The 72089-nt window shown below is 41.8% G+C and overlaps 1 protein-coding gene across 1 annotated transcript; it reads left to right on the plus strand.

The window, feature by feature from the left end:
• The first annotated feature begins 1700 nt into the window (after positions 1 to 1700).
• Positions 1701 to 27261, plus strand: LOC311054779 (uncharacterized protein). Its single transcript, XM_084070783.1, has 14 exons — positions 1701 to 2282; positions 2654 to 2736; positions 2885 to 3041; positions 3238 to 3399; positions 3574 to 3699; positions 4150 to 4421; positions 4902 to 4998; positions 22037 to 22516; positions 24053 to 24135; positions 25077 to 25233; positions 25470 to 25631; positions 25819 to 25944; positions 26358 to 26578; positions 27066 to 27261. Exons 1-14 carry the CDS (start codon positions 1761 to 1763, stop codon positions 27163 to 27165), a joined length of 2748 nt encoding a protein of 915 aa, XP_083926909.1. The 5' UTR covers positions 1701 to 1760; the 3' UTR covers positions 27166 to 27261.
• Positions 27262 to 72089: the final 44828 nt, after the last annotated feature.

Raw genomic sequence — 72089 nt, forward strand, 5'->3', positions numbered from 1 at the left:
ATTCTCAAGCTATTTAGTTTGCAGCCCTACAAGCACACAAAGACATATGCAAAAATAAATCATTTGACTAGAGAATGCAAAACTCTGTTCATGATCTATATCAGTAAATAGGGAATACTACGGTATATGAAATAAACAAAAAACTATCATACACTAAACTATCATCACATTCGATAAAGACCACCCAGTAGACTGAAATATTTGCAGAGTATTTGCATAATGCTAATGTGTTATCAGCGGAAAGACACCTGCACTTCCTTAAGCCTGATGTGCTATGAAATAGCAGATCTACAAGCGATCAACGTGTTGGTTGCATCGAGGCACGTTGAGAGATTGTAGATCTGCTATTTTCTGCGTGCCATGATGCACACAACTAAATATGAAACAGGCATAAGGTGTTTAAATAGTTTGTTTAATGGTTGCTTGTTTTCCTTTACTAGTCTTTAACATACTACGTGGCATAGGCCACGTCTTGACATCTCATCTCATCCCTGCACAGTGACGGTGTCAGGCCTGTTGTGTTTACTCTTGGTTAGGCAACAGAGCTAGAGGATAACACAGGGACTGTCAGTCAGACAGGTGCTTTATTCTTTAAACCAGTTCTGCACTGGCAGTGTCATACTGTGTAAGCAAAGAATCATTAGAGGTCAGCCTGTTTACATTCAGCATCCGGAGAATGGGAGAAAAGGCTCGCTGACTGACTTAAAACCCATTTCTCATGCTGGGTGGGAACTTAAATAAACCACCTCAGTACAAAATATTGTCTCTACATAAATGTCACCCCGACTACACACTTCAAATGTGACACACACACACGCACACGCACACGCGCACACACACACACACACACACGCACACACACGCACGCACGCACGCACGCACGCACGCACGCACGCACGCACACACGCGCACACGCGCACACGCACACACACACACACACACACACACACACACACACACACACACACACACACACACACACCATACACACATGCACCTGACCCGTGTGTGTGTGCGTGCCTGCGTGCATGAGTGCGTGCGTGGTTGCATGCGTGCGTGCGTGCATGTACGTGAATAGATACTTATGCACATATACTGCACAGTGAGTGTACACACATATATGGATATCCTATTACAAGTAGGACCCATGCACACGTCACCGTCAAGCATCTCAAGGTGTGCTATGAATATTATGTACATTATTTCACTAATTATATTTCTTTATTATCCTATATTTTTCTCTATTCTCCTTGATTATTTCTTGTTAATTGTACTGCTACAATGCTGAGCAACCAAAGCGAAATAACTCTACTTCTGTACTCGTGTATACACCGTAACAATAAATTCAATTCAATTAGCATCCTGAGGGCTCTCTGGGGCTGGATGAACAGGTGCGTACATGACAAGACTGTCATGAACAAGCCCTTCTGTTCAGGCAGCTCATCAAGGTACAGTAAGATGGATTGATGTGATAAAATGTGCCACACCTACAACCCCGTTACCTACAGTACATTCTACACCTGTCAGCAACGATATTTTTTTTTTCATGATTTGCAAAAAGGTCGAGTTTCTCCTCCCACCGTTGGGATAATCTCTCCCTCCCTCCCTGCTTCTCTATTCTCACCCCCACCATTGCCCGCTAGAATGGTATAAATGACGATCTCCAATCTGAGCTCTTCACTCTCTCCTCTCCTGCTGGTGCAGAAAGACCTCCTGCATCATTGTCATTATCATCATCATCAACACCACACACGAGCATCATGGCGAGCTTCAGGATGTCGTCGGGTAGTTCTCGTATGTCCATGTCAGGTGGCGGCGGTGGCGGCGGCATGGGCGCCATGAGGGCCGGCAGTGTGTACGGAGGAGCAGGGGGATATGGCGTTCGCGTCTCCAGCGGCAGCTCCTCCAGGCTGTCCTCTGGCTTCGGTGGTGGAGCGTCCTTCGGCATGGGAGGTGGCGGAGGATCATCCTTTGGCATGGGAGGTGGCGGTGGCGGCGGCGGCGGCATGGCCTTCGGCATGGGAGGTGGCGGCGGCGGCGGCTTCGGCATGGGAGGTGGTGGTGGTGGTGGCGGCGGCGGTCTCGACTTCCAGACCAACGACAAGGCCACCATGCAGAACCTCAACGACCGCCTGGGCTCCTACCTGGACAAGGTCAAGATGCTGGAGTCCGCCAACGCTGACCTGGAGCTGAAGATCAGACTGTTCCTGGAGAACAAGGCAGGCCCCTCCGCCATCAACTACTCAGCCTTCCTGGTGACCATCGCTGAACTGCAGACCACGGTAAGAAGACACAGCCACGCCCACATCAGCCAACGCGTTCCGTTACAGCTAGTCCTCATCACTCAGTAGCATTGTTATTGTTGTGCCAAGGAACAGCTTGCACGTGGCTGTCTTTGTAGTAACAGCATCTAGAACATGCACAACTTCACATGACAATCAATGTCTGAACAATATGTTTCTGTAGTTATATAGTGGCAGATGTTACTTAAAATTAATATGAGAGAGCTCATCTTAAGTCCAGTTATTGATCCAGACAATGTACTGTGTATAGTCCTGATGCTAATTGTTCTTGATAGCGTTTATGCAAACTTACTGCCGTAACTGATCACTAACGTGACATCTCTTCCATCTCTGCTTGCATTGCTTCTTAGTTTTATGAAGTCACCACCGTCAACGGTGGAATCTACCTCGCAATTGACAACGCCAAGCTGGCTGCCGATGACTTCAGAGTCAAGTGAGTAAATTCATTTTCCTTGAAGTCAAACTTCTCCTCTCCTCTCCTCCGTCTCCTTTTTCCCCCTCTACACTCCTCATGAACTTGCTTATTAAAAAGAAACCTACGATATACCAAACAGTAACCAACAGCCCTCTGTGTTTCCCAGGTATGAGAGCGAGCTGGGCATGCGTCAGTCAGTGGAGGGAGACATCGCTGGTCTGAGGAGGGTTCTAGATGAGCTGACGATGACCAGAGCTGACCTGGAGATGCAGATTGAAGGACTGAGAGAGGAGTTGGTCTTCCTCAAGAAGAACCACGAGGAGGTCAGACTGGCAACTATTTGCATTACCTAAACATGCACAACAAATACAAGTTGTGTATTTAAATGTCTATGCATGCAGATACGTAAACCGATAAAACTGGGTATAGCTGCTGTAGCTAAGCAAGAAGGGGGACTTATGTGAAAGGTTATCTGAGCAAAACAACGGTCATCTAAACCCTTGCACCATGTTGTTTTAGGAGCTCCTATCCATACGCGCCCAGATGAGTGGTCAGGTGCATGTGGAGGTAGACGCTGTTCCTCAGCAAGACCTCTCTCTCATCATGGAGGAAATCAGAGAACACTACGAGGGAGTCGCCGCCAAGAGCCGCAAGGACCTGGAGGCCTGGTTCATGCAAAAGGTAGGGTCCATATACATAGTCACACAAAAGTCATGGTATCATTTTATGAATCTATGACCATTTCTATTCAGCACTGCAAACTGTATTTTGCCTATCTCACCTATACTGTACTCCTGAAGAATTAACAAGCTTTAACCATAATTGCCTCCTTGTGTTTTGGTTTTCTGTCCACAGTCAGAGACACTGAACCAGGAAGTTGTCGCCAGCACAGAAGTTGTTCAAACGTCCAGAACAGAGGTCACAGAAGTTAAACGCACAGTGCAAAGCCTAGAGATCGAGCTGCAGTCACAGATGAGCATGGTACTGTAATCCTCAAGTCAGATCACTGTGCACAACTTTCCAGTCTCATTTCACAGAAATATGGCACATTTACCACAGATCAATTAAAAAAAACTAAAACCCAATATATAATTCATTTGCTAATGATAACAGGGCTATTCAAACCTTTCTTAAAACACCCTGGATAATGTTCACACATGTTCTATAGTATAGACTCTTCTTCCTCCTGGCTCTCAAGCTGTGGAATAACCCCCCCCCCCCCCCCTGTTCATGCTTACTCTGCTGATTTTGCGCTTGTAAGTCGCTCTGGATAATAGCATCTGCTAAATGTCTGCAAATGCAATTGCAAATGTTTCTGCAATATGTATTAACCCACAAGAGTTGACTGAATTCAAAGTAGACCTGAACACATCCTCCTCCGATGCACACCAGCATGGGTCTGACTGATTCCTTCTTGTTGGCCTCCTGCAGAAAGCTTCGATGGAGGCCACCCTAGGAGAGACACAAGGCCGCTACTCCATGGCCCTGGGCGGCTTCCAGGGCCAGGTGACCAGCATGGAAGGACAGCTGGTGCAGCTCAGGGCTGACCTGGAGCGCCAGGGAGGCGAATACCAGATGCTACTAGACATCAAGACCAGGCTGGAGATGGAGATCGGAGAGTACAGGAGACTGCTGGACGGAGAGGCCAGCGCAAGTGCTAGTTTGAGCGCCGGCATGGGCGGCGGCATGGGCGGCGGCATGAGGTATGAGACACCATGGCCACACCAACCAGTACAACACAATGGAATAGAATAGAACAGCGATTCCCAACCTGTGGGCCAGGGCCAGCTATGCAAGTGGGCCCCCCATTAATTGGCAAATCACTAAGATTTTAATGATAACTAACTAATAAAAGTATTTTGTCTTTAAAAACATTTAATGTTAATGTTAAAAGCTTTGAGAAAGCAGGTATAACACTTTGTTTTAACCACTTGAACCCTCACATCCCTATTCTTGGGGCGTGCATTCAGTGAAAATAACTCTCTGTGGGTTTCATAAACATCGAACCTCTGAAAAGTATTAACAAAGGCATGTGACTAAATATTGACTAGATTGGATCCATTGGAACGCATGGTTCTTTTTCTCAATTTCCTGAAAAGTAACGGTTTCGGACATAAACGTATAAAAGTTTCAATCATGATGAAAACGTGAAAGCTTTACTAACTGTTGTCTGTGCTCCCCAGCATCTCGGCCTCTTCCGCCAGCTTGTCCAGCAGCAGCTCCAGCGTGTCCAGCAGCGCCACCACAGTCACCAAGACAGTCACCATCACGGAGACGGTGGTAGAGGACTCTGAAGAGCACTGAGAGAGCAACACCGTCACCTCTGCTGATCTCTCACACACACACACTCAATAAAATAGCTCAGAGGTCAAGCTTAAAATTGTTGCTGTCTGGCGTGTTTTCTTCTTTTAAAACCAGTGACCCATTTCAGTTCATGGACCCCGTGCAGTAGGTCATGGACCCCCATTTGATACTAATTTATCTCTGGGACCCCCACTGTAAAATCCTCAGTATTAATTTAACGCTGAGAGTTACAGTACAGACCTATGGTGGTATTTTATATGCTCATACGCTGTGTAGACAGTAGATGGAGAAAGAGGATTTGGTCATTCAGATTTGGCACAGAGAGGCAGGAAATGCATATCTCTGGACAAGAGCATCTTGCTAAATGCCCAAATTGTAATTGTTATTGTTGTGGAAGAGTGTTAATGTTGCAAACATCATGCAGACAGCAGGAATACCTAAATAGATAACTGCAGTATGCACAGGGGGTTGCAGAAGTGCCCCCTGCATGCTGCATGCCTGTATCTAACATCTGGCTGATGAAGGATTGCCCAAAATGAGCCAAAAATATAGGTAAGCAGAATTAATGGGGGGTTTCCTTTTGTCACTTAGCCTCTGAAAATGAAGAAAATTCTCAATGCCAGAATGACCTTTCCGTGCCTAATGCCCTGTCTGCTGTAGACCTGCCTGTCTGCCCATATCCATTGAAAGTGGATAGCGTGTGCACTGTAAATGCAGGTGTTCATCCACACACTGTTATGTGGTTGTGCAAAATGAGAGGAAGATCAGAGAAGATCAGTCAATTTGATTTAATCAGCAGTGGCAGGCAAAGTTAACAATTAATACTGAGGGTTGTACAAATACTATTCCTTGTTCAAATATCGTCAGTAAATAGTGAGACAAACACCTCGGAAAAAAGTAGTAAAGTAAACAGCACACTACTACAGTCCATCCTTCTTGCCATTGCATTGTAATGTATATAAGTTTGGATTTTGGTCAACACAGAGTCAGACTATACAGAAAATGTGATATTGTCACAAAATGTCATATTAGATGACCACCAAGTCCCGTTGATCCAGTGTATCAATTGTGGCAGGAAGAGAACATTCTGATGACAGCCTTTATAAAAAATAAAAATAGCTGCAAGTGGCAAATAATGGGGTCCAAGCACGGAAGATAGACTGACAAATAGATGGATAGATAGACAATAGAGGGATAGAGCGATAAACAGATGATAGACAGGAAGATAGATGATAGAAAACATGTATAGATAGTTTCTGAGACCCAGATACTTGTAGGGCAGAAGAAGCAGAAATATCAACATTTGTGGAGCCACCTAGTGGCAGTGTATCCCATGACTATGCCTTACAAAATGTCTCTTTTTAAAGTTTAACAGTACTCAAAATGTATTTTTTGGAAAATACTTGAGGCAAGAACTAGACAACGCAATAACTCAACAATTAATTGCCATTCTTTTTACTTTGTGGACCGACGTGACCATAGTAGGCTAGTCCTAGGCATGGCACGCTCAACCAACAGAACTTAGAGCAAGCCCGGGGCAGATTCTAAACAAACATGCCCTTAAAAGGAACAATCCACACTCACAAAATAGATTTCAGAGGGCTAAAGTGCCCTGTGCCATCCATGGGCTGAAGCATACTTTGTTAAATCACCAGTAGAAAAGCAAGCTTTGCTAAGGGTGTAGGACTGAAGGCTAGCAAACTGCTGGCCAGTCTGTTTCACCTGGAATTCTCACTCAAAGGCCTGCTGTGCTATTAGGCCAAACAGCAACCAGAAACCACCTGAGTGTGCAGAGGGCCCTCTGGCATGGCTCTGAAAGTGGGGACAGACACACCTGCAAATGAATCTGTGTAAGAGTTGACATTATCCTGCCAAGCTCCCTGGTCATAAGGGCGAACGACTGCAGAGATTTTCCATTGAGGCTCTGAACGGAAGCATCCCTGCAAGAGGATTACAGGGACTGGGAAGGGGGGGGGGGGGTGGGGGGGTTTGGTGGGGAAAAGAGTTCCCAGCACAGAACATGTGTGCTATACTGTACCATAACATTTCATTATGAAGACGACATTGGGGCCTGGGACAGCGAGCATCAAGTCTCAAGACCTCATCATGTGACACAAGTAAGGAGGCAATAGATGGCTCCCTGATTTCTATACCCAGCCTGATAGCTTGCTGGCATTATGCATAGAGGCTAATGCTCTGGCATTGGTGGGGTGGCGAGACAGAGATTTGGGGTCTGGGCTCCTCAATATAATTTATGGTTAGGAGTACGATACAGAAAAAGTAGTCCACGAGGGACCTGTGTAACGAATGCACTATAGAGTGCCTGCCGTTTGTGCCTCATCCAAGCCTAATCGCACCAGAACCATACGGACCACTGGATTAACTGTGACTAGGGCAGCTCTGGGCCCGCTTCAAGACCGCTGGGAATTGGTGTCAGAAGCATGGGTGGAATCTTCTTCTTCCCCCTGTCCAGGTGTAGCAGAGAGCCTCTGCCTGAATACCAAAAGCCTAATATCTCCCTCGGGCAAGGGGGAATTCCCCTTTAGGCTAGTCAGGGTGGGCAACTTTGATGATGGAGAGGGCCACTATATTTCCACACTCACTCCAGGGGGCCACATTGCATATTGTTGCTGTCGGGCAGAAACCTCTTATCTCCATATTTTAACTTTTTTTCGTAAATGAATGCTGTTCTAGTATGTCACACACAAGTAGCAAAAATAGCTGATCTACAAGCTCAAAATGCGTCGCACTGCGACGCGTTTTGAGCTTGCAGATCCGCTATTTTTGCTATTTTGGAATTGGAATCCTGAATTCTTTTTGGATAACCTTTTTATTTGATTTCAAATGCATTTAGTTATACTCAAGTTAACTTATACTTATGAACTTAAATACAAATACATTGGACATAAAAAAGTCATTAAACTAATTATATAGACGGAAGTAATTAAAGCGGGTCATGATCGCATGTTTGGAATTGGAACAGCTGAATTCAATAATAGGCCTATATCAGTATTCCGATATTAAAGGTTTCATGACATTTAGTTTTACAATACATTAAAAGTCTTTGTCATGGTCCTCAAAACGTGTATAAAAAGTTTTAACTGAACATTCCACTCTAGTGAGCCATTGCAGGTGTTTTTCTCTCACATTTCTAAAGCCTTTTCAACTGCAATGAAAAAATAAATCTTTGCCTGCGGGTGTCGCTGGTGAGGGATTTTGCCTGTCAATCATCACCTCCTGCTTTTTTGGGTGTAATTGAGGTCATAAACCCCCCCCCCCCCAAAAAAAAAAAAAAAAGTGAAAATCATATAACCTTTAACCTGCGGGCCGCATTAAGTGAAGGTGAGGGCCGCATGTGGCCCCCGGGCCGCCAGTTGCCCATGTATAGTGGATAAGATGTTTGGCCTTCCCGCACGGGATCCTGGGGTTCAAATCCTAGGCATTACTCAGGCACATCTTCATAGAACTGGCTAGAGGAAGCAGTGATAGACAGGACATCCTACCCCCATCATGGTGGGGTAGGGATCCCACTCCCAGCCACATAAAGGCACTAGCTATCTTTTTTTTCTTTCTTTTTTTTCCTTCTTTTTCTGAACTGCCTGCAAGAAGATACAAGGGACATATTTGACAGTGACATGGGTCACAGGTGACTTAAAATACTCAAACTTCATGTGTGCGAGATGGATAATATTCAGTGTTAAGCACTGCCTCTAGCAGTCAGAAAGAATTGAACAGAACACCTTCCTGTAGGTTAGAGCTGGCATGAACATAGATTGTTATGGACTTTAAGCTCTTCCATAGACCCACCGGCTCCTGTGTTCACTTTCCACCTTCTATTTATAATTCCTCTTCCTCTGCCTTGTAGCCTTTTTAGGTTCATTCTGTGTTTAGGCCTACTAGTGAAAGCTTATTTACTGTATCTCCTTAGTCAATTTGGCATTTGCTGATGGTGGAATATAGGCCATCATAACAATGACCTTAAAGAACTCACAAGAGAGTAGGTCCTGCAACCTCATCAACAGCAGTTCAATGTTCTGTTCGCACGCTCTCTCCTTCACTATAGTGTGCCCAGGGTGACGTCCCTGATTGTTCATATAAGGCATACTGTACACCTCCCATTCTGTTGCTCGTCTTCACCATATCCCTGTACAATGAGAAACCCTACATTGCTGTGCATACCACAGGCGTGCCGTCATTAAACCAGGAGTCTGTAAGGTACAGAATAACCCTGCTTTGCCGGAAGAGATATTCATGTTTCAGAAGCACCACCTATAGGGAAGAGGTTCTCAAACTTTGTTTTGGCTTTTTCAGTACCCCCGTTCTCTGATTTCTGAATCCAAGTAGGCCTACCCACTTTACTTGACTGCAACATTTTGCTTTGAAAACTGCATGCAGAACACTATAGCTAGCATGAATGAATGATAACTCACCTTTTGAAGAATATAACATTACAATTAAGATATCGAGTGAAAGGAGTTACAAGTAGAGCCTCCTGAGAAGATGTATTGTAAACGGTGGCCATAATATTTCACTTTCAGTCCAGTTTTGATGTCAAAATCTTTAAAAAATAAAATAAAACAGCATAACAGCAAATAAGTCTTACTTTCTATTCAACAGCAGTTGATTAGAAAGTGTTTTATTTAATTGTGTTTAACACTGTACAGATCAACAGATTCACACAACGTTTGTCAATCATTATCATTCAAAGTAGCTGTAGAATAAATGTTTCCACGTTCTCTCATGTAACCCTGCAGTACCTCAGCATACCCCTAGGGGTACACGTAATCCCTTTTGAGAAACACTGGCCTTTGGAGTGAACATGGCAGAAAAGACTCTTCCAGTGCCTTGGTTGACCTTGACCCTGGCTTAAAAACAAAACAAAACTAGAAAAAGTGCTCCTCGGAGCACAAGTCTCCGCCAGGTCGGCTAGGTTATTATGGCCTCCTGGTGGCGCTATAATAGGCCAATGTGAAAAGGGTGCCATTTCTTCTGAGGCCTTGCACGGCAATCGGACACTGCATTCATGAGTTGAGGCATTTTGTTCCAAAAATGTGGTTTGCTAAATCAGACCAGCTGGTGGCGCTATAACAGGCCAATGTGAAAAGGGTGGCATTTCTTCCTCGGCCTAGTGGGAATGTGTGTGCAAAATTTCACAGAAATCGCACACTGCGTTCATGATTTGAGGAATTTTGATCAAAACGGACCTATCCTGCAAACTTTAGAAGCCAAAGTTAGCCAAGTAGGATAGAATATGAAGTATCGGACACATCCATCTTGATCACATGACTATAGAGAGACTGGGTACCGATTTGCGTGATTTTTGAACAGAATCTGAAGGAATAAGAGCAAAAAAAATGTTTTTCAAAACTCAGCCTCCTGGTGGCGCTCTAAAAGGCATATGTGAAAAATGCACGGCAGAGGTTTTTCCTAGGCCTCTAAGGAGTGTGCATGCAAAGTTGCACGCAGATCGGTGCAGTTATAGCTAAAAACGTGAATCGGCCTGTTATAGCGCCACCATGAGGCTGATTTGAAAGTTTTCAAGTGACATTTCTTCCTGGGCCAAGTGGGAATGTACGTGGAAAATTGCACGGAAAGTGCATGCTGCATTCATGATTTGAGGCATTTTGTTCAAAATGAACCAATCCTGCTAACTTTGGAAGCCAATCTTAGCCAATCAGGATGGAATATGGAAAATCGGACATATCCGTGTTGATCACATGGCTATAGAGATACTGTGTACCGATTTGTGTGTTATTTGGAGAAAATCTGTAGGAGTAACATTAAAAAATGTGTTTTGCAAAAGTCGGCCTCATGGTGGCGCTATGACAGGCTGATCTGAAAAATGTGGGGCAGAGGTTCTGCTGTGGCATCCAGGGAGTGTGTGTGTGCAGTTTCACAGCGACCGGGCCAACGGTGGCGGAGATTAGCTGGTCGCAGACAGAAGGACGGACGGACACACACACACACACACACGGACGGACGGAGGGTAAAACATACTCTCTCGCCATGCCTATCGGCCTGGCGGAGACAAAAAGTCTCAAAAGCAGTCCACTTGTGAAAAATTGATGCATAAATGTGTCAAACAATGCTCAAGTGCAAAGTGAATGTGAAAGTGAAAAAAGCAGCAAACATGTCAGCCCAAATGTGATTTGTTTTGATTTTCAGATTGATATCAGATTGGTTTGATCAGGTCTGATCGGCAAAACCCCTTTTTTTTTGGAAAGGAATGTGGTTCAGATTTGAACCACATTCCTAGGTGGTTTGAAATGCAATATATAGATCAGATTTCTAAAGATGTGTCTCGGTCTGGCACTGAAGCCTGATTTATACTTTGTCGTCACTCGCCGGGAATGATCGCAATGTGGCGCGTGGTGAGCTTGTAGATCAGCAATTTTCGGCAAGTGACACTGTTGTACGACAGAATCAACCCATGCCTAGAGTATGTTGTGACTACAGCAATCAAAGCAAATGGGTACACATACATAAATGCAATCTGATTACTTGCAGTGTGGACTGTGGACAGCCAGTTCTACATCAAGATACACAGATACAATAGAGCTTTTTCCACAGCAGCCACATGACATGATATGGAAAACAGGTGTTACCAAGTGAGCCAACATGCAAAGTAGCAGCGCGCCAGCGCCCTGACTCTGTTTGATCTGAATGGAATCCAACCTTAATTCATATCATTGGTAACACCTGTGTTTGTTTACCCTATATGTCAAAATGGCTGCAGTGAAAAATAGACAGAAATAGAGAAGTTTTTCTAGGACTGCCAAGCTACAAGACATACTGTTGCTGTAGCCTGGTAAACCATCCTGGTCGCAGGAATTCACATTATCTGCTTCTGAAGACCGGTCAGCGCCAATCAGTGTTTATTTATTTATATATATATATATATATATATATATATATATATATATATATATATATATAATCTTTATTCCAGACTCATGCGTCCATATAAAAAGAAAAGACATCACATAATATAAAAAGAGACAGCAGTGTAAAAATATACAATGTATACAAATCAAAACAAAACAAAACATCACTCAAGCGCTCCCGCCCCCCACCCCTCCCCACTCACACCAATTCATAAGGCGGCTGTCAAGCGCCAAGTCAATCAATTAAAAAGTGTATAGGCTATTACGCCAATGCTCTCTAAGCCTGGATGAGTATCTATAACTGCTTCTCATAGGGTTGGTTAGAGCCTCTATGATGCTGTTCACGGACACATCAAGCCGACACATACATTTGTACATCAATTGTCTTAAAAGTGCATCACAAGTAGGCACACCAGTGGACACAAACAATAGACTGGCACTATGCCATCTGGGTATGTGAAGTAACAACCTCATGGCATCATTATACGCCACTCTGAGCCTCTGCAAACTCCTCACCCTGTAAGAGTACCAGAGATGAGCCGTGTACAGAGGTGTGACATAGGCTCTGAACAGTGAACACTTAACATCAACAGAACACATAGAAAATTTCCGTAGCAGCATATTGGCCTGTCCATAGATTTTTCTACATTGTCTATAGATATCTCTGTCGTCCATCCAATCATCAGCGAGGACATGACCAAGGTATTTAGTTTCCTTACATACTAAAAGAGGACTCTCACACAATTGAAAAGCAGGGAAGGATTCTTTCCTGTCCTCTCTGCTTCTCACGATCATGGTGTTACTTTTTTTAGCATTATATTTGATGTCAAAGTCTTTACCATACTGTGTGCAGATCCTCAATAATTGTTGAAAGCCAGCACTGTATGGACTACATAAAACCAAATCATCTGCATACATGAGATGATTGACAACAGTGTCTCCCACAAAAGACAGCCAGTGTTGCACCCATTTAGCTGTATTGATAGGTCATCCATATAAACATTAAACAATACGGGGGATAAAATCCCTCCTTGGCGTACGCCATTACTGACATGAAATGGTTCAGAAATGCAATTGCCCCATTTTACCTGAAACGTCTGACGTGCATACCAAAAGACCAGTATTCTAACTAAATATCTTGGAACACCTCTATCAATCAATTTCATAAACAACTTTGCATGGTTAATTCTATCGAAAGCTCTAGAGGCATCAATGAAGCATAAAAATACAGTAGAATTCTGGATTCTGTATTTGTCAACTATCTCCTTTAAGGCATATATACATAAATCAGTGCTATGTTTTCTTTTGAACCCAAACTGATTATCAGTAGTGAGAACAAACATCTCCAGCCTAGTTAGGAGAATTCTTTCTAATATTTTAGACAAGATACTGGCAAGGGCAATCGGTCTGTAATTGTCCATGCTATTTAGCTTCCCAGCCTTGTCTTTCAAGACAGGCACCAGTAGAACAGACATAATAGATTCAGGAAGAACACCATGAACCATGAGGCCTGTGAAACACATAGCAAGCAGGGGACAGAGCCTAGAGCTGGCATACTTTAGGTGTTCTGCAGTAATACAGTCCAGTCCACAAGCAGCTTGATGGCATCAGAAACATCAACTGATTTGACTACCATGTTTGGGGATAGATCAACATTATCAATTACCACAGCATTGCTCTTAACACAGTTAAAAAGATTACAGTAATTTTCCCGCCACACTTTAGCAATCTTCTCTTGGCCACAGACACCCTCAATATCAGATGGTAAAGAGGTTTTAGAATTATTCATGACCCTGACCTCTTTCCAGAAGTCATCATAATTGCTTTTTTTTATTATATATATATATATATATATATATATATATATATATATATATATATATATATATATATATATATATATATTCACATTATCTGCTTCTGAAGACCGGTCAGTGACCTCTTCTATCCTGTCCTGCCTGCTGTCTCATCAAAGACACATGAATCCGGATGTTGGAGCAATAGAGTGTGGTTTTATTCCTGTAAGCACAATTTGGGACACACAACCACAGCTCTTAGTAAAGTACAGACAGTCTTGGGTCATCTCTTTCATAAAGGATTCCTCTGGACTCAGTTATTAATACATGGTGATCGTATAGTGGAATTAGTTTGACACAAAGTCTGACAAAAATACAAATAATAAAATAAAAACATTTCCTTACAAAATACATGATTTAAATATCACAACAATACTTTACAAAATAGCAGAATAACCTCTTTCCTCTAAAGCTCCATTTTTAGCCGCCAGCTGAAAGCGCGGCTCTGTATTCACTCTGACTCTGACCCGACAGATTTCCGACATGTATTCAACACTTTTTTTGCTATTGGCTGTCCTGGCTGTCCTTCACTACTTCACAGCCAATGGGGAGACACTACTTTAAAGCCAATGGACGGCCGTCCTAGCCAATGGACGGCCGTCGTTTACAGCACCCGCCTTGGTATGTTGTTAGCTGCTAGCATGGCCTGCTACTTGTATTGTGTAACTGCTGGTTCATAATGCAACCTGATAATAATGTCCAAAGCATGTCTGTGAACGTTTACATCCATTACTGTGTTGGCATTAGTTGGGATTAATGATTATTAGCCAAACCAACTTAATATGAGCCGTTAGCGTGTTGCTAAGCTAACGGACGTTTAGCGTTAGCATGCGGCTAACGTTAATGCTAACGTCGCCACCGTGACTGAACTAACAATGTAAACATCTCATCTACAAACTTTATGAACCTTACTGTGGTTAATGTTATCAGTGCTACCCAAGTAGTCCATTGAAAAGTATTATTTTGGTGTATTTTGTGTATTGTAACTTGGACACTGTAACTTAATGGTAGAGGGGGACGCGTTGTACGTTCAGAATGCCTCATGGGTAATGTAGTCATTTTCTGCTATTTCGGTTCTACTGTGATAGACTGTATTGGGGCAAAAAAAGCCTGCCGCTGGCGGCTATATTATGACTTGTCATATCTTGTTTATATATTGCAAATGTCAGAGTGGACAGACATGAACTTTACTGCCGCCCTGCTGGAATCAATGCAGAATTGCAGGTAGGCCTCTCAAATAATTATGCCACTGCATCCTATAATACATTGCACAAACCAAAACCCATAATTTCCCCGTGTCACTGTGTCGGAATAAACACAAAAACAACATATCAATGTCACTAACAACACAAGCCACAACGCGCACAATTACTTCACGCAGTCCGTAGGCCACTTCTCACTGCTCAGCACACATCTGCCCCCTCGAAGCATAATTAATTGCGGCCAACACATACTCACAACATTACGGTCGGCCATGTTGTTCCTTAGCGCCGTCATCGCTGACCACCGCCCAGCGAGACCCAAACACCGCGAGGCGGACAACATTTCCTGTCTGTACACCACTTTTGTTACCTTTTATTTCCTCCGAGGTGGAAAGACTGGTGACGCGAGGTTAGTTCCCTTTAGCTGTCAGCACGCTGTGTGTGTGTGTGTGTGTGTGTGTGTGTGTGTGTGTGTGTGTGTGTGTGTGTGTGGACTACTGCACGCTTTTGTGGGTCTTTGCGAAATCCCGAAGTGGAGTTTATTGGTCATTGGAACGGTGATGCACGTCACCCCTTTGTCAAGTGGGTATTTTCAAACCCTGGAATGGATTTAGGGGAGCATCAGAGTGTTTGTGTTGGAGCGCCTCAGTGCGGCTGCAGAGTTCATGTGCAACCACTTGCATTCGATGTTTCGCGGGGGTCCAAAAGGGTCCGCGATGTTTGGCGGGGGTCCCGACACTCCCAGGGGACCCGGGGGTCCCCCATATTGAATATCAGTGTTGCCACATTTGCGCCAGAAACAAGCAAACACCTTCATGAAAAAAAAAAAAACAGCCGAAGGGGTCCGCCATGTTCCACAGGGGTCCGTGGGGGTCCCAACACTCCCATGGGGTCCGCGGACCCCCAGGGGGTCCGGGGACCCCCAGGAAAAAATACAACATTTTTTTAAAATAAATTTAAAAAAATATATATATATATACTTTTCTTTTGGAAATTGTTATCGCACGAATTTGGTACCCCGTGCGCGGCTAGCGGCCCGGCCGCCCTAGTACTGTACAAAATAATAATAACAAAACCTCATAAACAATATTACACAGAGGACATACCTGTAAGCACAATTTGGGACACACAACCACAGCTCGATCTTAGTAAAGTACAGACAGTCTTGGGCAGGCCTGGAATTTCGTCATTTTAGGGGCAAGGCCACTTGGCCTTTGGTGTTGTAATTTTTTGGAGGGCACAAAGGCCAAATGCCAGGGCAGGAAGGCCATCCAAAAAAAAAGAAGTTTTTTAAGTCCAAAAAAGTTTTTTAAGTCCACGGAAATAATGCATTTAACTTGAAGGTTAAGGATGATTGTATTTTAATATATTATAAGAATTGTATAACTATCTGTGAAATATAACCCATTTATTTCACAAAATAATGTGTTGGCAAATGACCAATATTTGGTTATATAGGTCTCAATATGTCACATTCAGCCCTGGACTTCATTGACTGAAGTAGGGGTCACATTAATCACATTAGATTCACAGATTAGGGGTCTTCAACCTTTTCAGGCCAGGGACCCCCAAACTGATGGGGTGATGGAGCAGGGACCCCCTACCTCGTAGGGTAGGTAGGGGGTAGGCTACTATATATATCATATATTTATGTATAAAATTGTGTTTTATATAAATACACATGAAAGAATTGCCTGCTCCTACGCACAGGTTGACCCAGTAGTTGTGCAAAAGGACCTTTCTCAGGGGCGTCAATTGGGTATGGCAAGGCATGGCAGGTGCCATACCTTGGCTCCAAAAAAAAAAAGAGAAATAAAATCATGAATAGTAGCCTAATGCAGGTGTAAGACCATTGTGTTTGCATTGTGTTATAGGTATAATGCATAGTTTCTATGCATTTCAGGGGTTTTGGGGGGGTTGACCCCCTAAAAAAAAAGGATAGCCTAGATGTCCCTTATTTTAATCTCTGGGAGTTGGCAACCCTAACCTTGCCATACCTTAGCTTTTGCTGAACTGACACCACTGATCTTCCTCTACAAAATATGTATAAACATACCATGTTATTGTGCATTCATTACTAAGCTATTAAAATATGTCATGTTATGTTTAAAGACAAATTTACATTTTTGAAAAAAAAAAGAATGAAAAAAAGTTTTTAAAGTTTTTAAAAACAAAATATTTTTTAATCAAACAACAATTTCGCGGACCCCCTGCAGTACCTTCGCGGACCCCCTGCAGTACCTTCGTGGACCCCCTAGGGGTCGCGGACCCCCTGTTGAAGACCTCTGGTAGAGATTTTGTCTTTTCCCCACAAGTTATTTTCATTCAAATTAAATGTGATTGAACTTGCACTAATAATGATTTTAGTTGATTTTTCACTCTTTAAAATATAGTATTTCTTAATTATTAATAATTACAGCTTGTAGATTGGCTATGTTCACGATTTTAAATAGTTTTTAAATAATAATAAAAAAGGAACATACAAGATTTCCACCCCACAGCCATAATGTATAGCCAATATATGGTTCTGTATGAGTCCGTTTTTGCAGATTTCATTCTAATTGGCTACTATGCCTGCAGATATGAATTTCATGAGCCTGGGTAGGTCACCCTGGCTTGGCGGAGATATGCCCTGTTGCGCACACTCCACACACTGCGCTGCAGGTGAAAGTAATTCACTTAACGAGGGCTGTGTTGCGCACCAACAAACGGACTAAAACTGTCACATTCTAGCTGTTGAAATAAACTTCCCAATTAGAACATTGTTGACAAACGAACAGATATTATGGATGTGGTTTGCAAAAGGAATATATATTTCTTGTCCATCAGAGCGGTGAGGTCACTCTTTTGTATGATATTGATAGCCTAAACTTTTAATTTGTCTGCAGTTATTCTGTTGCTTGCTTTATATTAAGACTCATAATTTGGGGATTTCGCTGTATTTTATTAGACGTATTCATCTATATTTTGCTGTTGAAAAAAACATCGGGGCACATCGGTCTGTAGGACTACGGAATCCTCTCTCTCTCTCTCAGGCTAGAAATCAAACCTACCATTCAACAGGCTGCGTTAGATTTATCTCCGGTTTGGCCCGGTAATGCTTTTGTGTCTATTACACGGTGTTGCGGGATTCCGAAGGTTCATAGGAGGCTCAAAATCAAACCTACCTACCACTGTGCATGTTGTAGCTGCGCAGCTCAACCAAATTGGACTGGTGTCTAAAAAAAAAACGTATTGACAGGAAAATCGCGCAGAGGAAAAACTGTGAAATCAGTTTCTGGGCGCAGCTGGGGCACCACGGCCACTGTGGCCGTGAAGGCATGTCATTATTCGAGGGGCACACGGCCAATGAGAGGGGCAACGACGGCCATGGCCGCCGTGGCCGCCGTGAAATTCCTGCCCTGGTCTTGGGTCATCTCCTGTTCAGAGACAGCATGTTTCATGTTAGTGGGCTCATATATAACAGCAGATAGCTTAGCATAAGCTAATCGTTTTTAACCATGAAATAACCAATTCCATGAAATGAAATATAAAAACGAGTGTTACTAGACAACAGATAGTAAACACAAGAGCATATTTGGCCACTCTAGTGAAACACAGATAATGTTAATTCATTATTTAGAGTCTGAGCAGACTAGGGTTGCCAACCGTCCCGTATTAGCCGGGACGCCCCGTATTTGAGCCAAAAGGGGCGTGTCCCGTACGGGACTTTGTTTGTCCCGGACTCCGGTATAAAGGGAAAAAATAAAAAATATATTTCTGTTTGCGCGCACTGCAGTGTGTCTGGCTGCGTGTTTGTGTGCTGTATGCGAAGGGCGCTAGGACCGCTCAGTTGACAGGGCAGGCACAGTGCTCGCACCGAGTCGCACGCGTGCGTGTGTGTGAGATTTTCTCCGGTGGGCGTAGCATCATTGTTTGTGTGGCATGTCAGCCTGTTCCCAACCCTAACCCTAACCCTAAAACCGAAATAAAGTAACAAAAAAAGTAACTTTATCCGCGGGAAACCGCGCGCACACACGCACACGCGCACGCACATGAGGGACACATGCACGCGTGCTGCGCGTGCGTGCATGTGTCCCGTTTCTCCAGTTCTGGATGTTGGCAACCCTAGAGCAGACAGGAGACCATCTCACTTTCATAAAGGATTCCTCTGGACTGAGGACCCACAATGCAACACAACACCTTCAGAATAAAATGCATCACATACAAAAGGGAATTAAATAGCTATGGCTGTGTCCCAAGTTTAACATAATTGATAATAAACAAGGTATTTCTTAACACTGTTATATATATATATATATATATATATATATATATATATATATATATATATATATATATATATATATATATACTGTATATATATATATATATATATATACTGTATATATATATATATATATATATTTTTTTTTTTTTAAGTTTATGGAAGCCGCAGACTCCCAGCTTTCAAATTATTTGTCATACATCTGAAAACTGTGGAGTTTCACAGTATGTATTTCAATGTTATTAAAACTCAAGTCAAAAAGCTTGTTTTCTGTAATCTTGATGTCTGTTTGCACGGTTTTGCATTTACCCTTTATGTACATATTTGTCTGGCTCAGTAATCTACAGCATGTCTTGTAGCATGTTTGCTAGTTATTTCTGATTACGTCAATTGTAAATGGGTGGAGTGTATGTGGTGCTGTCTGTTTGGTCAAGTAGATGACATCCAATCAGCTGACTGAGTGGATGCACCTTGCATGAGATCTTTAAATTTATATTTGGTGAATATTTTTGAACAGAGAGAGAGAGAGAGAGAGAGAGAGAGAGAGAGAGAGAGAGAGAGAGAGAGAGAGAGAGAGATCACAGTGGCAGACTACTGATCCAAAACTGAGAAAGACGACTGTATGCACAGATTCAGTGACCACCACCTGGCAGTAGAAACAGGCAGACAGAGACAGAACTGGCTGCCTAGAGAAGACAAACTCTGTCCACTCTGCTATCAAGGGGAGTTGGAGACAGAGCTATACACTTCCTGTTACAATGTATGTGACAAATATAAATAAATTAGAGCATCATTCTTCCCTAAAAGTAAGGACAAATATAAATAATTTGAATCCACCATTAATAAGTCATCACTTCAATATGTTCTAGGAGAACAGTCTAAATGCACCTTTTTGGCTGCACAATATGTGTGGAGTTGTCATCAACTGAGGGACAGCCAGTGGACAGAAGAGCCAAGCATGAAGTCACTAACTGCTGCATATCACGGTTATCATTGTCTCATTGTTTGTTATTCATTATCACTATTTTGCTTGTTATTCATTGTCTCTGTGTACGTAATGTTGTGACTTGTTTTATGTATGCTTTGGCAATGTAAAACATATCTTATCATGCCAATAAAGCATTTTGAAATTGAAAATATTAAATTGAGAGAGATAGAGAAAGAGAGAGAGAGAGAGAGAGAGAGAGAGAGAGAGAGAGAGAGAGAGAGAGAGAGAGAGAGAGAGCATACTTCTTGCTGTGCCTCGTAAACCTGTTCAGGTCATGAATAGGGCAGGATGTCAGGATATATTGTCTGGAGTGGTCAGCTTGGAGTCGGCTCTAGTTAATGTTCTACTACTGGGAGATTTGGTTCTTATTACATTAACCATTAAGAACACTGGGTAACCATGGTAACCATGATAACAATGAGTTTAACTGGAATGCGACAGAGTGAAGAACTCAGTGACTAACCTTGAATCAGTGCAGTCTACATTACATGCAGTGGTTCTGGCCGGGATTATAACAGGTTTTCATGGTGCGGTGGAATTGGAACTTCCCTTTGGAATGCACGGAAGTTCTCTGTTGTGTGGCTATGTTGTTGGTGTTGTCTGTATTAAAGCCATAATGCACTTGAGGCCGTGATATATTGTACCCATAGCATCATATAATCGCAATATACTATGTATTCTTCAGGAAATACATACATTTATTGTCAGATTGACTACCCAACCCAAATGTACGTGCAGCTTTTATGTTCAGCTGTGGGAAGAATACTGTACATGTTCATGTCAAGTCAAGTACAATTAATGTATAATGATGCAGATTTTAAAACAACTCTCATTGACCAAAGTGCTGTAGGCTACAGACCAGTACTAAAGCAGCTCATGGTCTGTTACAGGAGCTGTAGCTAAAATCACATCACAAAGGCACAAATAAACAATAAAAACAAACAATATGAAAAAGATCAGCCACATCAGGGGATTCAACAGCTTGTGAATGAAAGAGAGTCTTGAGCCTGGATTTAAAGGATTCAATGGAAGGGTCCGATGTGACAGGGGAGGGGAATGCCGTCCCAAAGGGGCTGCGGCAGCAAGGGTGCGGTCACCCCTGAGCCCGAGTTTAGTTCATGGGACAGCAGATATTCTGTATGCATGTTCATATATTCTATTTCCTCAAGCTGTGGCTAACAACACTTGATGTGAAGAACAGACACAAAGGCTTTTTTATTGTTTCCATGTAACTACCGACATGAGAGAGGGACTGCAGCATCTCTGCACCTCCCATCTGAGACAACAGATACACAAAGAGGAACAACAGGCAGGTACAGACAGGTAAAAAGGAATCTGGGCTGCGTAAGTGTGTGTGTGTGTGTGTGTGTGTGTGTGTGTGTGTGTGTGTGTGTGTGTGTGTGTGTGTGTGTGTGTGTGTGTGTGTGTGTGGCTGTGTGCGCGCGCGTGTGTGTGTGGGTGGGTTGGACTTTGAGCATTGAAATGTGAATCCGGTCTGAGTAGATGCAATTACAACAGAGTGTGTCACACTGAAAGAATTCATTTAGACCACATCGCAACAATTGGAGCGGCCCATCCGTGTTCCTGTGTTGCACATCATCACCATCATTGTGCAACGGCATATAGTTAACATTCCATCTTCAGATATGACTTTGTGTACCGTCTGTTCTCTGTGTGTGTGTGTGTGTGTGTGTGTGTTTCACGTGTTTTCTTAAGGTATTGGCCCGCGGCCAGCCCGCAATGGGGGCTGGAACAATCCCCCCCCCCCCCCCCTCTCTCTCTCTTTGTTGTGACATAAAAGGCAGCTGTGACCAACCTCTCCCCATTCAGTCCTCCCTTCTCCTTTCCGTTCAGAGCAGACAGACAGACTACAGACCACCGCCATCATGTACGCTCGTGCTCCATCTTACCAGAGTGCAGGTAGCCGTATTGGGGCCAGCCGCCTAACACCCCAGAGGTCCGGCAGTGGTAGTGTGTATGGAGGCGCCGGGGGCAGTGGGGTCCGCATCTCCAGTGCCAGCGCTTCCAGGTCCTTCGGGGCTGCTCCAGGCGCAGGGGGCTCTGGGTTCGGCGGTGGCTTTAACCTGTCCGATGCCGTCGACATGAACGAGAACAAGAAGGCCACCATGCAGAACCTCAACGACCGCCTGGGTAGCTACCTGGAGAAGGTGCGCAACCTGGAGAAGGCCAACGCCGACCTGGAGATGAAGATCAGGCAGTTCCTGGAGAGCAAGACCAAGCCTGAGTCACACGACTGTCTTGCCTTCAAGGCCGCCATTGCTGATCTACAGGACCAGGTGAGTCCCACTGTCTCAGAGACATCCAGTAGACCATTGGTCCACTAGTCCTGCTGTAGTCATCTCAATTTAAAAGTTTGATTCATCCTTACCGCTGTGCTAAATGACAACTGAATTTCCCTCGAAAGATATGTCTGTCTGTCTGTCTGTCTGTCTGTCTGTCTGTCTGTCTGTCTGTCTGTCTGTCTGTCTGTCTGTCTGTCTATCTATCTATCTATTTATCTATCTATGAGGTGATCATTTCATCAAGGAACAAAGCAGCACTGCAGCTTGAAGTTGGATTTCCCCTCAGGGTGTGGCTCTGTGGACAAAGCACTTTGTTTGCAAAGAGGCTTGTCCTATAAAAAAAAAGAAGGGAAAAGCATTGCTTAGTGAACAATAGTCAAAAGATACCTGATATACAAGTTTGCTCAGTAGTATTATATATCCTCGAGCAAATTTCAGTTACAGGAAAGTCAATGAGACATGACTGCCTGCCCTGCAGCCACACCTAAAAGCACTCACCTGGGACAAACACACCTAGACACACAGGGGGATTACATTGGGGTTTACACATACTGTGCTATACGCACAGTTTGAACTTTTTGTTCTGGGGCTTCACAAAGGAATACACTATGGGATTTGGCTTTTATATGTGTCCTCTACAAAAGTAATAGATTAAAGGAATGTAATCACATTGAATGAAATGTAATATAAAAAAAGGCCTGGCTGGGCTTATGCTACTTTGTGAACATTATCAGAATATTAATGTGTGTATTTAACCAGGGGGGAAATGCTCATGTGGAATATGATGGATGTTAAATGACAATAAGACTTCACAGCTACTATGTCTCCCTCCCTCCCTCTCCCTCAGAGTGTGCTGATTGTATCTCTGATGCAGTGCTTGCATCGCGCACGCGTGTGTGCGCTTGCATCGCGCGCGCGTGCGCACACACACACACACACACACACACACACACACACACACACACACACACACACACACACACACACACACACACACACACACACACACACACACACACACACACACACACACACACACACACACAGCCCTCCCCCCTACCTCCATGTCCCTCAACACTATCCCTCAACTTGAACAAACATCGCCCACAGTGCAGGCTAGAATTGTTGTTAATCCAGCTACCATTCATTATCCAAACACACCCACACAATACAGCATTGGTGGAAAAAGAAGAGAATCATATGCAGTTTTAACAGTTAAGGACCACGGACAGTGAATCAGACACACTACAGTACTTTTATAGTATGATATATGTAAACTACAAAACCCTGTGCATTTGTTTTATGCCTGCTTGCGCATGGGGGTTCAATGAACTCCACTGGCTTTGCATATATGGAAACTCCTTTTTACTGGTGTTCTCTATGTTACAACATACAGACAAGAACTTTAGAAAAGCATATCGCCTGCACATGTAATGCATTACAGTGCATTATATTTAGATTATTATTATTTAGTGTGCAGTTGTGTCCTGGGATCGTAAAAACAGTTGTGTCATGTGATCCATGTTTTAGATCCAGGATGCCACCCGTATCAATGGAGGAATCTATCTGTCCATCGACAACGCTAAGCTAGCAGCAGATGACTTCAAGACCAAGTAAGTAAATCAAACTGCTGCACCAATGACTGAACTGGCTCTACAATTATATATATATATATATATGGTCATACTGTAGCTAGTCAAAGGCTAACTTATTAACAAATTCTTCAAACTGAACAATAGTTCTACAATGCTTTAGGTTTTAGTTTCAGGGCAGAAGGAAGCTCAATCCATATGGTTGGTGCGGCATCTCTGTGTGTCAGGAATTGATTCATCAATGCACCTTAAAGGGCAAGACCACTTTGGTAGAGGTTTGGGTTGTGTAGTTACCTTGCCATGATGTAACTCCAAAGGTGGGCAAGAAATAGAAAATATTTGCTCCATTGATTAGAAATTGATAATTCAAAATATGCTCCTCATTGACTTACCTTGTACGGTAAAACTGCGCTCAAAGTCACTCTTTTAGCACAAAAACGAACGCAAACAAAGTTGATTCAGACAATATAGAACATCACCAAACCCAGTACTGTTTTTTTTTAAATAAAAATGTCAACTTCCTGTTGACTTAGCCATTTTTAATAAGTAGAAAACCGGGACTGGATCGGCGGATCCGGATCCAGATCTTCAAATAGTAAAATCAACAGGAAGTTGACATTTTTATTAAAAAAACAAACAGTACTGGGTTTGGTGATGTTCTATATTGTCTGAATCAACTTTGTTTGCGTTCGTTTTTGTGCTAAAAGAGTGACTTTGAGAGCTGTTTTACCGTACAATGTAAGTCAATGAGGAGCATATTTTGAATTATCAATTTCTAATCAATGAAGCAATTATTTTTGATTTCTTGTCCACCTTTGGAGTTACATCATGGCAAGGTAAATACACAACCCAAACCTCTACCAAAGTGGTCTTACCCTTTAAGGTGGCGCAGAGAACTTCTATACAGAAACAGATTTGGTTTCCCATACCAAGAGAATGACTGTGACTGTGTGGTTCTGCAGGTATGAGAGTGAGCTGGCCATGCGTCAGGGTGTGGAGGCAGACATCAATGGCCTCAGGAGGCTCCTGGATGAGCTGACCATGAGCAGATCAGACCTGGAGATGCAAATCGAGGGACTGAAGGAGGAGCTCATCCACCTCAAGAGGAACCACGAGGAGGTGGGCTTGAATTTTCCTTATTGTCCTGACTTATTATTACAAATGATCACCTCATCATTCCAGCTAACGCTTGAGCCGGAATTATCTGTGGGTCAATGTACTACAGGCATACAGTAATGGACTGTTCATGTTTAGAGTGGTGCTATGGTTAAAGCCATGGTGCCTGGACGACAGACATAGATATAAAAAATGTCAGTGAGCGTTCTGAACACGCTGTAATGCTTGTGCTCCTCCAGGACCTGTTGGCCATACGTAACCAGATGAGTGGCCAGGTGAACGTGGAGGTTGACGCTGCTCCTCAGCAGGACCTCTCCGCTATCATGACCAACATCAGAGACCACTATGAGACCGTCGCCACCAAGAACCGCAGGGACCTGGAGACCTGGTTCAATCAGAAGGTAAGAGTGGACGACTAGCAGAGAATCACAGGACAATGGATATAAATCTGTGTTAATCCATAACTACTACTAAAAAACACATCACATCGAGTAAATGGTTCAATCTTAGTGGGAAATACGCCTGAATAATATGATACAGTATGATATGATTATGAGAGTATTATTATAATATTCTGTCCTTTCACAGACAGATGAGCTGAACAAAGAAGTCGCCGTGAGCACAGAGGTGCTCCAGTCATCCAAAACCGAGATTAACGAAGTCAAACGCACCCTGCAGAGTCTGGAAATCGAGCTCCAATCACAGCTCAGCATGGTAGGTCTCCTGTCGTAGTTCCTGTTTTCCGTCATTCGTCTTGAAAGACATCTCAAATTTCAAAGGATAAACAAGCATTCTCTTCCTGTCTTTCTTTGTTTATACAAAACATACACTGGCTGGGTTCTCTGAGAGACTCGTGCACAACAAAGAGTTTTATTTTACACAAACGAACATGGCCCACAGCAGGGTGTGTCAAATGACACCAAGCAAACAGCACTCATGTACTGTAAAACAGAAGTAGACAAGCACCTTCCTTAAATCAAAGCTTTATAACAGCCAAATGGGCCAAGATTGATTTCACATTAATTAATCTCAGACTCTCAGACAAATCCAAAGCGACACAAAGCTCACAAACTTCTTCTGACTTAGAACATCTCTAAATCCTCCCATATCAACTTACTCCCGTACAGAAAAAATCTCTGGAGGGCACCCTGGAGGACACCCAGAACAGGTACGGCAACATGCTGGCAAGTTACCAGAAACAGGTGACCAGCCTGGAGGACCAGCTAGGTCAGCTCAGGGCTGACCTGGAGCGCCAGAGACAAGAGTACCAGATGCTGCTGGACATGAAGACCAGACTGGAGATGGAGATCGCTGAGTACAGGAGACTGCTGGATGGAGAGCTGTACACGTGAGTGTATACACAAGATAGATAACTGGACATACAAGGCCCCCTGGGGGGGATTAGGGCAATGGCATTTTGTCCACTTCAAAAGAGTTGTCACAAGTTAAATTGAGACTTCAAACTATAGCCCTGCTGGAAATAATTGGAAATACTTCCTGTCTGTGAATTGAGGACTCCCTTTAAATCAAGATATAACGTAGTACATTATACCTCTGTCAGAGGCCATTTTCAAATGTTTTAGTACAGGAGGACAAACATTAACAGTATTTTTTACTTTGCAAAAGCAAAGCAGCTGTTCTTTTGGTTGAATGATCCACACAGTAAAATCTCTGTGTTAATGTATCCATTTGTAACTCTGAGAGTGTACAAATGCAAACAAATGGGTCCGTTTGTTTCAATTTGTACCGTACAGTTAAATTGACATGGAGGATTGTACTGTTCAGTGGAGACAATGAGACACGCATGTCTAACTGTGTCCCAATGTGTCCCACAGTCCTGAAACCAAAACAACAACAACGCGAAAGGTGATGATCGTCACCAAGGAGATCGTGGATGGAGAGGAGGTCAGCTCTATGACCAACACCCTGGAGTAAACCCAACAGCCAACATCAACATCAACATTCTACAAAATGCTGCCAGCCGTTCTCAGAAATCCAACAATAAAGTATTCTGATGAACTGACTCAAAAACTATTTTTTTCTGTGTGTTGTTTAATGTGTCTGTGTCATAACACAGGGAGTAGATCTACCCTATGAAGTGCTTATCACCCAAATAATGCAATCTGGAACTTATTTGAAACAATAAGGCATTATTTTTATCAATCTGTATTGTACAGTATGCAGTGACGGAAAAAGTACTCAAATGTTTTACTCAAGTAAAATTATCAATAATGCAATGTAAAAATACTCTGTTACAATTAAAAGTCCTGAATTCAAAATGTTCTTGAGTAAAAGTATAAAAGTATTGGCATCAAAATGTACTTAAAGTCCGAAAAGTAAAAGTAGCCTACTCATTATGCAGAATGTCCCATTACAAGTTTTCAAATGTATACAAATCTTTTGAAAATAGCAGATCTACAAACTCACAATGCGTCGCATCGCGAGGCATTGTGAGCATGTAGATCGGCTATTTTCAAATGGCCGAAATGTATATAGGGCTGAAGTGGTTAATGTCTGTTTTGTAATAATAATCAAAATCTACATAGTAACTAGCAAGTAGTGACAAGTAGCTGTGCTTGAAGCTCATAAGCCCTATATAGTAGAGGACCTGGCTAAGATATGTATGCACTTATTTTAGGAGAGAATATCTCAACTGTTCTTTTCTAATATGACCCCAGGAAACAACTCAGGAACTTTGACTAACTCTCTATCCGGGACGAAATACCCCAAAATGACCACACCCTTTTTAAAATGACCATAACCGGTGCACTACTTCCAACATGGCTCTATCTGCTAAACTGTTGGAGCTACAGATTTACTTAGGTGCTCAAAATGTTCAGAATACTTATGTTTAGGGAAACATAGAAAAGTGCAATATTTCTAATTTGAAATGTTATGACAGAAAAGCTAAAAAACTTTTGAACCAGATGAGCTATAAATGCAAACTTGGGTGTCTAAATCATGTTTTTTGACAATTAGAAACATGTTGGAATGCTTATCTTTATGACTGGGTGTGGCTGGACCTCTATTTTATATATTTACTGAGGTGCTCAAAATGTATGAATTTTTGATTCATATTTATGAATCCATCTAGATCACACACACACACACACACACACACACACACACACACACACACACACACACACACACACACACACACACACAGATGACTGTTTTTTAATGTCCTAATCATACATCTATATATCGAAATGCAACAGACTCCAGCTTTGCAGCATTTGCTGTGTCCACCAAATGACTTTTGCAGCCAGTAGAGGAGGATAGCACACGCTTTACTGGCATCTGCAAGATGGGTCCAGTAAGGTTCCCAGGTTCTGACACTTGGGTGGGAGGAAGGTTCTCAAGGGACCTGGTCCCATTTGACCAACATCAGCCTTCCCTGACTATGGGAAAAGGAGTGCAGGTATCTCACAAAAACCCTGGTCACCCTCACCTTGGAGCCTGAAAAGATCAACTCCAATTTCCATGTCCAAAGATTGGAGTGTATGGTCATCATCATATACACAAGAGCTGTGGCCACAGCAGAGTAGATGAATTCTGACAGTGGCTTTTCTCAGTCCCTCAAGAACATTCCTCCCACCCAAGCTGCTCTGATTCAGCATGTAAAAACTGCTTCAGACCAGCTTCCATTGGATCAGACAACCTCCGTCCAACAAAATATCCCAGATTTCAATAGGTTGTGCTGGTACTGGGACTCCATCACTAAGACTTGTAACCTTACTGGATCTTGCAGGTGCCAGTAAAGCTGTTGTTGTAACACCAAGACCATAATGTGATATAAACATATTGTAACAATTCTATACACCTTTGACTATATGATATCATACTAGTCCAGGGGTGGGGAAGATTTATTTCCAGGGGTTCATACTGACTTCGATAAAGTGAGTTAAGGACATTGTACAATTTAATTGAAATGTGAAACACATGGTGCTGAATTATGTTAAACATGAATGTGTGCATGAATTTGGTAGACAGTAGCCTACCTTACTACAATAAGGTACTTGTCTTCACAACAATAATGTTCAGTTTTTTTACAGCTGTACTGTACTGTATCACTCTGGTGTACTCTGGCCTTACAATAAAAAGATTACTTGCATAAAACAATCCACGTCAATGCCGTATCAACTTCTAAATGAGCCTATAAATTTAGACAGTATCTTATCTTGTCTGATATGCACCACTACATAGGTCACTGATCAAACGCATTGCATTGTTATAAATATGGACTCAAGGTTGACTGTTTCATTATAAACATAAAACATTTGAGTAGGTATGTTACGGCCACTACACTTGGCTCGAACACCAGTGACCATAACATAATAATAGGACAAAAATCAGGTCTCAATTGCAATGAAATTTATTTTATATTCAGAAATAAACATGTGCAATGGGTTCATGTGAGCAACCAGGTCAATAAATATACCAGGAGGGTAGAGGTATAATACACTAACCAAAACAAAGACCTAAATAAATGTCCTAATCAAACAAAAGTATTAATGGGCTGGCCAAACTAAAAAGTGGGGAGTCTGGTGAGCCAGGCAATATGTGCCCGTCGTCTCACCAGACTCCCATAAACTACCAAAACATACAATAAGCTAAACTAAACTGAAACCGAAAATCATAACAAACAGTACTTACAACCAGCCCATTGAAACAGAAATAAAAAACTACAACTAAACAAATGCAAGAGAACAACTCTGCTGTTGTGCTCTGCTGGGGTGCTGGGGAGATCATGTGAGCTGGCAACAGCTCCTCTTATAGCCTACACCCTAATCACATATGAAGCACAGCTGGGAAAAGGGAGGGGCAGCCAGAGCACTCCCAGGTGAGTGACAGGTGTCTAGCCAGTCCAGTGCAGCAAAGCCAGCAAGGCAGGGTAGACACTGCAGTACACACAGGACAAATAAGCATTAGTGAACACATAAACAAAGAAAGACTATAAACTGAGGAGTGAATATGTGCTAGCATATAACAAGGTATAGTACTCAAATAGTAAATATTAGTTACTATTAATTGGAGTCGAGTTAATTATTTTTTCTCAAAACCATTAACAACTTTTAGAATGTAAATATATATTTTTTTGCAGGGGGGGGGGGGGCATTTTGTTTTTCTTTGAGGACTTGGCGGGCCGGATTAAGATGGTCAAAGAGCCGGGTCCGGCACCCGGGCCATATGTTGCCCATGTGTGTACTGGTCAAAGGTGTATAGAATAGTAATACTATATAGTATTACATTTTATGCTGAGCATTGTTGCACATACTGTACTAGCTATAGCTGTATCATCAGGAATGAGTTCGACTCTTAAATCATTCTATTGTTTCAATAAAATTACATTGTAAGATTAGGGTTATTTCATAACATAGTGGCCATATTTGTGATAATCATAGTGTCCTCTAGATAGATTAAATCATAAAGATAAGCATTCAAACATGTTTCTAATTGTCAAAAAACATGATTTCAACACCAAGTTTGCATTCGTAGCTCATGTGGTTCAAACGTTATAGCCAAAGACTTTGGCAGGTGGCGGCCATATTGGATTTGGCCACTATGATGACCCTGAAGGTCGCTGGCTCGGGCACCCTTGCTAAATCATTAGAGCATGCCCTATGGCCCTGGACTGTAATACGTTTTTAGCGGTTTCTTTTAGCTGTTCTGTCATAAAATATCAAATTAGAAATGTTACACTTTACTATGTGTCCCTAAGCATAAGTATTCTCTCCTAAATTAAGTGCATACATATCTTAGCCAGGTCCTAGACTAATATGCATGGCCATGGGTGATTCCCCCTTGACAAGCGGTACATGTTTAGTTTCCTATGCGAGAGACCGGGGTTCAAATCCCAGGTGTTACAGGTGCAATTACCTCTCTTTGTCGGGAAAGGACATAAAACATTCAAATAAGTCTCAGAGCTCTATTGTTGATTTGGTCAGTGGAATTCACCATTGAGATGAACTTGGTCATTGTAGGCTACTGTGTTTTTTTTCCCAGAACAAGGTTATAAAGTGACAGTGAATGCTTACAGAAGGTAAATGCGTGCGTGGACAGGAACAATTACAATGCCCTGGTTCATCACATTAATGATGAATTACGCTGAACAAAGCTATATAGAAAGAGAATGTGACGTCACACCATTGAAAGTAATAGCTGAAAACCTCACAAGATGGCGCTTGTTGTTGATAGTACATTTTTTAACAGGTTCTTCTGACTATAGCTAAGTTATATTTCAGAATCATCATCTTGTCACATCACAGGTTTACAGATGCAAACTAACTATAGTTGCGACACCGCATTCCTTTAAAGCCTGCCATACCCTTCATTATCTAATCACTCATCATGTACGTATCTGTTTTGACTATCAAGTTTATCTTTCCATTGTTTCACTTGCATACCTTACTACCCACCTACAGTACGCATGGATTCACATTAATGGTGCAACACTTTCTCATCAACCAACAGTAGAATACCTGTTCACCTGAATCGACCTAGCTTAGTTGTTGGAATTTGATGGAATCTCCTGCTGTCCTCAGGTAACACTGTCCTCGCATGTAATAACAATAACCATATGGGGGCGGCAGTGTCTCAGGGGTAGAGTGGCCGGATGGGACCGTGGGGTTCCCAGTTCGATCCTGGGCTCCCCCAGAGTTAGTGTCGAAGTGTCCTTGAGCAAGACACTGAACCCCTAATTGCTCCTGATGAGCAGGTTGGTGCCTTGCATGGTTTCCTCCGCCATCGGTGTATGAATGTGTGTGTGAATGGGTGAATGTAATGCACAATCTATGTAAAGCAATTTGGAATTATAAAAATGCACCATTAACCATATAAGCTATAGTAAATAAATAAGGAATAATGAAGAGTGAAGCGGTTATTATTGAGAAATAAACCCCGACAGGATTGAAGCAGACTACTAGTCCAGTGGTTCAGTAGAGTTGCGATGTGATGCGTTGTGAGCTTGTAGATAGTTAAAAAAATATTGAACATTTTTAACACATATCTCTTATGAGGTACCTTTTTCAAAATCCTTTCAAATGGCGGTTCGTGGCCAAATACTGTACATCCTGTGTATCACCACCACTGCATGTGTGACATTATCATCACTGATAACCCCACCCCAGTGTGGGGTAATAAGACATGCATCAGACATTGCTATGTACTATACTAACTATATGTTCTAGAGTTAAGTGTGAAACCTGTGGTAATGTGTGTCATTAGAATGTAGGGCAGTAGGGCAGTATGTTAATTACCTGCCATAAAATATGTCTCGTGTAGTGGGAATCTTTAAGTCCATAAAATGCAGAGTGGAATGAATCAATCTGTTTAACAAAGTAGGAACTCCTGTAGAGGCCACAACACTTCCCCAAAACTGTCGATTGGAATGCCTCATACGTACCATAGGTCAGTGGAGAGTGACCTCTGCTCTAAAAACGTAGTAATATTAAAAAGGCAATGAACAATACCACAGCAATGAAGAGAAAATAGTTATATGACCAACAAGAGTTGAGCTCTAGCAGGTTCCAGAGCATGTGAGCGGAGCGGAGCGGGTGAAAATGCCGCTCCGCGCTCCAGGGGGCTGAAATGCCGCTCGCTATTCGCTCATGTTAAACCCCCCCGCGCTCCGCTCCCCGTCGCTCCTCGCTCACGTTGATTTGCGCAAATCTCGCTCCATGCTCCGCTCAAACCGGGTCGCTCAACAGTAAAAAAAAGAAAAGAAAAAGAAAGTAGAAATTCTAATGACATCTCAGTGCGCTGTGCACTGCGGATGTCTGTGTGTCTCTGAGTCCGTGCGACCGGGCATGCTCAAACATTCGGTGCGCGGCCCCCGCGAGGACGGCCTGGAGCGGGAGGCGGTCCTCGCTCTGAGTAGCGCTCCAACCTTTTTATAACCAGCTCCGCGCTCACGTCAAAATCGCGTCGCTCCGCTCCGCTCACATGCTCTGGCAGGTTCCATATAATTATGTTTTCTTTTTGTGTGTGGTTTTGTACATTGGAAATTGTATGATTGCATTTATCATTGATTTGACTGTATTCTTCTGTATGTCTCTGTGCTATCCCCCCCCAACCAGTGGAACTCAGTTTACACACACTCTTACTATCAAAGGACCACAAAGGAAATAAGCTGTTGATCTTTATTGTGTGTTAGCCTTTCTATCCCAGAGATACTGTCATTGTTCAAGTCATTGTTTGTCACCTGAACAGATCACTTCTATTCTGGAGATAGATGTATCATCCCACTTTAATATACACTCTCTCAGTGAAGAATCAGATCCCTTACAAGAAGATCTAATCAACCATACAGGTTGAAGACGTCCAGAAGACATTTCTTTTGTTGAAACAAGAGAGCCACAGTTCAGCTGCCTACACACTACAGATGCTGTCTGCCGGTTCCACTGATAATCATCCACTGTTCTCCACTTTCCCTGGTGGTGCATCTCGAATATACCATTACAGTGACTGGTTCCTCCCACCAACCTGACATCAGAAGCTGTACAGAGACAAAATAATTGTTACTTTGATTGTAAAATAAGTATCCAAACCTAAAGTGTAGTTTGTATTTTACCTGAGCAGGAGAGTCCAACAGTCTTGTCAGGTGAGCAGGGGTGATTTCTAGTTGAGTCTGAGGTTCTACAGTCGAGGAGAGCAGACTCACTGCCTTCACACTGGAACTCTTTGTTCGACATTGGAGCCTTCGCTTCTCCATAGAGTGTCCCCTGGAGGACTGAATGAGCCCCACAGCCAAGCTCCCTACAGACCACCTCTGCATCATGCTGGTCGAAGTCATCTTTACACACTGAGACCCACGACTGAGTAGACTTCACCTCCACTCTGCCTGAACATGAACTAGTCCCATTCACCAACCTCACAGACTCTGGAGAGAGAGAGAGAGAGAGAGAGAGAGAGAGAGAGAGAGAGAGAGAGAGAGAGACAGAACGAGAACATTTTCAACAAAGTATAAATTCAACCCTTAAACCTAACCACTAAACACAAACCCAAATGTTGTCCTAATTGTAAGCCTAACTCCCGACTTTGCATACATAAAACAATCATTTATCTTAATTACTACATCGCAACAGACAGTGGTGAGTAACATTGTTGAAAACTAACGCCAGAAACTGTGGCCACAAGGCAAACACACTGAGGGATCTAATATATTTTATAGTAATGACAATAAATATTCTATTTGAGGTGTGGCACCTTTGTAATTGATCTAGGGAAGAGCAAAGGAGGCAGTAACGGCATAAAAATGGGCATTCAGGGTGGACAGATTAAAGGGCCAATACTAAAAAGTTCATGTGCAATACATTACCATTCACAGCTAAATGGACACATGAAAATTAAAAGAACCTCTATAATAAAAACACCTAAAATACTTTGTCTCTTTTCCTGATGTACGTATTGTTGTCCAGCACCCGATTACTTATTTTAGGATGTGCGTGCTTACCCCTCGTTCCTAACTGTATGGATTACTGTCATTATTGAGGTCATTGTTGGTTACCTGAACAGATCACCTCTACTCTGCCTTCGGTAGATTCAGACGGCCTATATGATCCACACTCCCTCAGTGAAGATTCGGATCCAACACAGGAAGATGTCAGCCACCATACAGATTGCTTTGAACCAGTACTCTTTTTTGTTGAGACAGCAGAGCCGCAGTCCAGCTGCCTACACACTACAGATGCGTACCTCAGGTTCCAATAGTTCAAATCAATTAGTCTCCACTCTCCATTATTCTTCATCTCCACTCTACCAGCACAGTGACTGGTTCCCCCCACCAACCTGACATCAGGCTCTGTACAGAGACAAGAGAATAAGCAGTACAAGAAAATAAAGTTTACGTTGAATGTAAAATAATAATCCACCTAAAGCGTTTGTCTTTTACCTGAGCATGTAAGTCCAATAGTCTTGTCAGGTGAGCAGGTGTTTCTAGTTGAGTCTGAGGTTCTACAGTCCAGGAGAGCAGACTCACTGCCCTCACACTGGAACTCTTTGGTCGACATTGGAGCCTTCCCTTCTCCATAGAGTGCCCCCTGGAGGTCTGATGGAGCCCCACAGTTAAGCTGCCTACAGACCACCTCTGCATCCTGCCGGTCAAAGTCACCTTCACACACTGAGACCCACGATTGATTAGACTTCACCTCCACTCTGCCTGAACACAAACTATGTGTCAATCTCACAGACCCTGAAGAGAGAGAGAGAGAGAGAGAGAGAGAGAGAGAGAGAGAGAGAGAGAGAGAGAGAGAGAGAGAGAGAGAGAGAGAGAGAGAGAGAGAGAGAGAGAAAGAGAGAGAGAGAGAGAGAGAGAGAGGGGGGGAGAGGGGGAGGGAGAAAGATTCAATTTAACATTTCTAGATACATAATTATCATAGTTACACCCTCCACACTCATTAAAACATACAGCACAAATTATCATATTTTAACACCCTCCATACACTCCATACACTGAACACTGAAGAATACTGTCACCGTTTGTTACCTGAACAGATCAACTCCAGTCTGTTTTCACCAGTAAGATGATTCCAATTTCCACACTCCCTCAGTAAAGATTCAGATCCAGCACAGTCCCAAGATGCTATAAGCCACCATAAAGGTTCCCATACAGAACCAGAACTCCATTTTGTTGAAACAGCCGTACCACAGTCCAGCTGTCTACACGCTACAGATGATAACTTCTGTTTCCAGTCACTAGGATTTACTGAATACCACTCGTCCTCGTGTTTCACCTCCAATTTACCAGTGCAGTGTCTGCTTCCTCCCACCAACCTGACATCGTCAGACTCTGTACAGAGACAATAGAATAGGTAAAAAATAAAGTCATATTTACTTTGATTAAAACTGTTTAAGGCTACAATCTAATGTTAAATTGTTTTAAATTTGTTTACCTGTTGCGTAGCGTGTCGGTTGAACCTGGAGAGCTGAAGAGAAAACATATTAAATAAATGAGTTTCAGTGTAACAGAGTACATGGATCCTCTCTAGCAGTACAGCAGGTTGGTTTTACTGTTGAAATATAGGAGGTGATGTATTTTGTTTCTTCTATTTGCTGCTATTTATTTGACATTCACAGTTTGGGAATGAGTAACTGTACATTACAGACTACATACTAATAAACATGTATGCTGTAGAAGATACAAAGCGTTAATGGAGTTTAACATTAACGACTGCAACTACTGTACATCTTACTTACAAGAGTGCTGCGAGTGCAAGGTAAACAAACACCAGCACTATTTACAGCGCAAAGCGCACCATCAAATCTAAACTTTGGAAGATGTGTGCGATGAGAAACCATGTGAATACTTTTTTTCAGCCACAACATGGTCTAATACAAGGGTTCCCAAACTTTTCAGGCCTTGACCCTCCAAAATGATCATATTTGAAGTGAACCCACACCCTGACAAGCAGTTGGAATCGTAGGCATTACATTTAGTTTGACTCGGTTCCACAGATACATACTGTATTGTGAAAGTAGCCAAACTACAAGCTCACAGCTCTCTCTCTCTCTCTCTCTCTCTCTCTCTCTCTCTCTCTCTCTCTCTCTCTCTCTCTCTCTCTCTCTCTCTCTCTCTACTTTTCAAATGTATAAAATATATAAAAAATATTTTGAAAGTATCAGATCTCCAAGCTCACAATGCCTCCCCAAATGTACTTTCTGCGCTTTTTGCAAACTGTTAATAAAGTATTCAATGAAACAATCTGTGTGTGTGTGTGTGTGTGTGTGTGTGTGTGTGTGTGTGTGTGTGTGTGTGTGTGTGTGTGTGTGTGTGTGCGCGCGTGTGGGTGTGTCTCTGTGCTTTGCTCAGGTCAGGAGAGCACATTGTGTGCCAGAGGTTTATTAAAATAGGGTACATCTAGTGCTAGCATATCTTCCATCCACTTATGCTGATATGTTGCGTGCTGTAAAAGGGGTGCATTTCGCCTTTCCGACATGTTGCCTTTCCGACGTTGACGAACCCTATACCTAACCCTAACCCTAACCCTAACCGCACGCGGAAGCCACTAGTCGGAGTGGCAAGATGTCGGAATGGAAGGAGAACCCCCTGTAAAAGCCCCGACAAGGACGCGCATGTAAACAAAGCCTGCAAGCGACACGGCGGAGGGTCCCGACTAACGCCTGTAACAATAATATTTCTAATGCGATCCTCCATTGCAGAGTGGCTCATTTCCACCACGTTAAAAATAAATGGAGATATTAAGCTTTTAGTCAAGGAGTTAACATTGGAGCGGCCGACCGGAAGCATTTTTGACATGGATCCACATCCGGCCTCTCAAAAACGGTCCAGACCGTTTTTGGCACTCAATGTGTTAATACAATAATTTACATTGATTTAACCATCAAATCGCTGTCTTGATACTTTTACTTAAGTAAAACATTAAGGGAGTTTCCCTCGCTGGCAAGAAGAAAGCAGGCAGGGACTTTGGGAGCTGTGTGATCAACAAACACAACAGATCTTCAAGCTGAAATGCTCATGGGAGAGACGCATTGTTAGCTTGTAGATCTGTTATTTTTGCGAACGAAACAAGAGAGAGAGAGAGAAACAAGAGAGAGAGAGAGAGAGAGAGAGAGAGAGAGAGAGAGAGAGAGAGAGATGTATACTACATGTGTACCATGTTTCTGCTGAACTACACTGGTAGGTAGGTAGGTAGGTAGGTAGGTAGGTAGGTAGGTAGGTAGGTAGGTAGGTAGGTACTGTAGGTAGGTAGGTAGGTAGGTAGGTAGGTAGGTAGGTACTGTAGGTAGGCAGGTAGGCAGGTAGGCAGGTAGGTAGGTAGGTAGGTAGGTAGGTAGGTAGGTAGGTAGGTAGGTAGGTAGAAGATACAATAAGAGACTATATAGATAACTTTCATTGGTGAAGTGATTGTTTGTTACCTGAACAGATCACCTCCAGTCTGTGGCGAGTAGTATCAGACTTAGACAACATTGTTTCACACTCCCTCAGTGAAGATTCAGAACCAACACAGTTCGATATAATTCTCCATGCAGGTTCAAGTGGATAACCAGAATTTCTTTGTGTTGAAACAGCGGAGCCACAGTTCAGCTGTCTACACACTACAATTGCTGACTCCAGTTTCCAGCCATAATAATCATCCACTGGGCTCCACTCTCCCTGGTATGTCATTTCCAGTGTACCAGTACAGTGACTTGTTCCTCCCGACAACCTTATATATTCAGGCTCTGCAAGAGAAAAACAGAACAAAAAAGTAATATTGTTATTGATTGTATAACATGATAATCCAAACGTAAAGTGTAGTTTGTATTTTACCTGAACAGGTGAGTCCAACAGTCTTGTCAGGTGAGCAGGTGTTTCTAGTTGAGTCTGAGGTTCTACAGTCCTGGAGAACAGACTCATTACCTTCACACTGGAACTCTTTGGTCCACATTGGAGATTTTACTTCTCCATAGAGCGCCCCCTGGAGGACTGAAGGAGCCCCACAGCCAATCTCCCTACAGACCACCTCTGCTTCCTGCTGGTCAAAGTCACCTTCACACACTGACACCCACGATTGAGTAGACTTCACCTCCACTCTGCCTGAACATGAACTAGTCCCATTCACCAATCTCACAGACTCTGAAAAGAGAGAGAGAGAGAGAGAGAGAGAGAGAGAGAGAGAGAGAGAGAGAGAGAGAGAGAGAGAGAGAGAGAGAGAGAGAGAGAATTTAGATGCATATAAGGTTTTACACAGATCGGTGCAGTTATAAGTCAAATCAAGAATCGGCCTCAAAAATGCCTCATTATTTGAGGCATTTTGCTCAAAACTGAGCACTCCTGAAAATGTTGGCCAATCTTAGCCAATCAGGATGGAATATGAAAAATCTGAAAGGCTTGTTTCGTTTCATGACTATAGAGATACGTTGCACCAATTTGTGTGATGTTTGGACAAAATCTGTAGGAGTAATATAAAAAATATATATTTTGCAAAAATTGGCCTCCTGGTGGCACTATAACAGGGCGATCTGAAAAATTTGGGGCAAAATTTGGGGCAGATTTGGCATCCAGGTGCACAGTTTCGCTATGATGTGCCCAACGGTGCCGGAGATTAGCTGCTCACAGGCAGACGGACACACACACAAACACACGCTATAGGTGCAAAATTAGTCTCTGCCATGCGTTCGGAACCTATTACCCTACACACACACAAGCATGTACGCAAGCACACACACACACACACACACACACACACACACACACACACACACACACACACACACACACACACACACACACACACACACACACACACACACACACACACACACACACACACACACACAGGATAGAGGGATTAGAGGTCAGATTTTTAAATAAACTAAATAAGAGGGGGACATTTTTCTTAATCATTTAAGCCTACTGTATATACTTTGTCATAATATCACAAATAGCTAAAATAACTTATTTTCATGTTTAAATCATGATAATCAAACATAAATATGATGCATATCTATATTTCCCAAAAGGAAATTAATTCAATCTTACCGGAAGCAGAGGTAAAACCAAAAGGATGGCTGGATGGATGGGTAATATGAAAGACTGATATAAGACATTGTTTATGTCCTTGTTTAAGACATTGTTTATCACCTGAACAGATCACCTCCAGTCTTCTAGTAGATGTCTTAGACCTCTTCGTTCCACATTCCATCAGAGCAGATTCAGATCCAACACAGGAGGAACTCATCCTCCATACAGCTTGATCTGAACCAGAACTTATTTCAGTTGAAACAGCAGATCCACAGTCCAGCTGTCTACACACTACAGATGCTGACTTCAAGTTCCACCAGTTCATATCCACTAGTCTCCAACCTCCCTCGTGTTTTGTCTCCACTCTACCAGCACAGTGGCTGGTTCCACCCACCAACCTCAAATCAGGCTCTGTACAGAGACAATAGAATAAGCAGTATGAAAAATAAATACCAAATTGATTGTAAAAAAAATAATCCAAACGCAAAGTGTAGTTTGTCTTTTACCTGAGCAGGTGAGTCCAACAGTCTTGTCAGGTGAGCATGTGTTTCTAGTTGAGTGTGAGGTTCTACAGTCCAGGAGAGCAGACTCACTGCCTTCACACTGGAACTCTTTGATCGACATTGGAGCCTCTCCTTCTCCATAGAGCGCCCCCTGGACGACTAAAGGAGTCCCACAGCCAAGCTCCCTACAGATCACTTCTGCATCCTGCTGGTCGAAGTCATTTTCACATACTGAGACCCACGACTGATTAGACTTCACCTCCACTCTGCCTGAACACGAACTAGGCCCATTCACCAACCTCACAGACTCTGGAGAGAGAGAGAGAGAGAGAGAGAGAGAGAGAGAGAGAGAGAGAGAGAGAGAGAGAGAGAGAGAGAGAGAGAGAGAGAGAGAGAGAGAGAGAGAGAGAGAGAGAGAGAGAGAGAGAGAGAGTAGAGTAACATTTTCAAATAAGAAACTAAATCATGAAAATAACATGAATAGATATATAAACCAGCTCAGTGGCCTTGTGATTAGAGTGTCTGCCCTAAGACTAGGAGGTTGGGGTTCAATCCCCGGCCGAGTAATACCAAAGACTATGCAGACTATCCAAAACATGTATAAGATTACCGTCATTGTTGAAGTCATTGTTTGTTACCTGAACAGACCAACTCGAGTCTGGAGGAGGCAGTATCTGGCCGCTTTGATCCACAATCCTTCATCGAAGATTCAGATCCATCACATTTAGATACGAGAATCCACCATAAAGGTTCTCTTCTGGAACCAGTACCCCATTTTGTTGAAACAACAGTGCCACAGTCCAGCTGTCTACACACAACAGATGATAACTTATGGGTCCAGGCAAAAGGATACACTGGTCTCCACTCTCCCTCGTTTTTCAACTCCAGTTTACAGCACAGCGGCTGGTTCCTCCCCACCAACCTGACATCGCCATCTGTACAGAGACAATAGCATAAACATTGTTTTAAACAAAACGTTTAAGGCTACAATCTATAATGCTTAATTGTTTGTGCATGTTTATTTACCTTTTGTTTGGTCTGTTGGTTGAACCAGGAGAGCTGAAAAGAAAAAATGATTTAAAATAATAATAAATTAGTTTCAACTAACTAGTGCTAACTAACTAGTATCTAGCGGTATAGTTTATCTGTTGAGATACAGGAGATGATGTCCTTTGTTTCTCTGTTTGCTGCTATTTATTTGACATCATACAGTTACTTATTCCCAGAGTGGGAATAAGTAACTGTATGATTTATATCAGAACACACACACACACACACACACACACACACACACACACACACACACACACACACACACACACACACACACACACACACACACACACACACACACACACACACACACACACACACACACACACACACACACACACACACACAAATAAAAAGGTATGCACAAATGAATATAAGACAACCAGTGGTTTGTTGTTGCAAGCAAACAGACTGGTTGTCATGGTGATTTGGTCACATTGTTTCAACATACATGATTCAGACATTTGAATGTTTCTGCTGAACTGAAACACTGGATCTGTTTTTCAGTCCTGACTTAAGGTGGCGCCATTTCTCTTTTTTGCTAAAGATAGGCAGATTACTTTTACTAGAGAGAGAGAAAGAGAGAGAGAGAGAGAGAGAGAGAGAGAGAGAGAGAGAGAGAGAGAGAGAGAGAGAGACAGACAGACAGACAGACAGACAGACAGACAGATCAGGAGACAGTATAAAAGTCAAACTCATCAGGTTTTTGTTTGAGCTTTGGACCTTGATGATTAATCCAGGACCTGAACAAGATCAATAATCTACAGTGTCTACAAACTCAGCATACAAAAAAAATTAAATAATAACAAATACGAGATGAAGTTAACAATTCACTAACATAACCTGTGTTATAGACTAATATTTTCTAGAACAAGAACGTTTAACAATTCACTGTGTGACACATTGATTTATTGATTGATTGAATACTTAATTAACAGTTTGCAAAAAGGACAGAGGGGCAGTTGTACACTAATGCTGAAAGGATAACACAAAAACCCTGAGGGCTTGTTGTGGTCCTGTGTATTTAATTAATGTTGCCTATTCAATACATATAAAGACGTACAATACAATACTATACAATAAATTATCAATACTCAGAGCACTAAAAGTGGGGGGGTTGTTTCTTTTGGCAAGCTAAAAGACTTGTTGTTGACAGACAATAACCTTGTATAATGTAATATTTTCGATAACAAGATGTTAATTGTTCTCTACTCAATGTTCTCTAGTCCAGCAGTTCTCAAACTTTTTCGTGCCCCCAGGACCCCCAGATTGAGATATATTTGGCCGCGGACCCCCATCTGAAAAGGTTTTGTGTCAGGGACCCCCATGAAGCAAAGATTTGAGTAAAAAAGTTTTACTCCCTGCTCCCTCCCAATGACCCCTGGGGGTCCCTGGACCCCACTTTGAGAACCACTGCTCTAGTCAGTGTTTCTCAAATGGGGGTATATGTGCCCCTATGGTTACATAGAGGTACAACAGGGGTTACATGAGAGAAAGTGCAACATTGATGAATTTATTTTACTGTTATGTTTAATGAGAAAACATTGACAACTTCATGTAAACCTGCTGATTTGTAAAGTTTTAAGCCAAATTTAATCAAAAACTTGACTAGCACAAATGTTATTGAATAGAAAACAATACTTATGCTGTTTTATTTTTAACATATTGGCACAAAAACTGGACTTCTGTCAATACTTTCGAAGCAACATGTTCTAGTCAGGTAAAGGGGATACTTGAACTCAGAAATCATTTGAACGAATCTTTGCCGTGAACGTGAACGAAATCGTTCGTTCACCGAAATGAACTGTTTTTCCCACCACTACTCTAAAACATGTCATCAGTGTGAGATAAGTATACGGTGGTGGTGGATTAAATCTACTTACAGTGCAGCTCCATGGTTAGGGAGGGAGAAAGGAGCAGAGAGGCCACACTCAGCCACCCTGCCATCTTCATCGTACTGCCTGGTCCTGTGTCTGCTGAAGCTCCACAGATACCCTAGACACCCACTGTCTGGTCCACGCCCCCTCCATAGCCTCCCCACAACGACACACACGCACGCACGCACGCACGCACGCACGCACGCACGCACGCACGCACACACACACACACACACACACACACACACACACACACACACACACACACACACACACACACACACACACACACACACACACACACACACACACACACACACACACACACACACACGTTTCCAAGCAGCAGTTCAGACTGTTGACCTTGCTAAGAAGAGCTCAATATAATGAAGGACTTTGAAAGTTGATTTGGATTTATTTGAGGTTAGGGTCAAAAGAAAATGAAATACATACTTCTCAAAAAGAAAGCAGAGATATACAATAAAACATTTAGGCTAAAAAGATAACACAAAAAAGTCCTGGGGACTTGTTTCCATTGTGGTCCTATAAATGCTGGAGTCCAAATCAAGCCTTTGGAGGTACAAGCCCGAGTGACTTTCATCACAGGTCAGAGTCAAGTGTTAAGCCTCCAAAATAAAGAGTATTCTACAACTATAATTGTGACTACTGACAACTTAGGCTATAAAAGTTTACATTAATCATTAATCATAGCTTCTCAAACCCAGAACCGCAGATGTTGAGTTTCTTTCGGGTGTCAGCCTAATCCCCGATTATAATTTTTTAAAACTTTGACTTTAGCTCATCGTCATTTTTATTCGCTCTCTTCTGTGCCTTTGATTACCATTCTCAAGTGCCCTGTTGCCTGCCTGCCTGCCTGCCTGCCTGCCTGCCTGCCTGCCTGCCTGCCTGCCTGCTTGCCTGCCTGCCACCTGCCTCTCAGCCTGTTCTCCACGTGCTCCCACCAACACCACGTCCCCTCCCCTTTCCTCCTTTGTTTAAATAAAACTTTGACTTTTGTGCCGTCTCCATTTAGGTCTGCTGTTCTTTGTTGAACTCTGCCAGTTCAACAAACCTTGACAATTGTTACAGATGTTATGTTTGTATATATGTTTAGGAACATAAGAACGAAGACCAACTGTATAGACACTAAGCTTCTCTGGACAATAATTTGGTTCTGTATAGTTCACCTTGCTGATGGGCTTTTTTAGTGCTCCCAGGCTCCAGTCTAACATGCAGCTAAGGTTGCTTGATGCCGCACACTGAATGTATCTAAACCCATTTCCTGTCTTGTTATATATATATATATATATATATATATATATATATATATATACTTCTCAATAAGTTGAGAAACAATGTTTTCGTTTCATAACATGCAACGTGTTCTTTGTTGACTTATCTACAGGCCCTGTTGACACGACACCGCTCCCTGCAGAAAGCAAAATATTTGACCAGATGTGCCTTTTTACAAGGCAACTGTATGTTTGGGGGTTGAAACACACACACACACACACACACACACACACACACACACACACACACACACACACACACACACACACACACACACACACACACACACACACACACACACACACACACACACACACACACACACACACACACACACACACACACAGAGTAGTGCCTACACCCGAGTGATACAGTACAGTGCAGCTGTAAAAAGACAAAACAAAAACAAAGAAAACATTTTGTAACAGAAATGTCTTGTTGTGATAAGCAAGGACCTTATTCTAAAGTAGTCTTGCATGTCTACCAAATTCATGCAGTTTCTCCTGTTGCTATTCCTGCTGCTATTTATTTGACATTCACAGAGTGGGAATGAGTGAGTATCTGTATGATTTCTCTCAGAACACACACACTAATAAAAAGGTATGCAGGAATGAATATAAGACAACCAGTGGTTTAGTGTTGCAAGCGTACTAGGCTGCACCAACGCTCCTGATTTCGTGTATAGAGGGGCGAGAGAGTATGTTTTACCCCCTGTCCGTCCGTCCGTGTGTCCGTGTGTCCGTGTGTCCGTGTGTCCGTGTGTCCGTCCGTCATTCGATCTGTCTGTGTACAGCTAATCTCTGGCACCGTTGGCTTGCTCGCAGCCAAACTGTGCACACATAGTCCCTGGATACCAGAGCAGAACCTCTGCCCCAATTTTTTCACAGGGGCCTGTTATAGCGCCACCAGGAGGCCGATTTGTGCAAAACACATTTTTTGACAGTACTACTACAGATTTTGTCCAAACATCCCGCAAATCGATACACAGTATCTCTATAGTCATTAAACGAAACGGGTCTTTCAGATTTCTCATATTCCATCCTGATTGGCTAAAAATGTCTTCCAAAGTTTGCAGGAGTGCTCCGTTTTGAACAAAATGCCTCAAATCATGAACACAGCATGCAATTTCCGTGAAATTTTGCACGCACATTCCCATTAGGCCGAGGAAGAACTACCATTTGAACATTTTCAAATCAGCCACATGGTGGCGCTATAACAGGCCGATTCGTGTTTTTACCTATAATTGCACCGATCTGTGTAAAACTTTGTACGCACACTCCCTATAGGTCAAGGAAAAACCTTTGCCCTGCATTTTTCACATCTGCCTTTTATAGCGCCACCAGGAGGCCGACTTATGTAAAACACATTTTTTTATACTACTCCTTCCAATTTTATCCAAATGTCACGCAAATCGGTACACATGATCTCTATAGTCATGTGATCACGACGGATGTGTTTGATTTTTTATATTCCATACTGATTGGCTAAGATTGACATCTAAAGTTTGCATTATTGGCTTGTTTTGAACAAAATTCAGCAAATCATGAACGCACCGTCCAATTGCGCTCAAACTTTGCACGCACATTCACACTATGTTGAGGAACAAATGCCACCCTTTTAACATTGGCCTGTTATAGCGCCACCAACAGGTCTAATTTAGCGAAACACATGTTTTTAACAAAATGCCTCAAATCATCAATGCAGTCAGTGTCCGATTGTCGTGCAAGGCCTAAGAAGAAATGGCACCCTTTTCACGTTGGCCTATTATAGCGCCACCAGGAGGCCACAATAGCCTACCTGACCTGGCGGAGACCTGTGCTCCGAGGAGCACTTTTTCTAGTTCAGACATGTGAATGTTAGTACTGAACTGAAACACTGGATCCACCGAGTCCTGACTTAAGGTGGCGCCATTTCTCTTTTTTGAGTAAGCTAGGCAGATGACTTTTACTAGAGAGAGCGAGAGAAAGAGAAAGAGAGAGAGAGAGAGAGGAGAGAGAGAGAGAGAGAGAGAGAGAGAGAGAGAGAGAGAGAGAGAGAGAGAGAGACAGAGACAGAGACAGAGACAGAGACAGACAGAACTTGCATGAACTTAATGTTAATGTTTAATATAATCTACAGTGTCTACAAACTCAGCAAAAAAGCAAGCAAAACTGAACAAATACAAGGCAACAACAACACATCATAATCTAGTAGGTGAGGTTAACAATTCACTAACATAACCTGTATTTTCTAGAACCAGAAAGTTTAACAGTTCACTACACATAACCTTTTATAATCTAGTATTAGTCTAGAACAAGAGCGGTTACAGTTTTCTACAGCAGTGATTCTCAAAGGGGGGGGGGGGGGGGGGGGGGAGTCCCAGCAAAATGGGTTATACAGCATCACAATAATTTTAACCCCTTCATCCATATCTCATACGTTGGCTATTCAACAATAGCAGATCTACAAGCTATTTTTGAAAAGTTTTGTAAAATGTGTGCAAATCTTTGAATAACACATTTTTAACTCAAATGTTTGCTTCTGGAGGTCCGTGGCACAAAATATTTTTGAGATCGGTGTTCGCAGCCAAATACTTTCAGGGGGTCTTTGACATGAACACCTTAGCGAATCACTGCACTATGTGACACATAACCTTTCATAATCTAATATGTTCTAGAAAAGGAGAGATTAATAGTTCTCTGTGTGTGTGTGTGTGTGTGTGTGTGTGTGTGTGTGTGTGTGTGTGTGTGTGTGTGTGTGTGTGTGTGTGTGTGTGTGTGTGTGTGTGTGTGTGTGTGTGTGTGTCCCAGTAGGCTATGAAGGCTTACTTTGTGGCCCTTAGAATTTCCAAGGGAGAACTTTCAACTATCAGGCTCTTCTCCTGTGGAACCATCTTCGAGGTTTGGTCCATGAGACAGAAGCCCAAGTTTAAGAGCCTTAAAACTTTCCTTCCATTTGGGGAACAACAGCACCATCATCATCCATAGTCTCTAATGTCGTCATAGCAAGTGCAGTGCCACGTTTCATTACCTCATTAACAAATGACATGACCTGCCTAGTGAAACATGTTTAACAACTCTTATGAACGTGTGGTGTGGTGTAAACAACATCTGAAGAGAATTGAGCTCCTGACCCCTGGGTAGTTGAGTATAGTATATTTTTTTTTATTTAGCAAGCTGCTAGTAGTTGTACACTAAGTGCTTTTCTATTAGTACTGTATTATTGGCTTGTGTGGTAGTCTGTAGTTTCTAGTAGTTTTTTGTGTTTTTGTGCTAAAAGCAGTTGGCTATTGGCACCCTGGAGTAGAAGTAGTTTCAGCCTGTATAGGCCACTTGATTGCCCTGTGAAGTGTCTGGTTTGACCAGCCAGCACAACTCAAGGGTTAAATAGCCAGGTTGAGAGTGTTCTTGTTCAGTGTGTAAACAACATCTGAAGAGAATTGAGCTCCTGACCCCTGGGTAGTTGAGTATAGTATCATTTTTTGTTATTTAGCAAGCTGCTAGTAGTTGTACACTAAGTGCTTTTCTATTAGTACTGTAGCTTGTGTGGTAGTCTGTAGTTTCTAGTAGTTTTTGTGTTTTTGTGCTAAAAGCAGTTGGCTATTGGCACCCTGGAGTAGAAGTAGTTTCAGCCTGTATAGGCCACTTGATTGCCCTGTGAAGTGTCTGGTTTGACCAGCACAACTCAAGGGTTAAATAGCCAGGTTGAGAGTGTTCTTGTTCAGTGTGTAAACAACATCTGAAGAGAATTGAGCTCCTGACCCCTGGGTAGTTGAGTATAGTATCATTTTTTGTTATTTAGCAAGCTGCTAGTAGTTGTACACTAAGTGCTTTTCTATTAGTACTGTATTATTAGCTTGTGTGGTAGTCTGTAGTTTCTAGTAGTTTTTGTGTTTTTGTGCTAAAAGCAGTTGGCTATTGGCACCCTGGAGTAGAAGTAGTTTCAGCCTGTATAGGCCACTTGATTGCCCTGTGAAGTGTCTGGTTTGACCAGCACAACTCAAGGGTTAAATAGCCAGGTTGAGAGTGTTCTTGTTCAGTGTGTAAACAACATCTGAAGAGAATTGAGCTCCTGACCCCTGGGTAGTTGAGTATAGTATCATTTTTTGTTATTTAGCAAGCTGCTAGTAGTTGTACACTAAGTGCTTTTCTATTAGTACTGTATTATTAGCTTGTGTGGTAGTCTGTAGTTTCTAGTAGTTTTTGTGTTTTTGTGCTAAAAGCAGTTGGCTATTGGCACCCTGGAGTAGAAGTAGTTTCAGCCTGTATAGGCCACTTGATTGCCCTGTGAAGTGTCTGGTTTGACCAGCCAGCACAACTCAAGGGTTAAATAGCCAGGTTGAGAGTGTTCTTGTTCAGTGTGTAAACAACATCTGAAGAGAATTGAGCTCCTGACCCCATGGTAGTTGAGTATAGTATCATTTTTTGTTATTTAGCAAGCTGCTAGTAGTTGTACACTAAGTGCTTTTCTATTAGTACTGTATTATTAGCTTGTGTGGTAGTCTGTAGTTTCTAGTAGTTTTTGTGTTTTTGTGCTAAAAGCAGTTGGCTATTGGGGGGTGCAGTACGTTAGTCCGACAGCGCATTCCTCCGACAGCGCAGCGCTCCGACGTTTCCAATACTAAACCCGAACCAAACCCGCACCCTAACCCTAACCGCACGCGGATGCCACATAGTCGGAGAAAAGGTCTGTTGGATTAACGCATGCCTCCCGGCTATTGGCACCCTGGAGTAGAAGTAGTTTCAGCCTGTATAGGCCACTAGATTGACCTGTGAAGTGCCTGGTTTGACCAGCACTCCTGGCAGACGATTAGCAATCAGTTGAAGTTGTTTTAAACCATCTGCTCTGAAAGCGGTAGCTTTCAAAGCGGCTGGCAAACGAAGGCAAGAGAGGCGACTTTGTCAAAGCCCGACTTTGTCAATTTACGACCTGGGCCATTGAGTGCTTCTTCTCTTCAGGAGCAGCATCAGTGTTTAGTGACATATATAGGAGTGTGATAGATATAGTAGTGTGTATATGTTTAGTGATCTACAATGTGTTTTCTTCCTATTCCTGTCCTCTCCTCTTCCTGGTGGTCGCAAAAACATTGGGTTACACCCAGATGTCGCGAGACCGCTAATCTAATATATCCTACTATTTCAACTCACGTCGAGCAAGTGGTAACAGGGGGGCTCTGGAATTGCCACTCGGCTGTGGTGGAAGGCAAAGCTGCTTTCATCACAGGCTACGCATCCGTGCTCTCCCTCAACTTCCTTGCCCTGACTGAGACTTGGATCCCACCAGAAAACACTGCTACACCCGCGGCTCTGTCAGATGTGTTCTCTTTCTCTCACACTCCCAGAACCGTGCGGATAGGTGGTGGTGCTGGTCTGCTAATTTCCAGAAAATGGAAATACTCTCCTGTCTCACTGTCACAATTCTCTCCTAACTCTTTTGAATTTCACATGGTCACGGTTTCTCATCCAGTCAAGCTCACCATTGCAGTTGTTTATCGCCCACCGGGCCCTGCTGGTGGCTTCCTGGAGGAACTGGACCATCTAGTCTCTCACTTCCCGGTCGAAAAAATCAAAGCCATTCCACAAATGCTTGTTTAAGCAGTAATGTTTTTAAGTGGTTCTTATAAATGTCCACTGAGGCTGCAGCTCTCAAGACCTGTGGAAGTGCATTCCATACCTTCTGGTGCTGCCCACAGAGGAGTGCGGAGGGGGGAGCAGTTAGGGTTAGTGTCTTGCTCAGGAACATGTATTTAAAGAAAATTGAAAATAGAAGATCTACAAGCTCTCATTGCATCACAGTTAAGCTTGTAGAGCTGCTATCCTAACTATTAGTTTACTCAAATTTCTGAAAAAGTTTTGGAAAGTGTCTACATTTTAATACAGCATGCTTTGATATTAAAAATAAAATGTACTTTTTAATCTTTTTTTAAAAGCACCTACTCCAATAATTTAAATGGAAACAAATTTGACTGAGCAACTTTCATTTGTAGTTGAGTAATATACTATACTTTGGCTCAAGTACTGGGGTAGTACTTTGGTCCACCAGCTGCAAGTATAGCCTCACTTTGAAGCATTTTATTTTTTATTTAACCTTTATTTAACCAGTAAAATCACATTGAGACCATAGTCTCTTTTACGAGTGTGCACTGACCAAGAGAAGAGGCAAATAAATGTTACACAGCTCTGCCAGCAACAACAAATACAGGATATGACAAAGACAGATATAACATACGTAATACCAAAAACCTACTACCACGGAGTCTCAGAGAGAGTCTAAATAGCTAACCAATAACATACTAATAAAAAGACTAATAAGAACAATATACCATGAAACTACTAAGCTAATCTAAAACTAAGATCACAACGTTTGCTACTCGTCAAAGCAGGAGCAATGGCTGGAGAGTGTGCCCATGGCAATCCTCTTAAAAGTCACTAGGGGGATCAAAGAAGCCAGGGCCCAAAAAACGCAAGGCTTTTTTTCCCTGCCTCAGATTTGGTATTGGATACGACGTAGCGCATCCAAGCGTTTGATCTGAGGTTAAGCATATAGTGATGTCCAGGTCTGAGTCAATTCTCAAGTCTTTCATCACAGGTCAGAGTCAAGTGTCAAGCCTCCAAAATAAAGCGACCATGGTGCAACATAAACTGAAGACAGATTTGAAGGTTTCATGTCTCATGTCTCTATTTTCAATAACAGAGTAGCCTTCAAATGTATTGTGACTACTGACAACTAGGGCTGCAGGAAAAAATCGATTCGAATACGAATCACGATTCTCATTTTTAATAAAATGTTTGTAGGCCTATGATGACATTTTTGGCGACACCTCCTACTCTGACTTGAAACCTTTGTTTTTTTCTCCTCGTACCATACTCACCTCACCTGCCCTGTTGCCTGCCTACCACCTGCCCTAGCCTGTTCCCTTTCCTCCTTTGTTTGAATAAACACCCTTGGACTTTGACCCTAGTGTTGTCTGCATTTGGGTCAGCCAGTTTTCACAAATCGTGACACTAATTACAGTTGTCATGAACCATGTTTAGCTGTAATTGTACTGACCTACAGTAGCTTCCAGAGGGAACCAGTCCAACTGCTGGAAAGCTTGTTTACCAACATGGCTATAGCCCCAAAGCAACACTGACAAGACTGTTCTGAGAAACCTGACATTGGTTAGGTCTCCATACCACACCACATAGTCAAAACAACATACAACCTTGGCTTTAAAAGAAGACCAACTGTCTGCGGACAATAATTTGTTTCTGTTGCTCATGGGCTTTTAGTGCTATAATTTCACCTCCCAGGATGGATTCTAACATGCAGCTAAGGTTGCTTGATGCTGAAACACACTGAATGTATATCTAAATGTATCTAAGTGCATTTGTCGGGTCCTGTTTTTTCATTTATTTAATAAAATTGAAATTTGTTCCTGCTTAACACATTAGCTGCCAAAGACGTATATATACGTCTTTTAATTATCAGCTGTTGTCTGCCAAAGACGTATATATACGTCTTTGGAAAAAAGGGAAAAAAAAAAAAAAAAATTCAAAAAAAATGTTTTTTTTTGCATTTTTTTATAATTTCAACCCTTGTCGAATTATGAACAGATTAGGAGCTAAAAATGTTCGAAGATTTGCTGCTCCATTCACTTCAATGTTAAAATTCAAACGGACAAACAATTCACTTTGTTTTTTGGTTTAAAACTGCTGCTTTTGAGCTATATTGAAACATCAACCAAACATGTCAACGAGGTCAAAATGACCTCGTTGACATTTGTGAAACCACACCTGAATCTCATCTGTGATTAGAAACCATCTGGGGATCAATCATACTGGAGGAAAAAAATCTGTGGCTACGCGAACAGGTACCAAAAACATGGCAAAACCCTGGCAGGCAACAGCTAAAAATCTGAAAAAACTCTGGCAGGCAATGATATGATTCATGGCTTCTATATGTATGTTCTTTGTTTTTAACATTCTGTTTGTTTAACTCTTCTCAATAAGTTGAGAAACAATCTTTTCATTTCATAAGATGAAACGTGCTCTTTGTTGACTTATCTACAGGCCCTGTTGACACAACAACGCTCCCTCCAGAAAGCAAAATATTTGACCAGATGTGCCTTTTTGCACCGCAACTGTGTTTTAGGGGTTGAAAACACACACACACACACACACACACACACACACACACACACACACACACACACACACACACACACACACACACACACACACACAAGCTTAGTGCTTAATGAGCCTCCCAGTTTAGTAGACCTTGTATTGTGAATTTACTTCCATGTACTGATGTTCTCATGTCTTACTAAATAAAGTACATCAATTAATAAAAGAAAGAACAAGGAGAACAGGTCACATATTCCAAATATTTCGAATAATAATAATACATCAGACTAATATAGCGCTTTTCTTAGTACACAAAGTCGCTTTACAAAACAGCTTAAAACACTTTAATCTAAGACATTGTAAGGCAGGTTTGTGAACTGTCCGGGTTGGCCAATCAGGACGCCACTCTCTAACCCCCCTCACAGACACAGAGATTTGGTGAACTTTTGGTTTTTCAGTTCTGGACAACCGCTTTTTCTACCGAATTCCCACTCTGCACTGCACACTTTACGGCTCATCAGTGACAATTGTGTCAAATTTGATGTCAATTGGTGGGACGGTGCCCGAGTTATGACCGGGACACACAGACAGACAGACAGACAGGCAGACAGACAGTCGCACGGACGCGCGCACACACACACACACACACTTTGTGAATGTATGCTGTGAAGTTCCAGAGAGGAGGCGGTAGTGGGGTGTTGTGGTTAAGCAGGTTTCCATGTACTGTATGGAATGTGTGTCAGTAGTGTTTAGCTGGGGAGGCCCCCTAGTGGTCGGTTTGCAATGAATCCAATATTAGATAGATATGGATGAAATAAAAATAATTAATTGAAAAATAATTGATAGAAGAGATTCTTCTCTCCTGTAGCTATACTCTAGTGCTTCTCAATCTTTTCAGGCCGTGACCCCCAAAAATAATCATATTTGAGTTTGAACTGGAGACCCCCCCTCCACCCTGATAAGCACTTGGAATTGTAGGAGTACATCTTGTTTGACTCGGTTCCACAGACAAAAAAAAATTTGGGACCCTCCTGGGGGTCCTGACCCACAGGTTGAGGTACATCTTTACAGTCAGATTAATTCATGTATGTGTAGAAAATGGAGTTGAAGTGGTGCATGATGCATTCCATTGGATTTACAAACCTGTGTAAATGTCTCTGCCTCTAATAGGTATACAAGACAGGCTGTTGAAGGTTGTGGCAGACAGCTCTCAAAGATGTGGCATGGCGAGAATCAAGAAATAATCCAATTGTAGCCTAAAGATAAAGTAGTTACACATTAATCACTTAACCGGGAAAGCATCTGTGTCATTTTAGATTTTAGCTATATAGCAATATAACTTTTTCAGAAATGTGTATGGATTTAGAAGGCATGTTTTAAATCGGCCTCAGGTCTAAATGGGTAAAATACATCAAAGACAACCGTGATCATTCCATCCACAACAACATTAGTCCAGCTCCTTACAACTATCTATATATTATCTAGCATCTGGAACATTTGAGTCAGCAATAGCCACCGCAGCTGTAATATCACAGCCCACATTTGGCCGTGTGCTTCTGTCCCAGGATAATCAGAGAATTATGGTACACAAACCTACACAAGGACAAATGAATGTTCAAGTCATCTGTAATAGGCACCAAATATCTTTTACTGTTTTCAGGAGTTCATAGTGCGAAGCAGTATGCATTTATTATCATGTCTGAAGCATGATAATAGGGTAGGGTAAGTTAAATTAAATTAGCATAAGTTAAGTTAAGTTTTCCTTTGGGCAAATGTGTCCCCTGCATTCGACCCATCCTAACTTCTTGGGAGCAGTAAGCAGCCACAGAGCAGCAGGGACCGCCTCCAGTACCTTGACCAAAGGAAAATGTAAGGCAAATTTCGCACAAGGAGAGAGAGACGCAGAGAAAGAGCATGGTGACAAAGTTAGAACAACATGAAGGGGATGATTTGGGGCAATTTGTAACTTTGCTGAGCTAAATTTATAAATATTTATTTCTTGATTGATGTATTTACGATTTATGCATTTAGCAGACGGTAAATCAAATGCATAGATATAGTAATCTAGTATCATATGTAAACCCAAGTATTGCCCAAGTATAAATATAGGTGGGTCTGAAGCGGTTTCATAATAATAATCAAAGTAACTAAAGTTTTCAAATAATTATAGTGGAGTAAAAGTACAATATTTGTCTTTGAGATGTAGTAGAAGTACAATTATTGAAAATACTCCAGTAAAGTAAAAATACCTAAAAAATGTACTTCAGTACAGTACTTGAGTAAATGTACTTATTACTTACTTTCCACTGTTACGACCCGGCCTAGGGGAGCCTATGGTCGCAACACAAAATGGACTCCCTCCTTCCCAGTCCCCAAACAGCCAGACAACACATGTTCAAAATCCCAAGCAATATGGATTTATTTACTAATTTAAGATAAAAGTCATGACACGATATATACATATTACCTCAGGGTGGGATCTACAAAACAACTGCAAACACATAAAAGATTCCTCACCCCTACACACAAATCTCTAACACATAAACAAAATACAGCACACTGGTGTTTGGAGGCTGCGGCTAGGAGAAAGACATCTGAACTTCTGGAAGCAGGAAGCTTTATAGTGACGCCCAAGAAGATAGGAGCCAATCACCTGCGAGAATCTACATACTAGTTAGCCAATCACACTCAGCCACCATTCACACCAGCTGGTACCCAAATCACTCACTGGGTACAAACACACTTGTCCGTTTGCTGGCGGAAAACGGGTCGCTACGAAACGGAAGCTCTTGTTCCGGATCCGGCAATTTTGTTATGTATACAAATGTGTTGCGGAAACCGGATGTGCTTTTTCCGGACCGCGTCCGTTTTATCCGTTTTTTTTTTACATGGCAGTGGATGGGACTTCCGGCCGTCCGTACGGTTGCAAACGGACAAGTGTGTTTGTACCCACTCCTCACCACACTCACACACACACACACACACGGGGGAAAAACACAGGAAAATACACAATATGACCCTAGGGTCATAACACCTCCACCCTATAAGATCAAACATTTATCACAAAACACAAAAAAATGTTTGATTCCACTTTCACATAACTAAAAAAAAACATGCTCAATTCACTCCTTCCCATCTACCCACCAAGACCATCTCTCCTAATGTCTCACCGAGACCCCTTTCCCATAGCTCCAGAGACTCCCTCTTCCCTACTGCTATCTCTACTGAGACCTCTATTTCCTGTCTACTGAGACTCCCTCTTCCCTACTACTATCTCTACTGAGACCTCCGTTTCATATCTCCACTGAGACTCCCTCTTCCCTACTACTATCTCTACTGAGACCTCCGTTTCATATCTCCACTGAGACTCCCTCTTCCCTACTACTATCTCTACTGAGACCTCCGTTTCCTGTCTCCAGAGACTCCTTCCCTCCTAATGTCTGCAAGAGACCTCATTCAAATTGCACTCATTCCTAATGCCTCCACAGAGACGTCTTCCTATAGCTGAATTAACATTAAACAAACACCACAGAATTACTGAATCCTCTCAAAAAAACTAAAATCACAACTTCACAAAAAATAACTACAACCAACACATGAAATCACTGAATATCTACAAAAAAAAAACAGAAACACAACTACTATGAACGTTCTTAATTTACACACAAAAAAATCTAAACCCATTACATAATTTCACAATCTCCATATTTCTGGTTGGCACACTCATAACAGTAGTCTTAACTATAAAATTTGCTTGCTCACACTGAAGCCCTCCTGGGGATCATGCTGGGTTTTTGTGTTACCTGCTATGACTGCAGAGCAACATTAGGGGGACAATACAGCCCTCAAGCTGTCATTCTAAAACGCAAGGCCCCCATCTCCCACCTCCATTTCCCTGACCATGCCGGTCAGCACACATCCCTTGGTGTATTGAGGCCATTTTGGGAGTGGATGCACCAGGCACTAAGCAGGGCGGGCAATGCGCTCCACCTCAGCTTTTTCACCCCCTCACCTCCTCAGTTGTGAGGACACAAACCCAATCTCCCCCAGCTTCTAGATCATGAGCACCCTTACTTTTAACACTCAATGCCACTTGCATATTAAAAGAAAAATCCAAATCAGCAATCTATTTCACTACAGAAAACACTAATGCCAACCAGAAATACAAAATTGTGAACTTACCAAACACAGGGGAGGATAGTTTAGACGAGCCCCCAATCTGTTACGACCCGGGTGCAATACGTTAGTCCGACAGCGCATTCCTCCGACAGCGCAGTGCTCCGACATTAAACAGTAAACCCGAACCAAACCCGCACCCTAACCCTAACCGCACGCGGATGCCACATAGTCGGAGAAAAGGTCTGTCGGATTAACGCATGCCTCCCTTACAACCCGGCCTAGGGGAGCCTATGGTCGCAACACAAAATGGACTCCCTCCTTCCCAGTCCCCAAACAGCCAGACAACACATGTTCAAAATCCCAAGCAATATGGATTTATTTACTAATTTAAGATAAAAGTCATGACACGATATATACATATTACCTCAGGGTGGGATCTACAAAACAACTGCAAACACATAAAAGATTCCTCACCCCTACACACAAATCTCTAACACATAAACATTAACAAAATACAGCACACTGGTGTTTGGAGGCTGGCTAAGAGAAAGACATCTGAACTTCTGGAAGCAGGAAGCTTTATAGTGACGCCCAAGAAGATAGGAGCCAATCACCTGCGAGAATCTACATACTAGTTAGCCAATCACACTCAGCCACCATTCACACCAGCTGGTACCCAAATCACTCACTCCTCACCACACTCTCACACACACACACACACACACACACACACACACACACACACACACACACACACACACACACACACACACACACGAGGGGGAAAAACACAGGAAAATACACAATATGACCCTAGGGTCATAACATCCACCACTTCTGTTCAGTACTCTGTTCACTAAAACGTGTACAAAGATGCATTTAGGAACCAAGCAGAATGTACCGCTGACCTGACCTGACCACGTGAGCATGAGACTGGAATGCTGCTCAGTCCAGCGTTGATGACAGGGTGTTTGGAATCGAGATGGGTGACATTTGGAAGAATAGACTTTGACTTATGTCAACAAGGTTTTTAAGTTCCTTCCTTTTGTGTAAGATCAGAGTAAGAAAGTCATTCTTGTACAACATCGCTTAAGCTTTAGAACAAGTCCACACACATTATACATTCATGATTGTAAACAGAAGTTAGAAATACAATGAGTCAACAAAGACAGCTGTTACTTCAAGACTGAATATTTTCCTTAAATTACATTTCTCTTTGTTAACAATACAAGTCATAGTTATCCAGACTTTGTTCATTTTGACTACAGCATACGTTTTACCAAAAAATAATACAATATCTAAAGCGACTTTTGTATCTCTCAGTGATTAAATAAACTTGAAGGCTGCTCAGACAGGTATGCTGAATAAATCCGGGCCTGACACTCTGTCCCCCAAGGGCCATGCTTCAAACAATCTGAGACTTCCTAAATACAATGAGACAAAAGGTTTAGGTGTTAAAGAATGCAAAGTTGATTGTGTCATAGCCTGCATGAACAGATGGAGAAACCCCCAACCTGACCATAATGGCATACACCTACTCCCACGCTACAGGGCTAAACTGAGACGGGAAAAACAGTGACCAAGGATATAGTGACCTGGACAGAGGACTGTAAGGAGGAAATGAGATGCGAGTTGGAAACGACTGACTGGTCATTTCTTAACTCGTGTGACACCCCTCACGAACTGATTGACACATTTACATCCTATTTGTTGTTTAATGAAAGTAAAATCATGCGAACTAAATCTGTCAAAATATTCCCTAATAACAACTTATGGATGTCTAGTGATCTGAAGGGTTGCATTCGTGAGAAAAAACTTGCTTTTAAAAATGGTAATGGTGAGTTAGTTAGAGAAAAAAGATGTGAATTAAGATCTAAACTGAGACAAGCAAAAATAGATTATAAAGATAACGTTGAGTACCAATACTTTTCAGGGAATGCCAAGAAAGCATGGGAAGGTTTAAATGTGATGATGGGCAGGGAAGCGAAGCAGAAGCGTACCCCCCTGTCGCACCCCTACCCTTCTTTTGCAAATGATCTAAATATCTTTTTCAGCCGTTTTGATAAGAATGACTTCAGTGCTGAGCGTGATAGTGTGTGTATGTCCATTCCGGAGTATGTCCCTATCACACTCAGTGAAAATGAAATTGTAGCTAGCCTTTCCTGTATTAAGCCCAACTCAGGGCCAGATGGCCTTAGAGGTAGAGTGTTGAAAGAAAATGTTCATGAACTTAAAGGGATTGTGTTGATGCTATTTCAGTATTTGCTTGACTGTCAAACAATGCCCAATTTATGGAAAATGTCGTGTATTGTGCCTCTCCCCAAGAAGCCTGGAGCCAAAGAACTAAAAGACTTCAGGCCCATTGCTCCTACTTCCATTTTGGGAAAATGTTTTGAAAGGGTTATAAGCAGACAAATCACAGCGATGGTTTCTAACAGCTTAGATCATCTCCAATTTGCTTAAAAAGTCAGAGGAACTGATGATGCTATCAGTCTGTTTAACACCCTGTCAAAGCATCTCCAAGTACCCTCCCACTTTGCCAGGGTCCTTTTTATTGATTTTACCTCTGCTTTCAACAGCATGCAGATACACACCCTTCTGCAGAGACGTATTGACATAGGAGTAAATGGAGGTATTATCCATCTTGTCAGAGATTTCCTCTCTGACCGTCAGCAACAGGTCCGTTTGAATGATACTCTGTCTGATATCACTGTGCTTAACACCGGTGCTCCGCAGGGGACTATCTTATCCCCCTTACTTTTCTCCTCATATACAAATGAATTCCAGTTAGACCAGGATATATTTCATTTGTTCAAATATGCGGATGATATGGCCCTGGTTGCCTTACTGAAGAAGGGGGACACAGCGGGGGAGGAAGCGTACAGAGTACATGTGTCATCTCTTCAGAACTGGTGCGATAAAAAATCCTTAGGGATCAATGTGACCAAAACAAAAGAACTTGTCATTTATGAAAAGGAACCTGTGCATTCCATTTCAATTGGTGGACAAATAGTGGAGGTAGTAGACAATTTTAAATACTTAGGCACATATATTGACAGCAAACTCAATTTCAGTGAAAATACTGACCAGATTTTTAAAACTTGTAACCAACGCCTCCACCTACTACGCAAGCTCAACTCCTTTAGAGTGAGCAAGCATATCATGGAAACAATCTATAAAAACCTTGATACGTATGTTTTTTCCTTATCAACCATATATATAAATATCGATGCATGGCGAAACATCACATAGATATTTATATAAGTAGCAGAACATTTTTCATAAAAGGCGATAAAGAAAAACCAGACTCAGAACACAGGCAGCCATTGGATGTAGGGAAGTATATTATTCAGACAGAGAGAGTGGGAGGTTACAGTATCACAGGTATTCACGCATCATCGGTCGTGTCTCTCTCCCGTTAAACAGAGAAAGCCCTGGACTTTAACAGCGTCCGGTAACATAAACATATGACATCATTGAAGATACATCGAGTGTCCAGCCGTCGGAGGTGTATTCCTGCCATTGGTGGAAAGTGATGATTACGTCGTCGTCAGATGAGGATGATGATGGTAGATGATGAAGATGATGATGATGGTGTGACAGTTTATCTTTGAACAAACAGCGTCCACATGTCTCGAACAACACGTTGACCTCGGGTCTGACCGGTCACTGGTCAGTGGTGACTTCAGTGGCGCTGAAGGAATTGTTAGCGTAGGGAAGAACACCAAGATATAGTGTTCTCAAAACAACAGATAGTCACAGAAAAGCCTGTAGCTAGTTTGACCTTGCATAGACAGAGACAGGAGAAATAGAGTACATGACAGAGTTTAGGCCAATATGACAGCATTATATTAATTTGACATTTAAAGCAGGTTTAGGACACTAGACAAATTATGATCAATCAAGATTAACTCTATCAAGCCTACATCTTATCATGATTTGGATAGGGTCAAAGGGCAAGCTGATCAAGTCTTGTACCTTGTGACATTATTCAAACCAAACCAGACACAGACAGGCAAACTTAACATTGTGACAGAGATTTCAATGACTTAAGGGCAAAAATAAATGGTCAGTTATTCGGATAACATACACATTTTTACTTCTTCAAAAGGACTGTATATAATGGTTATTTATTCAATTAGGAAGCAAAACATGGTTATATTTCATGACATTTTAAGACACCACACAAAGTTTTCCCCTTGCAATTTGCAAATAACTTTATTATAATTCAAAAAAAATCTCAGCTAATGTACTGTCCCAAACAAACCTTTTCAAAATATGTTTAGATTTAATCAATTTTCAGCACAGTTAATGACATTGGCAGCTTAGCCTTAGAGTGAGAGAAAACTGACCAGTCTGATGTTTTCAAATAATCTGACAAGAAACCTTCGTAACTGGTCAAAGACGATTCTGGACACGTTCAGAAAATAGAAAAGTTACCCTCCTCGTTGTGAAGCTGCGGTCCAGTGCATTTTAACAAGTTGACCTGTAGGTCCAAGTATTTGAGAACTTGGGAACAATACACTCCTGATACCTGTATTTATTACATCACTTTACACTTTATTTAGGGAAAAACTCACGTGAAATGGTCTTAAAACTCAAGAAATACTTCCCGATTGCATGTAGGCATGGGGGGCATCAAACGTCTATCCAAGACATAAGTTGAAATCTGTAAGATAGATGGAAATCAAATTTACTGTTTGGCATGAGACCTACAGTTGATGTAGTATGAAACAGAGTTTAAAACAGTTTGGAACAAAATATAAAATTAAAGTTTTAGCCCTGTATGTCACAATTAGCAGGTATTGTGACTTTATTGTTGTCCAGGAATTGGATTAATGAAGTGGCTTACATTCTCGTTCTAAAATGAAACAAACACAAACAAAGCATAACATTTAAATCAAATCATTCATCAAACTCCCCTCTATTTGACACCCATATATCTGTAATATAGTGTGTGTCAGAGGATGAATCTGTTGATGAGAAAGAAAAAAAAATCAAACCGAAAATAAAAATAAAAAAAATAAAAAAATAAAATTACAAACATTTTTTAAAGTTATAATTGAAATATTTAAAATTAAAATATAACAATGAAAAATACGGAATAAACATCTTTGTTCTGAAGAGTATATTAGAGTTAGGTAAAGTACACCAAAATAAATCGAAATTAAAATTTTCCAAAAAGAGCAGATCTACAAGCTCAAAAAAATCTTAAGTTAAAATGATAAAATATTTTCAAAACTTTTAAAAGAATTCAAAATGACTTTATAATAAACTTGATATTATAGTTATTTGTTTCCAATATTGATATTAGAACATATTGAATCTTATTAGGGTTAATTTAACTGATCTATGTTTTAAATGGAATTCACTTAAGACTCAGTAGCTTACACTTCCTGCTGAAGGAATTATGGGTAATGGAGTCTAAGAGACCACAAGGAATTATGGGTAATGGAGTCTAAGAGACCAGAGTGGAATTATTTAGTTTTAAGTGACCGGAGAATGATTGAAATTTGGACTAAAATTGTTATAGAACGAGCGTTCAGACACGCATTCAAACACATTCACGCATGCCTGCATAGCTGAATCGCTCACACACATAGAAAAGAGAGAAAGATAAACAGATAGAAAACTTTCACCTTACGCTCCCTCACTCCCTCGCACTCACACACCGTAGAAGACAGACACACTGGCGGACCCACAGAGAGAGAGAGAGATAGAGAGGAAAAAAAAAACAATCGTTCATTAATACACACAGACATACCGAACATACATATTTCAGCGACAAACTAAATTTGGAATGAGAAATATTTTATACTGACTGGGTTCAGTATTACTTATTAGTTTAAATTATATTAAAAATATTTAAAACTTAGAATTTAAAACTTATTGATTTAAAACTTATTATTTAAAACTTATTAATCTACAGTGGTCAGAATAAAACCGGTCAAAGGTAAAAAAATATATATATATGCTCACCGCACCACCCCGGCCGGAGGTTGTGAGAGAAAGAGACAGATAAGATATAGTAATCAATACGAAATCCACCAAAACAGATAAAGAACTAAATATAACCTAGTAACAACAAGCAGTTAACCAGTATATAACCAATATTCAACAAAATCGTGTGGATAATATAATCTAACAACGGGTTGGCAATTCACACAATATAATCTAACAACAGGTTGGCTAGAAAGTCAGCACCTGTGGATTAATAAGTGGTACGCCTGTGGATTATTAAACCATAACAACAAACTCTTGCGGATTATAAACGGTAACAAAAAAACTGACTTGTGAATTATACATAGCAGGTAAGAAATCGCTGAAACGACCTTAATAAATGACCACTAGATAAGAGAATTTATGAGATATTAGGAATGTCTTCCCAGGAATATAAGGTGATAAAACATTTTTACTTGACTGACTCCCTGGCGGAGCTGTGTTAAACAGTAATTTAAAAACAGGCTGATAATTATGAGACAAATCGTTCGGTAAAGACAATAAAATAAAAATAAATAAAAAGGTATACTCATCAGATCAAGGTTCACATGGAGAAGTTACGTGGAGATCCCAATCACTGGACCATGGTAAAATAAAATAAAAAGATATACTCATCAAATCAATGGTTCAGGGATCCCGACTCCGATGGCTGGACCATGTGGAATTTGAGACATGTTGAGGGTCATCAAAGGGCAAGTCCAAAGGTCCAGTGATCGCGTCCAGGTCCAAGACAAAATAAATAAAATTAAAATAAAATGTGATACTGTTCAAAGATAACCTTCATCTGAATAGAAGTGATACATCGTTACACCCAAGGCTGGTTCGTTTGATACGTATTAAAACATGGTCCGCCAGGGGAAGAGAGTCTGACCGTACACTGTTTCAAACATATCTGGCTCGAAGGACCAATTGATACGTATGTTTTTTAAAGTGATGATTACGTCGTCGTCAGATGAGGATGATGATGGTAGATGATGAAGATGATGATGATGATGGTGTGACAGTTTATCTTTGAACAAACAGCGTCCACATGTCTCGAACAACACGTTGACCTCGGGTCTGACCGGTCACTGGTCAGTGGTGACTTCAGTGGCGCTGAAGGAATTGTTAGCGTAGGGAAGAACACCAAGATATAGTGTTCTCAAAACAACAGATAGTCACAGAAAAGCCTGTAGCTAGTTTGACCTTGCATAGACAGAGACAGGAGAAATAGAGTACATGACAGAGTTTAGGCCAATATGACAGCATTATATTAATTTGACATTTAAAGCAGGTTTAGGACACTAGACAAATTATGATCAATCAAGATTAACTCTATCAAACCTGATAGAGGGAATCTTGACTTTTAACATGGCAATTTGGTATGGCAATCTTAATGTAAAAGGCAGAGGAAAGTTGCAGCGAATAGTGAACCTAGCCTCAAAAATCATTGGGAAGAGACAGAAACATTTAAGCTGCATCTATAAGGAGGTACTTCTTAAAAAAACTGTCAAGATAGCAAACGACCCCTCTCATCCACTCTGCAGGGAGTTCGAACTACTTCCCTCTGGTAGACGGTACAAAGTACCAAAAACTAACCGTAACCGTAACATTTTTAAAAATTCCTTCATCCCTAATGCCATTAAGGCACTAAATGATACGATGTCTCGCTAGATTTGTTGTTTTTTCCTTTGTATTTGCCACTGTTGTCCTGCACTTTCTTTTTTGCAATGAGAAAATAATTGGGTGTTGTTGCTGTTGTTGTAACTGTTTGTTTTTTACTGTTGTTGAGACCGAAGACAAATTTCCACACGTGGACAATAAATGAACTAACTAACTAACTAACCAAATAGACCCTGTGATATTCTATGCTTCAAAATCAGTGTGTCTTTACTTCAAGAAAGTCTCTTATACTACTGTGATTTAGAATAAAATATCATTATTTACATGAAAATGTACTCATGTTTGTAACGATACTTCAACTACACTAAGATCACATTACAAAAAATACAAAGTATATGTTCACATTTCAAATCCCCCATTGTCCACACTCATGTCCAAGTTTCTGGTAGTGTATGACAAATAACAATAACAATACTAGATGGCGATAAAATCTGAGGGAAAGGGGCATGTAACAACCCCAAAATGGGAGATAACCACAATATACAGAGTCATTGCCATAGCGTGGGAAATTGCCACAATGCATAGTCCACATAGATGACACATACTTGCATGATTGCAGGCCATTTTACCTGCTGGACCTGTGCTGATTATCAAAAAACAGTTATTTGGCGGTCTAAATGTTCAGACAGCCTGTTATTACCTATGCTAATGCATTGTCTGAAAGCAGCCATACCAAAATAAGTTTTACTAAGCACCTGTACACATGATGTAACAATAAAGTACAACCATGTAACCCTTCCCTCAATAAAACAGTTATTTGGTATTCTAAATGTCCCGACACGGCGACACCCTGCCCGCCCCTTCCTCCTTTTGCACTATAAGATGTACTGGTGTCAAACCAGTGCTTCACTCAGCCCTCTCCTCTCCATCCAGAGCATAACCGCCACCAACCAAATGAACTTCAGTTAGACATGTCTTCTTTCTGTGTGATCTGCAGCTCTCCCATGATGAAGTCTCTGCCATGTGGTATGTGCGGTCATGTTGGCTCCAAGAGAGTCGGCAACATGTACGGCGGAGCAGGAGGCTTTGGCGTCCGCATCTCCCAGGCCACGTCCACGCTCCGTACTACATCCGGCTGTGTTGAGGTTTCTGACCTGTATGGCATTGGCTACATCAACGACAACAAGAAGGCCACCATGAAGAACCTCAACAACCGCCTGGAGACCTACCTGGACACGGTGCGCAGCCTGAAGACGACCAACGCCGAGCTGGAGCTGAAGATCAATCAGTTCCAGAGGGTCATGCCTGAGACGCACTGCACCGCCTTCAAAGACGAGATTCACCAAATTCAGGACCAGGTGAGAACAGAGCTTGTATTGAGTTAGTGCTGTAGCAACGGTATCATAAACTCATCATTTTGCTGGTTTTCAGAACTGGTCACACTCGATTCTCTACTTTCAACCTGGCTATTTTGGGCAGGTCGTTATAGGCAGATTTTTACAAACGTTGAAACGTTAAAACCGTCAGATATCAGATTTACAAGCTCACAACACATTGCATGCTCACAACCCAGAGCATCAGCTTGTAGATCTACTATTTTCACTATTCATCATACGACAAAGTAGGGCTGTAAACAGAACTGGTCTACAGTTTCAGGTGATGCTGGATAGTGTTTGTACAAAAATTTGCTTTGGCTTTGCTTTTTATAAAGAATTGCACAATAGTTTGAACAATTCACATATCCACTGGGTATCAGGTGTTTCTATGCAATGGACTGGAAGTGCATGCATACTATGCATATGATATGCCAAACTATTTTTGGTTCTATTTGAGTGACTTAGTGTGACACATTCTGAGCTTGTAGATCGGCTATTTTCACGGGACAAAAATAGGGCATAAGTGGTTGAGTTTAAATGCTGTAGCAGTAGGCTACTACTACGGTGGGAAACAACCTATTTTTAATCTACTGTCTATCGAGTTGACAAAAACATTATTAACCATTATTTTTTATGTGCATAAAACATTTCTCCCCAGACAGGGACTGTATTAACTGTATTAATTAATATAAAATGATTGACACATTCTTTGTTGTGTTTTATTAATAAATTACTGAAATGTTTTCCAGAACATTTACTGAGTAGACTATTTTGAAACCTTTTGGAATGTTAATTGATATGCTTCTTGAACAGGTCAGGTGTCACCATTACAGAGACACTAACCCCCATGGGTCCTTGAGGTGGTAACAAAAATGAGCACTTTAGCCCTATTTTATACATTGGCTATTTGAAAATAGCTAATCTACAAGCTCATGACGCGTCTGCTAATATAAATATATATTATATGTGTATTATATATAACATTTTCTAAGATTTTGGATAATTTTGGACAATTTTAATAATAGAAATTGCCTCTAATGGCATACCTATCTTCTTAGATGAGGGTATTCGACCAAATATAATCAATCTGAGGGTAATCTCTCAAGAAACAGCAGAGGGCGCTGTTTTTCCTTTTTTTTGACGATGGGTTCCCAGATTGATCTGAGGGTGCCTGACATGAACATGTTTCACTGATCTAGCTGTTCAGCTGTTGACACTTCTACTGCTTCCTCACTTTAGATTTCCAAAGAGGTCCTTGGCAGCGCTGGAATCCAACAGAAAAATGACAATGTAAAGCTGGAATTACATGACTGGAAAGTCAAGTAAGTATGGGGAGGAAACAGATGTCCAAAAAATCAACAAAATACTGCTTTATTCTCTTAAAGAAATGAAACCATTTTAAGCTGTGGGTGAATGTCGTGTGTCGTGTGGTTTTGGTTGTATTTCTATTGGGTGAATGACAGCATAGGAACGAGACAGAGAACAAGTTAATTGGTATAGTATGCTTGAGGCTGCATTTAGGCCTCTTTTTGACTAATAGCTATATTAGTATATAGAAAGATACTGTGCAATTGTGCATTCTATCACAAGTACAAATGCTTATAGATAAACATACTCATTTATTTATTGATGAGGGACAGTGTAAATTAATCAACATTTCAGTTTTCACATCCATGTAAATGAGCCAGAGTTGGCAACAAGCACATTTTCATCTGTAGTCCCTGAGGAGGCTGTTAAAAGTGGTGATATAACTATCAAAACAAAACAGACATGCAGTATCAATACAATACAAGACAAGTAAACAGAGTGCAGTTGACTTGAGAACCTAAAGATTGACCTGGATATCGGCACCTGGACTGACTGGGTTAGCCCAGGTCTTCTATTTTCCAATACTGAAAGTATAAAATAGGTTTAAAGTGGTAAAAACTTGACTTTGAGGCTAGAATAAATAATTTAGCTGGGGACCCCCTGGAAACCCCTCAAGGACCCCACTTTGATAACCATTGATATACTGTACTGTCTCCTTCTCCCAGGTATGAGAGTGAGCTGTCCATGCGTCAGTGTGTGGAGGCAGACATCGCTGCTCTGAAGATAGTTCAGGAAGAGCTGCCTGTGGGGAGATCCAGTGAGGAGCTACAGGATCTGAAGGAGGAGCTGAAGAGGCTGCACGAGCACCATGATGAGGTAAATGTTTGGAGGTTTGGAGGCTTATGCAAAGCCAGGGGTCCTCAACGTTTTTCAGGCCAAGGAGCCCTCAGCTGAGAGAGAGATGAAGCAGGGGCCCGACTACATTGTTGTGTTACAGATTAAACCGTTTCATAGATTTTATAGATAGCTTCATTGACTATAATCAGTGTTGTGTAAGTTAATGTTTTTTGTTCATTTCAGACATTTAACCACATTCAATACTTAGTATTTGATTTGCTCCCCCCCTCCCCCACACCAAAAATAGCCGATCTACAAGCCCACAACGCCTCGCAGCGAGGCATTGTGGGCTTGTAGATCTGCTGTTTCCGGCTAATGTTCCCCTCAGAAGAGGGATGTTCAACTGGTTAATGTAAATAAAAAATGGTGGACCCCCTATAGTAGCTCTGAGAACCCCCCAGGGGTCCGGACCCTTGTTGAAGACCCCTGCTCAAAGCTGTTAGTTCTTATGAGTGTCCTTGTCTACCGGGGTGAACATTCTCCTCTGATATTATGAACCATTGTACTTGACACTGGCCTGTCTCTGTCTCTTTTGACCCGCAACAGTTTTCTTCTCTGTACAAAATGTCTATCCAATTGATGCAATATACGTACCTGGGAATTATTAAAGGGATTGGTGTATCCCTATATTTTGGACATGTCATCATAGGCTAAATATAAAAAGAAAAAAATCCAAGTTGCTTTAAAGATACTGTAAAAAAATAGATTAGTGTAAAAGTAACAAAAAATAATAGAGGCTTAAGTCTTAAGTCGGCTTTTCACTATTTGGCGTATGACAAAGTCTATGGGGCTTAAGGGGGCACATTAACGTGCAGCTTTTCTCACAATTTTGGTGGTATGGAGTACAGGACAGTACCGTTAAGCTGTCATTTTATTCACATTTTTAAATAATCAATTAAACCGATTCATTTGGTGAACTTTTGCACCCCTACAATACAATACTGTGAATCGTGTGTGGTTCTCCAGGACATGCTGAGGCAGCATTCTAACGCTAAGCTGGGATACCAGGTGAACGTGGACGTTGATGCTGCCCCTCAGGAGCTGGCCAAGGTCATGGAATCAATGAGAGAACACTACGAGAACGACATCGACGAGAACCGCCAGGAAGTGGAGGAATGGTTCAAGGAGAAGGTAGGCTACACTACATCAGTAGTTCCCAAACATCTTCATGTCAGGGACCCCCAAATTAATATGTATTTGGCCGCAAATCATCTGAAAATATTTTGTCCCAGGGACCCTCATAAAAGATTTGTGTTGTGAAACTAGCAGATCTGTAAGCTTGTAGATCGGCTATTTTTGAATATCCAAAGTAAAAAATAGTGTTAAAGCGGTTGAACTGCTTTTACTTGGGACCCTCTGGAACCTACTCAAGGACCCCTGGGGTTCCTCGGACCCCACATTGAGAACCAGGGCACTACACCACACTACATCCTATTTCACTTTGTTAAAAGTCATCAGATCCTCCTGCTTGTCATACTGTAACATGTGTTAAGCATCGTATTAACGTTGGTTTTCATCCACAGACCGACAAGCTGAACGAGGAAGTTGCTCAAAGAACTGTGATCCTCGATTCATCTAAGAGTGAGATCATCGAGGTCAGACTAAAACTGCACAGTCTGGAGATCGACCTCCAGGCCGAGATAAGCAAGGTAAGACCCGGCTACAGGAGAATGGCTTGGTTCAGTATCTCAACACAGCCATTTTGTTCATGCTTTTCATATGCATTTCAATTGCACAAAGAGAAAAACTAACTATCTCATATCGGGTGCTCGTTACGTTTTTTGTTTCCACTGACTTCAGGGGAAACAGTTACCGTTGTGGTGATGACAGGAAAAGGCGACTGACATTATCTTAGATGGTCTGCTGACATTAATCCTGTTCCCGCCTCCCAGTAATGTTTAACAATCCATTTTATGATTCGTTTAATTATTCAAAAGGCCTTGCTAGGCCAAACCGTAAGCCTCAAAGGTACCAACATTGAATGAGAACTCAGAACTGGACCCTTGGCAAATTGAAAGTCCTAAGTGCCTGTTATAGGTGCCAAATTTTCTGGTCAAATTGCAATGGAAAAATGCTCTTATACAGTAACCAATAATCCAGCCCCCTCTCACCATCTATGAAACAGAAAGCATGTCAGGTAAACGTCCTGGAAGAGATCAAGTGTGGATTTGCCAACCTGCTGGCATGTTACCAGAGAAAGGTCTGTATCCTGGAGGAACAACTAACCCTGCTCAGAGCTGACATGGAGAACCAGGCACAGGACAAGAACAAACTGGAGATGGAGATCGTTGAGTACAGCAGACTGCTCAACGCATACCTTAAAAACATTGACAGGTACAAAATGGCATTTATCCTCTGCAAACAAATGCTGGCGTTGGTGAGCTTGGATTCAAACGTTTGTATCAAGTTTCAATTTATAGTTAATTTATAGTTCATTTGTTAAGTCAATTTGTGTATATATAAATACATATATATGTTGGGGGCGCAGGCAGAGACTTTGACTATTTGGGGCACTTGGCTCGGGAAAGTCTGCGAAGCCCTGGTGTCTTGCACCCATCCTTTGTTCCATTTGGTCTCTCTCTCTCTGCAGTACCAAGAAAACCAAGCCCTTTGAACAGGAGCCGGAGAAGAAAGACCCTGACAGGTACAAAATGGCAGCAGATTTACGCTTTACACACAAATGCTGGCGTTAGTGAGCTTGGATTCAAACGTTTGCAACAAGTTTCAATTTCAAGTTAATTTGTTAAGTTCATTTGTTTATAAATACAAATATATATATTGGGGGGCGCAGGCAGAGACTATGACTATTCGGGGGACTTGGCACGGAAAAGTCTGTGAAGCTCTGGTGTCTTGTACCCATCCTTTGTTCCATTTGGTCTCTCTCTCTCTCAGTACCAAGCAATCCAAGACTATCGAACAGGAGCCGGAGAAGAAAGACCCTGACAGGTACAAAATGGCAGCAGATTTACCCTCTATAAACAAATACTGGCGTTAGTGAGCTTGGATTCAAAAGTTTGTAACAAGTTTCAATGTCAAGTTAATTTATAGTTAATTTGTTAGGTTGATTTGTTTGTTTATAAATACATATATATCGGAGGGCGGCGCGCAGGCAGAAACTATGACTATTTGGGGAACTTGGCACGGAAAAGTCTGCGAAGCTCTGGTGTCTTGTACCCATCCTTTGTTCCATTTGGTCTCTCTCTCTGCAGTACCAAGCAAACCAAGCCCATCAAACAGGAGCCGGAGAAGAAAGACCCTGACAGGTACAAAATGGCAGCAGATTTACCCTCTATAAACAAATACTGGCGTTAGTGAGCTTGGATTCAAACGTTAGTAACATGTTTCAATTTCAAGTAAATTTATAGTTAATTTGTTTATATATAAAAACATATATATTGGGGGCACAGGCAGAGACTATGACTATTTGGGGGACTTGGCACGGAAAAGTCTATGAATCTTGCATCCTTTGTTCCATTTGGTCTCTCTCTTCAGTACCAAGCAAACCAAGACCATCGAACAGGAGCCGGAGAAAAAAGACCCTGAGAGGTACAAAACGGCAGCAGATTTAGCCTCTACAAACAAATGCTGGCATTAGTGAGCTTGGATTCAAACGTTTTTATCAAGTTTCAATTTCAAGTTTATTTGTAGTTACATTTTTAAGTTAATTTGTGTATATATAAATACAATACATATATGTAGGCCTATTGGTGCCGCAGGGAGAGACTTTGACTATTTGGGGGACTTTGCATGGGAAAGTCTGCGAAGCCCTGGTGTCTTGTACCCATCCTTTGTTCCATTTGGTCTCTCTCTCTCTACAGTACCATGAAAACCAAGACCACTGAACAGGAGCCGGAGAAGAAAGACCCTGAAAGGTACAAAATGGCAGCACATTTAGCCTCTAAAAACAAATGCTGGCGTTATTGAGCTTGGATTCAAACCTTTGAATCAAGTTTAAATTTCAAGTTAATTTGTATAGTTAATGTGTTAAGTTAATTTGTTTATATATAAATAGATATATATTGGGGGGCACAGGCAGAGACTTTGACTATTTGGGGGACTTGGCACAGAAAAGTCTGTGAAGCTCTGGTGTCTTGTACCCATCCTTTGTTCCATTTGGTCTCTCTCTTCAGTGCCAAGCAAACCAAGACCATCGAACAGGAGCCGAAAGACCCTGACAGGTACAAAATGGCAGCAGATTTAGCCTCTACAAACGAATGCTTGCATTAGTGAGCTTGGATTCAAACATTATATATATATACAGTACATATTGGGGGGGC

This window comes from Gymnoscopelus microlampas (assembly GCF_963454915.1).
Source record: "Gymnoscopelus microlampas genome assembly, chromosome: 11".
Classification (NCBI taxonomy): Eukaryota; Metazoa; Chordata; class Actinopteri; order Myctophiformes; family Myctophidae; genus Gymnoscopelus; species Gymnoscopelus microlampas.

What these genes read in the sequence shown, in the direction of transcription:
- LOC311054779 (XM_084070783.1), top strand. Translation starts at nt 1,761, where the DNA reads ATGGCGAGCTTCAGGATGTCGTCGGGTAGTTCTCGTATGTCCATGTCA. An exon ending in GGCATGGGCGGCGGCATGAG is followed by an intron (nt 4,422 to 4,901) that starts GTATGAGACACC and finishes TGTGCTCCCCAG; the next exon opens with CATCTCGGCCTCTTCCGCCA. An exon ending in GCAGATGACTTCAAGACCAA is followed by an intron (nt 24,136 to 25,076) that starts GTAAGTAAATCA and finishes GTGGTTCTGCAG; the next exon opens with GTATGAGAGTGAGCTGGCCA.